Source organism: Leucoraja erinacea, chromosome 22 (assembly GCF_028641065.1).
Source record: "Leucoraja erinacea ecotype New England chromosome 22, Leri_hhj_1, whole genome shotgun sequence".
Classification (NCBI taxonomy): Eukaryota; Metazoa; Chordata; class Chondrichthyes; order Rajiformes; family Rajidae; genus Leucoraja; species Leucoraja erinaceus.
This window is the reverse complement of record NC_073398.1, coordinates 22,410,803-22,482,891: the sequence shown is the minus strand read 5'-3', so window position 1 is coordinate 22,482,891 and position 72,089 is coordinate 22,410,803. Positions and strand designations below refer to the sequence as shown.

The window sequence follows — 72,089 nt, the reverse complement described above, 5'->3', positions numbered from 1 at the left end:
GATGTCAGAGTCAAAGCCCCTGGCGGGCGATGGTAAGTAAGTCCCGCGGCCATTAAAGCCGCGCCGGGTGATGCAAGGCCACACTCCGCGTCTTGATGTTGGAGCCCCGGCGGGCGCTAGCAAGTCCCGCGGTCATTTAAAGCCGCGCCGGGCGATGATGCAAGGCCCCGCTCCAGGTAGTTTTCAACCCCGCAACTCGGGCGGGAGAAGTCGCCGTTGCGGAAGCCCTGAAAAGCTGTCTCCCACCAGGGACCCGCGGGCTCCAGATGTCACCGTCCACCAGACCTGTGGCTGGAGCCTCCGAATCTCCGGGGTCGGGCCGCAGCAGCGTGCCACCACAGCTCTTCCCACTCCGAAATCGGGCAGCTCTGCGATGGTGAGTAGTCGCAGGCTCCGCGGCTGGTGCTCCAGGTCGTTCCGGTTGGAGGCCTGCTCCACGGTGCTAGGCCCCAACGACAACGGAGACCCGACAGAGAAAAGGTCGGGTTCTCCGTACAGGTGAAAGATTTTACAAGTTTCCCCCACTCCCCCCCCCCCCCCCCCCCCCCCCACACACACATACCCAGTTAAAAAAATACAAAGAACTACACTCAAACAAGACAACAACAAAAAAAACGACAGACGGACTGCAGAGGCCGCTGTGAAGTGAGTCGCGCCGCCCACCCACTCAATGTTCAAATGAGTAGAGACTATTTAAAATATATGGGTTAGTGCTTTTGCTACAGTGTCAGAAAAGATGGTGTGCTGAAAAGTTATTTGAAATAAATATCAATACTAGGTTTATGATAGGTGTGGGTTGGAATCAGCATGAGTGCTAGTTTTTTTTCAGTGGAAATACTTGAGTTAAGTGATGCTGGAGAGCTTTGACTACTGGCAATTGTTGGCACATTCCCTCTTCTTTCTCATCAGTGCCCTTTTCTTCCTTAAGCTGAAGACTGGTGGATCCACTGGTGGCTGTAACTGTTGGCCTTGCTGCAGAGCAAAGCTGAACAGGAAACAGAAATAAACACTCAATGCTTACCAGGAATAGATTATGGAAGCTTCTGGATTCAGTAGAGTTGTTGGTTGAGAATTCTAAGCATCTGCTTGTTGAGAACCCTAATTAAATCATGGAGATGGTTGAGGTGCGACCGTGCAGTTCAGCTGTTGAGCAAGATTTCATGAGTATTCAGCAAGGTTTCCTGAGCAGAGTCATGAAACAAATGTGTGGGGTAGAAACTTTAGCCAGACCATTTCAGGGCAAAGAATTGGGGGCTGGTGTATTAGTGCAATTGCAAGAGGTAGCTTATATAAATAGTGACATATTTTAAAATATATAAGGTTATATTAAAGTGCTCATAATGTTTCATTGTTATTTATGCAATCTAGCAGTCTTTTTAAGTGTTAAATTAAATGTATTATGTAAGATGATGAAGCAAAACAAAAGCAAAACAGCATCAATTGAGCGTATAGGACTGGAGTTGTGTAGACTGCTGGACTTGGACAGAACAACACTATTTAATCTGTAGAAAGGAACTGCAGATGCTGGTTTAAACCATAGACACAAAAAGCTGAAGTAACTCAGCGGGACAGGAAGCATCTCTGGAGAGAAGTAATGGACGGCGTTTCGGGTCGAGACCCTTCTTCAATATTAACTCGATCAGGAACATGTTGTTGAAGTGTGGTACCTGAAGCAAGTGGGGTCTGATAGAGAAAATAAACATAGAAACATAGAAACTAGGTGCAGGAGTAGGCCTGCACCACCATTCAATATGATCATGGCTGATCATCCAACTCAGTATCCTGTACCTGCCTTCTCTCCATACCCCCTGATCCCCTTAGCCACAAGGGCCACATCTAACTCCCTCTTAAATATGGCCAATGAACTGGCCTCAACTACCTTCTGTGGCAGAGAGTTCCAGAGATTCACCACTCTCTGTGGGGAAAAATGTTTTTCTCATTTCGGTCCTAAAGGATTTCCCCTTTATCCTTAAACTGTGACCCCTTGTCCTGGACTTCCCCAACATCGGGAACAATCTTCCTGCATCTAGCCTGTCCAACCCCTTAAGAATTTTGTAAATTTCTATAAGATCCCCCCTCAATCTTCTAAATTCTAGCGAGTACAAGCCGAGTCTATCCAGTCTTTCTTCATATGAAAGTCCTGACATCCCAGGAATCAGTCTGGTGAACCTTCTCTGTAGTCCCTCTATGGCAAGAATGTCTTTCCTCAGATTTGGAGACCAAAACTGTACGCAATACTCCAGGTGTGTTCAATAAAGACAGATTGAAACATGCAGAGGACCATGTTGCTGAAACGAGTGACATTTGTCACAAAATTCTAGACATTTAGTAGAAGGGTACCATTTAAGATGTAATTTGTCCTACGGGAAAGTAAGCAAGATGAGAAAGAATGGTTCAATGAGCAGGAGAGGGTTCAAGGCAAGTAATAAATGAAACTTATTTGAAAGAATAGGGCAAGATGGCAAATGAAACTCAAAACCAAAACAGGTGTTGGAAATCTGAAATCCAAACAGCAAATGCTGGAAACACTTTGCACATCAGACAGCAGATGGCAATTAAAGCCCTGGAAATGTGGTTAACAGATAAAATAATACAGAAAAAATGGTATAATGTATGGGGATGGGATCAGAGAGAGAGAAAACACAAATAAATATGGTCAAAGGGACCTGGTGGAGAGAAAGAGAGCGGCATTGTAGTCACTTGAGGAGCAAGGCTTTGAGAAGCAATGATTATTATGTTTTTAACTATTACTTTTTTGTATTGGAAGCAGCTCAATAAGTTTGTTCTACTTGTAACTAATGCAGCTGTACCCACAGTAGTTTGTTGCAGTTAGAAAGAAATCTCTTGATCTCAATACAAATTGGCAAATATTACACAATATAGAAAAAAGACATAGTCACAGTCATAATCCTAATCGTACTTTATTAGCCAAGTATATTTTGCAATATACGAGGAATTTGATTTGCCATACAGTCATACCAATAAAAAGCAACAAGGCACCCAAAATACATTTAACCATAAACATCCACCATAGTGACTCCTCCACATTCCTCACTGTGATGGAAGGCGAAAAAGAAGCTCTTCCCTTCTTTGTCCTCCCGTGGTCGGGGGCCTCGAGAGGTCCGTTGATGGGAGGATCTTGGATCCCGTAGCCTGCGGTCGAGCCCTCCGCACCGGAGCGATCAAGCTCCCGCATCACGGGGATCTCAGCTCCCCCACACCGGGCGATCGGACCCTGGATCTGGGCGAGTCGAACCTCCTGCGACTTTGGAACTTCCCGCCATCAGTCTCTCCCCGAGAGTCCCCTAGACTGTGAGCTGCTTGATGGTGAAATCCGCAAGCCACGGTTGGAGTGTTGACCCCAGGCAAGGGATCGCAGGCTCCGATGGTAGGCCTACGGCCACGCGGTGGGGCTCAAAGTCAGTCTCGAGCAAGACCTCCAGCTCCATGATGTTAGGCCGCAGAGCGACTAAAAATACGATTCGGAAAACAATCCGGCAGGGTAAGAGATTAAAAAAAAAAAATTCCCCCTCCCCACCCCCCACATAAAACAATTCAGAGAACATTGACACATACTTTTAAAACACACTAAAAATAACAAAAAAGACAAAAAGACAGAGACCGTTGACAAGGCTGCCATCGCTGATGGTGCCACATGGTGGAAACAGGCCTTTCGGCCTAACATGCCCCACTTTCCTGCATTTGCCTTCATCCTTCTAAGCCTATACTATCCATGTACCTGTCCAAATGCCTTTTAAACATTGTTACAGTACCTGCCTCAACTATCTCCTCGTGTAGCTCGTTCCATATACCAACCAGCCTTTGTGGGAAAAAAAGTTACCCTGCAGATCCTGTTAAATCTTTCCCCCCTCACCTTAAACCTATGTTCTCTGGTTCTTGATTCCCCTGCTCTGGGGGAAAAAGACTGTGCATTTACCCTATCTATTCCTCTCGTGATCTTATACACTTCTATACGATCATCCCTCAACCACTTGTGCTCCAAGGAATAAAATCATAGCCTCTATCATACTGTGTCAGGATGTTCACATAAAAAAACGATGGATGTATTTGGTTTTGCAAAGGATGGAATTAGTTTTTAGATAATGTAAGAATTAAATACATGCGGATGTTACCGATAACTTGCACAGAGGCTTAAAAGAACTTATGACAATGACATCCAGAGCTCTAAGACCATATCCACCTTAAGACAGAGTGTTTCAGCTGTGGCAATTTGTTGCAGGCAATGATACAATTGTCATGCACTTCCTGTGATGTCCAAGATCTTTATTTATTGCTCTTTAGAGCTGCAGGTATATTACACTGGGCCTAAAAACATAATTGGCAGGGTAAGGATTCTCAAGAGCCTGCCTTCTTGTAGTTGCTGCCCATGGGCTTGCAGCTTCATCATTCTCAGGTCTTTCTTCTTCCTCTAGAATGGAATGGCCTGAAAGACCTCATCAAGAAAGCCATTTATTATTGGAAGCCTCTTAGCAGTTCACAAGATCTGCATTCACCACAAAATGATCAAAATGTATGCTGAAACCTCTGGCACATTTTCTGCCAAGCATAATGCTGAGAGTAATAATTCACTGAATTCACTGAATTATATGGCTTTGGATTTACAAATGAGGTTATAGCATGGTAGAAGCAAAATTGATAAATACGATGTGGTCCTATTTGATCCAATTTTTCATATATTTATAGGAATGCCACTTGTTTGAGCAGGAGGCCCAGTAATCTACATTGATATCTGCCTAAAGGAACTGGTAAAAATCCAGCAGGAAATCCATGTTTTCTCATGATGTTAATTTCAAAATCATTCAGAGTGTAAGTGTGATTAAAATAATTAAAGTTGTCCCCCTGTTATTGAGGGAAAGTCAAGTAAAGCACAACTCTATTACAACAGATGGCCACCACAGTGATGTTGCAGTCGAAGCTTCAGGACAATTTTGTGCATTGAGCACAGTTATTGGTTTTTGATTAATTAACTAGATTAAAGGAAATTATATGGTTACAGACAGAAGAATAAATTAAATTCATGATTTTATTACAGTTTATTACAGTTGCACAAGTGCAGTCCATCCAACAATTATGCAAATACAGTTTGGCAGCTAAATGCAAATGTGGGGAAATCAATCAAAGTCTGTAATAATCATATCATATAAGGTCACACAATTTAGCTGAACATTTGTTCGTCCTAACTATTCAGTAAAAATATTTAATCCAGCAATGATGATGAGTCTTAAGTTGAACACTCAGTTCACTGTTGAAACTATAAACTTGCTTGAGATTAGTGCCGTAAAAATGTTTATGAGGCTGTTGTCCTATGATAGGTGCACCGAAGGTAACCCGGAACAATCCGGAAAGTGAATTGTTATATTGATGTCAAATTTATCATCATATCATATACTTATTAAAAGTCTGATCTTGTACGTGTGTATATGTGTGTGTATATGTGGTTGTCTTTACATCTTTGCAAAAACACTACGCGATAAGGATAACATTTTTACATATTCCGATTGACATATTTCCCCTCGAGGCCGGGATCACCGCAACTGAATATTTTATGCTTTAATTCTCGACTTATTTATGACTCATTACTGATTAAAAGTCTGAAAAAGTCAAAAGACTTTGAAATTAAAATGACCAGCTTCAACTGATGACTTCACAATGACTAGGCTAGCAGTGATCAGCCTCACTGAAGATTTCATCCTTTATTTGACATGTTATTTGCGATTAAATCTTTAAAAATGCCAACTTTCACAAGATGTTTACATATTCTGATTCACATTTTTCCCCTTGAGGCCAAGAGCACCTTCACTGAACATTTTATGCTTTATTTCTCTACTTATTCTCGACTCATTACTGATTAAAAGTCTAAAAAAAACAAAAAAACATTGAAATTAAAACAACCAGCTTTAAGAATCTGCCAGCCCAACACAGTAAAGTTTAATGATTAGATTTGGATAACGAAGGGGAAGAATCTGCCAGCCTAACCCAGCACAGCAGTTTAATAATTAGATTTGGATAACAAAAGATGACCTTGTCGGTGGAGCCTACATCACGTTAAATCTTAGTGCAATTGCATTTTTTTAAAAGTTTAAAATGGGGGAGGGGATTATTGCGTTGGAGGACGGGTTGCATTGTGGGAATGGATACATCACAATGGAATCTCATTTAACAGTAAATCTGGGGTGGGGCGGGAGGGAGTGGTTAGTGTGTTTTGGGCGGTTAGTGTGGGGGACGGGGGTTAGTGTGTGTGGGGGAGTTAGTGTGTGTGTCAAGTCAAGTCAAGTCAAGTTTATTTGTCACATACACATACGAGATGTGCAGTGAAATGAAAGTGGCAATGCTCGCGGACTTTTGTGCAAAAGACAAACAACAAAACAACCAAACAAATTATAAACACAATCATAACACACCTATTCTTTTACATAATAAATAATGGAAGGAAAAATAATGGAAGGAAAAACGTTCTGTAGAGTTAGTCCCTGGTGAAATAGGCGTTTACAGTCCGAATTGCCTTGGGAAGAAACTCCTTCTCAACCTCTCCATTCTCACCGCATGGCAACGGAGGCGCTTGCCTGACCGTAGCAGCTGGAACAGTCTGTTGCAGGGGTGGAAGGGGTCTCTCATGATTTTGTTTGCTCTGGAGTTGCACCTCCTGTTGTATAGTTCCTGCAGGGGGGTGAGCGAAGTTCCCATAGTGCGTTCGGCCGAACGCGCTACTCTCTGCAGAGCCTTCTTGTCCTTGGCAGAGCAATTCCCAAACCAGATGGTAATGTTCCCGGACAAGATGCTTTCCACCGCCGCTGCGTAGAAGCACTGGAGGATCCTCGGAGACACTCTGAATTTCCTCAATTGCCTGAGGTGGTAGAGGCGCTGCCTTGCCTTACTCACGAGTGCTGAGGCGTGTGATGCCCATGTCATATCCTCAGAGATGTGAACTCCCAGGTATTTAAAACAGGGTAGTGTGTGTGAGTGGGGTAGAGTGTGAGTGGGGGGTTAGTGTGTGGGGGGTTAGTGTGTGTGTGGGGGAGTTTAGTTTGTGTGTGGGGGGGTAGTGTGTGTGGGGGGTTAGTGTGTGTGGCGGGGTTAGTGTGTGTGGGGGGGTTAATGTGTGTGTGTGTGTGGGGGGGGGGTAGTGTGTGTGGGGCGGTTAGTGTGTGTGGGGAGGTTAGTGTGTGTGGGGGGGTTAGTGTGTGTGGGGGGGTTAATAGTGTGTGTGTGGGGGGGGGTTAGTGTGTGGGGGGCGGTTAGTGTATGGGCTGGAGTTTAATGTGTGGGGGGTCCCTGCCCTCCCATGTGATTTCGCAAGCCACCCCGCCCACATTGGGGGAATGGGCCCAACGGGTCCCACTTGGTCTAGTATTATACTAATACTCTCATCTTGTTTCTATGTGTGTGTGTGTGTGTGGGTGTGTATGTGTACATGTGTTATTATATCTTTGCCAAAATGGTACACGGTAGCGTTGACATTTTTTGCAGAACCATACTCAGCTTTATCCCGTTGTCGGTCTTGTCAAGTTTCATACAGATTTGATGTTATATTTCACGTTATTGATATTTCAAAAAGGTTTAAAAAAACCCAACTTTAACAAGATTTTTACTGTTAAAATCCTTCCTGCCAGCTTCGATAAAAAGTTACAATACAGAACACTCTGTGCTTCCACCAACATTTCACCTGAATGGGATATCGCAGTCCTCCACCCGATATTTGCAACAATGTTGCCATTATACAACACTTACTCCAGCTCCTGGCAGGACAGGAGGGGGAGGGTGAATTGGTATCGCAATTGGGGAAGTGCAATTGGAATTTTTTTTTAAGTGCATTGCTGGGGAAGGCAGGGGAGTGCTGGTATCTTACATTCAGCAACGGGTTATGTTGGGGAACCACTCTCCTGTGGGGGCTACGGATTAATGGTGCAATATTGTGTTGGGGAACAGGGTGCGTTGGGGGGGACTAGGCCTCCCAGTTGGTCTAGTAAATAATAAAATCTTCCTTTTTATACATTTATTTGAACACCTCAGATTACTTACTCTGAACCAATCTATTTTGTGTTTGTCATATTCTCGTTACATGTACAGAAAAAAGATTGCAGATAGTGGAGTCTGCATCAAGTTATGCGGCATTTGTGGAGGCAAAGGTGTAAATTAACATTCCTGATTAAGACCCTGCATTGAGGGAAAAGGAAAGATAGCCAGTATGTAGCAATATATCAGGTAGTGGAATAGAGTCTGTGCTTGGTGGAACCAGATGAGGAAAGGATGATGGATACATGGAACCAGGTGAGGGAGGGCTGTGGGCAAGAGCCTTGGATCCCCTTCTCCTCCTCGTTACATCTACTCATTGTCACCTCTCCATCTTGCTCCAGCTAGTACCTACCGGGTCCAGCCTAACCCATACATATTGCTATAAACCGTTCGGTTTACTGTCACGTATACCGAGGTACAGTGAAAAGCTTTTTAGTTGCGTGCTAACCAGTCAGCAGAAAGACAATCCATTATTACAATCAATCCATTTACATGATAAGGGAATAACATTTAGTGCACTGGTTGATTAAAATCCAATGGCTATAAACTGGATACCTTTGCTGTTCCCTTTCAGTCTGGGTCTTAACCTGAAACGTTGACTTACACCTTTTGTTGCTTGACCCAGCAAATTCAGACTGGAATTATTCCAGCATTCTTTTTTCAATTATTACGAGTGATGTATTGCTATTCCTGTAGATGGCAATGTTGCAGCATATAAACTTACTCCGAACCAGAACATGGAAGACAATATGCCATTGAATTTTAATCAGCCAGTGGCCATCTCTCTTCATGACAGTCATAGATTTATATAGCATAGAAACAGGCCCGCCAGTGTTTTTGTGAGAATCTAGTTTCATTGAGAAGGCAACAGAATTGCCCTATTTTTTGACCAGTGCTTTCAACTAAGTTCAAGTTGGAGTAGCCTTCTTCTTCTTGTGCATGGCGTGCACAGCCTGTAGTTGCAGGACAACTTGTTCTATTTGATCTTATTTGATTGTGCACGTCAGGTTGATTGCGTTAGTCGAAAACAGGGCGGACTACGTGAAGGTTCCAATCTCCCACCCCAGTCAGGGTAGTGCAGTGTACACTTTCCCCTTGCAGTGACAAATGTCTTTTATGGTTTATGCTTCTGCAGGGGAGACAGACTTATCGGGGTTTTCGAATGACTTGCAGTTTATCCTCATTAATTTGTTCTCCAATTAGTGGGTGAAGGGGGTGACGTAACAGAGGAAATGTATATGCAGCAAGGGGTAGATAAAATTGGAGAATTCAATTTTATTGAATTCACAGCTTCAATTTGCCACTAACCTAGTGGAAAATGAGCTGCTGCTCATCCAGTTTGTGTATGGCCACACTGGCAATGGAGGAAACCCAGGACAGAAAGGCCAGTATGGGAATGGGAAGGGGAGTTGAAATATTCAGCAACGGGAGATCCAGCAGGCCGAGACGGATTGAGCATGCATTTGGTGAAATAGTCACCTGGTCAATGCTTATAAACCATATAACATATAACAATTTACAGCACGGAAACAGGCCATCTCGACCCTTCTAGTCCGTGCCGAACACATATTCTCCCCTAGTCCCATATACCTACGCTCAGACCATAACCTTCCATTCCCTTCCCGTCCATATAACTATCCAATTTATTTTTAAATGATAAAAACGAACCTGCCTCCACCACCTTCACTGGAAGCTCATTCCACACAGCCACCACTCTCTGAGCAAAGAAGTTCCCCCTCATGTTACCCCTAAACTTCAGTCCCTTAATTCTCAAGTCATGTCCCCTTGTTTGAATCTTCTTGGCCTCTCCAATGTAAAGAAGAACACATTGGGAGTGCCAAATCCATTTTGTGAAGCTAGAGGAGGTGCATGCGAACCTTGTCTCACCTGGAAGGACTGCTAGGGTCCTTGGATGAATGTGAGGGAGCAGGTATAGGGACAGGTATTTCATCTCCTGCGGTTGCAGGGAAAAGTACCTGGGGAGGGGTTGGTTTGGGGGTAAGGGATGAATGAACCAAGGAGTTGTGGAGCAAATGGCCTCGACAGAAAGGGATGAGGATGGTAAGATGTGACTGATGGTGGTATGTTCTTGAAAGTGAAGGAATGGTTGGAGAATGATGTGCTGCTGTCTCCCTTTTCATCTCCCTGACCCCTTCCACCCATTTCCTTTCATTTGGCTTCACATTTCATTCCTCTTCCCTCCTTATCTTTTTGCCTTTCGTTGTCTTTTCAACTCTGGCCTTCGTCCATCCATCTGCGAATGAAAGCACCCTCACCTGTATCCACCGACCTATCACTTGCCAGGCTTTGTCCCACCCCACCTCTTTTCCAGCTTTCGCCCCCCCCCCCCCCCCAACTACAATCAGTCTGAAGAATGGTCCTGACTGAAACGTCACCCATCCATGTCTTTGAGCGATGCTGCCTGACCCGCTAAGTTACTCCATCACTTGGTGGTTTTTTTTTTAACATTTAAGGGCAAATCCCAACTATTGTAACAGTTCCGTACTAATGAAGTGAGGTTTTAGCTTTGGTCATTTTAACATCTATTTCTCCCAATTTGTACCACAAAATATATTTTTAAATAACAGGAAAGAAAAAGAGTGGAAGCTTGGATTTTGTTTAGCTGTCCCTTATTTTCTGTTGCATTCCTGTTACGTCCAGCAAGTACTATCTGCTTTCAAGCATTTCCTTGTATGCAAGCAAGTTCGATATAAATAAAATAATGAGGTAGTGCATTCCATTTCAGCTTCACTTCTCCAGAACTTATGATCCAGAGTTATGAGCTCAAATCCCACCGTAGCAACAGGACAATTTCAATGTGCTTATTAAATAAATTGTTGAATACAAACTATCATGAAAAATGGTGGTCATTAAATCCCAGCTAGTTCAGTAATGTCGTTTGGGGAATGAAATCTGCTAGAAATAAAAATAGACCGGTCAAACTAAATTAGCTGTAATAGTTTGAAAGATCAGTTCATGAAGTTTATGCTGGATTTTTAGATCAATAAACAAAATAACAACTTGAGTAACTGGCTATTGTAGATATGGTATTGTGCAAAGAGAAGGATTAATAACTTTCCTGTTAAGGGCCCAGGAGCGAAGGTGATCATAAAAGAAGAATATTGTACAAAGATCAAAAGTGACCTAATTCAATGTAAAACCAGGATTTCAAACCTGAAGGAAGTGGCCTAAACAATAAGTAAGTTAGGGTAGATTGAGAAACTATATCAAAAGGTAGACATTAAACAAGCAAATATTACAATTAAAGAATATACAGTTTACAACAGGGAAATATCCTTTTACGGTACATAAACCATAGGGGGAATCGTCCAACTATCTGGAGAAGAGATATTAAAGATGACATTTGATCAAAGGAAAATGTCCCTAATGTTGCAAAAAGCAGTAAACCTAAGGCTTGGGAACCTTTTCAAAATTAAGCAAAGAGGGACAAATTCATCAATAAAAACAAAAAAATTAGAATACAAATTAATCGAGGGAGAAGTTCTATTGATGTCTAAAAAGGAAAAGATTTGCAAAGATTAAAGTGAGTCCCTTATAGACTGGGACAGAATAAGTTATATTGGGGAAGAAATTACTGGAAATATCAGGTTTAAAGTATGCGAAGAGAGGAAAGAATTAACACGAGTAAAACGAGGAATTAATGAGGCTGAAAGGATATGATATATCAAGAATTTGAAAGAGGTGAACTATGGAAATATGGAGTTAGTTTGTCACCTTTGAAGATTTCGAGAATGGTTCCTACAGATATGAAGGTAGTGAATGAAATCTCACTACTTAAGAAAAGAGGAAGACATAAAACTATAGACCGTGGTGGGGTAAGTACTATAATAGTAGTGGGGAAAGTATTATAATTTATCGTCAAGCAAGTAGTACTTAATAATGATAAGATTTGGCATAATTAACAAGGAATTATAAAAAAGAAATAAAATTTGACAAATCTGCTGGAGATTTTTCAGGTTGTAACTAGCAGGATACAGGGGAAGCTTTCGGTAATGTTTATGGACTATCAGAAGACCGTTAATGTATTTCTAAACAAAATTAGAGTAGATGATATTGGGGATATTATGCTGGCATGGTTTAAGCATGGGTTCGTGTCAGGGTGCTTTGTAACTGGATCCCCGACTTCCACATCAGCAGACCACAATCCGTCCGAATTGGCAACAGCACTTCCTCCTTGATAACCATCAACACAGAAGCACCTCAGGGTTGTGTGCTCAGTCCCCTGCTCTACTTTCCCTACCACCAGGACTGTGTAGCCAGACACAGCCATTTTTAAACTTGTCAACAATATCACCGTTGTGAGACAAATAACAGGTATCGACAATTCAGGGTACAGTAGGGAAATGGAGGATCTGGTGGCACAACAATCTTGCTGTTCACACGAGCAGGATCAAGAAGCTGATTGTTGATTACAGGAGGTGAAAGCCAAGGATCCACAAACCTGTTCAACGTCTGGATGGCAGTACAGAAAATCAACAGCTTCGTTCCCCGGACGTGCATATCTCTGATATCCTGGCTCCAGCACATTGATGCAATCATAAAAAAGCTCATCAATTCCTCTACCTGCTGAGGAGATTTGGTATGTCGACGAATACTCTATGGAACTTCCACAGGTGTGTGGTGGAGAGCATTACTGACTGGTTGCATCATGGCCTGGTGCGGTAACTTGAACACCCAGGAACAAAGGATATTAGAGAGAGTGGTAGACACTGCCTGGTTAATCCTAGGTAGTGACCTCCCCACAATTGAACGGATCTATAGGATGGCACAGCCTCAAAAAGGCAGCCAATGTCATCAAAGACGCATTACTCCCCTCCCACGTTCCCATTTTTCTCCAACCATCGGGAAGAAGGTGCGGGATTCTAAAAATCGTGGTCGCCAGGTTCAAGAATAGCACCTTCCCAACAACTGGGAGCAATTGCACACTACACAACACTAGCCTCAGCAACTATGAACTTTGATGAACTATCTTTGGTTGCACTAATGACTTTGGTTTTGCACTAGAATTACAGCTATTGGTTTATTGAATTTCTAAAAAAGATTATCCGTGTGTATTGCAATAACAAGCCTGTTAAGCTGCGGCAAGTAAGAATTTAATTGTTTTGTTGTTGGTACTTATGATAGCTAAACACTCATGAGACTTGCTAATTGTTTTTGTAGATGTGTGTGGTAAATGCATTAGCTGGGGAGAGAAGTGTGAAGATAGTAATCAAGGTTGGAGGTGAAAAGTGGGATGTACAATCTCCATCCTTCTTATCTCACCTCACTCATCTACCAATCAACCCCTCCTTACCTAGGTCCAACTATCAACTCACCCATCCCTTGCATTCACCTCTTACTACCAGATTTGTCTCCTGTATTCCATCAGTCTGAAGAAGGTGTCTGACGCAAATGCCATCTGTCCATTTCCATTCACAGATGCTGCCTAACCAGCTGAGTTCCTCCAGTAGTTTGTGTTTTTCTCAAGATTCCCATATCTGCAGTCTCTTGTGTCTCAAACCCACCGCTCAGTCCGGCTTAACCTACCTGAAACCTCTGCTCAGTCCATCTTAACCTATCTGATCTCCTGGTGGCTCAACACTTCAACTCCCCCGCCCATTCCCAATCTGACCTTTCTGTCCTGGGTCTCCTCCATTGTCAGAGTGAGGCCCAGCGCAAATTGGAGGAACAGCACCTCAGATTTTGCTTGGGTAGTTTACACCCCAACGGTATGAACATTGAATTGTCTAACTTCAGATAGCCCTTGCTTTCTCTCTCCATCCCCGCCCCCTTCCCAGTTCTCCCACCAGTCTTACTGTCTCCGCCTACATTCTATCTTTGTCCCGCCCCCTCCCCTGAGATGCTGCCTCACCCACTGAGTTACTTCAGCATTTTGTGTCTCTTGTGTCTCCATTGGATGTAAAGATCTTTTGGCTTCTTTGGCTACTGCTGGCTGTGACCTCAGCGACAAATGTCCCAATAATGGTCATCATTGTCGAATCCTTGAGGCAGTCTTAGATGTGCAGTAGACCTATCCATTCTTTGATTATGTTTAAGAGGGAGGGGGCGCTGAGTTTTAGTGTTTTGTTTATGGTGTTCTAGACTTTTTTATGTGGGGGGTGGGAGGGGGAAACTACTTTTCAGGGTTCCTACCTGGTCGGAGAGAGGTAGCTTTTCTCCGGGCTGCATTTTCGACCCGTCCTCATGGCCTATCAGCGGGCCTGGAGCGGCGTTTCGTGAGGGGACTGCCCATTACCTCGGCTTCGGCGGAGGCACAGCGCTGGAGCGCTATTGTGGAGCGGGCGATGCCTTGCCTGGGTCGCCGCGCTGTAACTCCGGTATGCTGAGACCGCCGAGATACACATCGCGGAGCTGCGGGTCTTTGGAGCGGCCAGCTGCGGGCTGCTGAACATCGGGAGCCTGGGATCGCTCGATGAGATCGCCAGTAGTGGAGCTCCAACCGGCACGTCCTTGTTGGCTTCGGAAACCGCAGTCTCCGGTGAGGGAAGCGGCCGTTCCAGGGTTCCTATGCCGCCGAGAGGATTCTCCCGACGCCAGAGTACAATCATCCGGCGAGAACGGCCTGGAACATCGGGCCTCCTTAAAGGCAACTGTGGAGGCCTCAAATAGGCCCGACTATGGGTGGACATGGGATGGGAACTGGACAATGTGCCTTCCCTCATAATGGGAACCATTGTGGGGGGGATGTTTTTATGTCTAAATTTCTTTATTATTGTTATGTCTGTATTCTTTCTTTATGTGCTGCATGGCAAGAAGCATTTCACTACACCTAGGTGTATGTGATCAATAAAATTACCTTTGAACCTTTGAAGGAACTGCAGATGCTGGAAAATCGAAGGTAGATAAAAATGCTGGAGAAACTATGGAGCGAAGGGAATGGGCAACGTTTCGGGTCGAAAGAAGGGTTTCGACCTGAAACGTTGCCTATTTCCTTTGCTCCATCGATGCTGCCTCGCCCGCTGAGTTTCTCCAGCATTTTTGTCTACCTTCCATTCTTTGATTACTCCTGCTTTTGCATGTTTGGTAAATTGTCATGCAAGAGAGAGGGAAATGCGCAATGAGTGTTGTGTAATTGTAAAGTGTAAAGTGAGTGTGTCTGTAATAAGATAAAATATCTAGGGCATATTATTACAGAACAAATGACAGATGATGAGGATATTTATAGGCAACGACGCATGCTGTATGTACAGGCAAATATCCTCTTGCGTAAATTGGGTGCGTGTGCAGATGTGGTGAAGACGTCGCTATTTAGAGCATACTGCACACCCCTCTACACTGCGCACCTGTGGTCGAACTATTTAAAGACATGTATGCAGAGACTAAAGCAGGCATATAACGATGCCATGAGAACACTGCTAAGGCAACCTAGATGGGGTAGTGCCAGTAATATGTTTGTGGCTGCAGGAGTCAGTACTTTAGAAGCTATCCTAAGACACCACATGAATAAATTCATTTGCAGGATAAATGACTCTTAAAAATGTGCTTATTGTGGCCTTGACAAACATAAGAGTTAGCACTACACGCTACGAATCCCAGTTGTGGAGACACTGGTATCATTGTCTCGTTGTAACACATTGATCATCTTTTAATCTGGATTTTTAACAAGTATTGTGGGTTTTTGTTAAATATAAATTATGATGTTTTTATATGATATACCATGATTTTATATATATTTATGATATTTGATATGCAATGCATTTTTAATGTAATGTTGCCCCTTGTCTGGACCTTGAGTCCGTAATAAAGTTTATTATTATTATTATTATTATTATTATTAATTGTCTGATGTGGTTGAGTAGTTGGTAATGGATGCAAACTGTCAGATGAGAGTGAACATTGGTCAGCCGAATCCATTGTGCCCTGCAAAGAGTGCAGGATTCAAAACGATAATATTTACAATATCTTGTCGAAACCAGCCAGGAACATAAGCGAACGCATTGCAAGGCATTATATATATGCCTCACTAACCCCGAGTACCAGGATAAAACCTCCCCCTGGTTGAATAAACTCGAGCAATTAACAGTGACCCCTTATTTATTCTTTGGGGTTCTGGGAATAGGAATAATGGTCCATCTCTCCGAAAACCAAAGGGATCGATATAAAATGGGAGACATCTCAGAGCCTGGGTCCAGGGTCAGGGACGAGCCCAGAGATGAAGTCGGGGCCTGGACTGGATCCCAGGAGGCGGCCGAGCTGAGGGCTGGAGTCGTGCCCAAGCCCGGGGCCTGGTCAAAGTGCACCAGCGCCTCTAGGCCGCATGGCCGCCGTCATCCTGCAGCACAGCCTCTGCTTCCTGCTCGCCGGGCAGCTCTGGCTTGGCCGCCCGCCACCCTCGCCCCTCACCTCGGCACAGCGAACCCGACTCAGTCAAGATCCACGAGTGCTTCGGCCGCCTACAGCCTGGGCCGGGCCGAGTACGAGAACCAGGCCAAGTTCCAGGCCCTGCTCTACGACATGGAAAGGTGCTGGGGCAGGGAATGGGAGTGAGGGGAGGAGGAAGAGGGAAATGGGGAAGAGGTAGATGGGGCCGGGAGCAGCGCAGAGCCCCACTGTCTACCCGCTGGCAAGGGACAGCGCGGGTCCCGGGACGGGCAGCGCTCCAGCAGCTCCTGCCCACCGGCACGGACACTGGGGTGTGGCCCTAACGCACCGCACCCATTACACGGAGAGAGAGAGAGCGCCATAGCTCGGCTCACAGCACGGAAGGGGGGGAGAAGACAGAGGGAGGAGGGTGAGAGGGATGAGGGAGGGAGGGGGGATAGAGGGATGAGGGAGGGGGAGGGGGGGAAGAGAGGGATGAAAAGGGAGAGGGATGAGGAGGAGGAGGAGAGAGAGGGAGGGAGGGGGGAGGGAGGGGGGAGAGAGGGAGGGAGGGGGGGGAAAGAGAGGGAGTGGGCTAGAGGGATGATGGGCAAGGTGGGATAGAGGAGGGGAGTAGAGGGAGAGGGCGACAAGGGGGGTGGATTTGATGGGAGGGGGATAGGCGTGAGCGATAGAATATTGCGTTGGGGGAACGGGTGGCGTTGGGGGAATGGGTGAGTGGTGGAATATTGCGTTGGGGTACGGGTTGCGTTGGGGGTCCCGGCCTCCCGTGTGACAGGGCCTACTTAATCAAGTGTCTTTATTAAAACAAGGAATATTGGTGAAAATGCAAAGTTTGTATAATACTTCTAGTCTGCCAATCCCGAAAGTGGGGAGACGAAATGAATGGTGTGGGCGAAAAAGACTGGTAGCCTATTATTCCGTGGCTTTACCAGCTATAGTAAACGGCATGCCAGCCTGCTTACAAGCTGTAGCCGCGACGGCTACGATGATAGAAAAATCAATCCCCATCATTCTAGATCACCCATGTGTAGTGACTGTTCCTTTTGCCGTGATGTTATTATTGAACGCTGCAGCCACACAGCATTTCACAGCCGCTATAAGCCGGATATGTGGTCATCCTTTTATCACATCCTAATTATACTTACCAGCGAATGCCTGCTGTAAACTCAGCTACCTTTGTACCACTGCAAGGAGAAGGATCTGATCATAATTGTTTATTATTTGTAGAAGCAAATTTACAGTGTAATCCGATTGATAATCCTGATCTGATCCTATTTACTGATGGCTCTTCACACCGACCTAGCGATGACAGATTGTTCGTAGGATATGCTGTAGTCACGCCACACAAAGTGCTGGAGGCATATGCTTTACCATCCGGAACATCTGCTCAGGCAGCTGAGCTGTATGCCCTGACTTGTGCCTGCATATTGGCAAAGGATAAAAGTGCTAATATCTACACCAATTCTCGCTATGCGTTTGGGGTTGTACATGACTTTGGGCATAGAAACATAGAAAATAGGTGCAGGAGGAAGCCATTTGGCCCTTTGAGCCAACACCGCCATTCATTGTGATCATGGCTGATCGTCCCCAATCAATAACCCGTGCCTGCCTTCTCCCCATATCCCTTGATTCCACTAGCTCTATCTAACTCTCTCTTAAATCCATCCAGTGATTTTGCCTCCACTGCCCTCTATGGCAGGGAATTTCACAAATTCACAACTCCCTGGGTGAAAAAGTTTTTTCTCACAGTCTTAAATGGCCTCCCCTTTATTCTAAGACTGTGGCCCCTGGTTCTGGACTCGCCCAACATTGGGAACTTTTTTCCTGCATCCAGTTTGTCCAGTCCTTTTATAATTTTATATGTTTCTATAAAATCCCCCTCATCCTTCTAAACTTCAATGAATACACTCCTAGTCTTTTCAATCTTTCCTCATATGACAGTCCTGCCATACCAGGGATCATCTCGTGAACCTACGCTGCACTGCCTCAATCACAAGGATATCCTTCCTCAAATTAGGAGACCAAAACTGTACACAATACTCCATATGTGGTCTTACCAGAGCCCTATACATCTGCAGAAGAACATCTTTACGCCTATACTGAAATCCTCTTGTTATGAAGGCCAACATTCCATTAGCTTTCTTCACTGCCTGCTGTACCTGCACGCCAACTTTCAGTGACTTGTGTACAAGGACACCCAGGTCTCTCTGTACCTCCCCCTTACCTAACCTAACTCCATTGAGAAAATAATCTGCCCCCTTGTTTTTGCCGCCGAAGTGGATAACCTCACATTTTATCTATATTATACTGCATCTGCCACACATCTGCCCACTGGAGTTATGGAAAAATAGAGAATTCGTCACATCAGCAGGAAAGGCTATTAAACATGATAAACTGGTCTTAAATTTACTGGATGCTATCCAATTGCTACAGCAAATCGCAGTTATTAAATGCGAGGCCCATAAATCATCAGAAGAAGATGTATTGAATGGAAACAGATCAGCTAACTCGGCGGCCAAACAGGTATAAAGAAAGCATTGGTGTAGCTCAGTTACAGGATTCCCAGAGCCTAGTATCACCCCAGGAAAAGAATTCCTGGTGCAGAGCAGGGCGTTATCAGGACCCCATTGTCTGGGTCCACACTGATGGTCGGGTAGTTAGTCCCAGGAGCCTATTTTTGCCCGTCTCGCCTGACCCATGTACAGGCTCACATGGGGGGAAAAGGAGGATGGCACACGCATTGTCCCAAAAATGGTATGCACCAGGTATAACAGTCATAATTGAAAAAGTTGCAAAACATGTCTGGTGTGTCAACAAAATAATAGAGGGCAAACGCCTGCAAAATTTGATCACCTTCCACAACCTGAAATGCCTTTTGAAAATTTGCAAAGTGATTTTGTACATATGCCCGTAGCAAAGGGATTTAAGTACATCCTGGTCATAGTTGATATGTTCTCCAAATGGGTGGAAGCACACATCACTAGGAGGGATGATTCAAGAACGGTAGTAAATATTTTAATGAAAGAAATAATAACGAGATACGGGACATTGTTATGCGAAAATTTTGCCCGAACAGTCGGTGACCTATAGCGCTGTGGCCATAGCGCTATGTTTAAAGCCCATAGCGCTGCAGCCGGTAGCGCTATATTTAGAACCCATCGCCCTGCAGCCTACAGCTCTATGTTTAAATCCCCACACACTAAACTGACAGCGCTCTGTTTAAACCTTTGCGCGCCAAACCGGGAGCGCTGTGTGTATTACCTTTATGCGCCAAATCTGTAGCGCTGTGTATTGATTTGCGCGCCAAGTCTGTCGCGCTGTGTATTGCTTTATGTGCCAGTCTGCAGCTGATAGCGCTTTGTTCCCAAGGGGGGGGGAGGGGCTCGCTCGGATGCAGTCCCCTGCCCTTGGCTATGGATTGAATTTGGGAGCAGCGCTATTGTCCAGGACTGACCGGCGGTTATTTCAACAGCTGATTTCTTACCTGTATAAAGGCAGGCGCCAGTAAGCCATAATTTAGTTCATGTATGAGAGGGGTTCACCTACGAGCTGAGTCGCGATCAGCGCTGTGGATGAAGGCAGAGAGAGAGGTGTGCTACTGTAAAACGGACCCCGTGCATATCAAGACAAGTATTGTTTTCGTTTTCTCTTGCCACTAAAACTGATTTGTTACAGACGAGTGAGCCTTTTTCTGTTCTACCAGTCAGATCCTTGAACCTGTTCCGTTGTAACAGATACCCATGGGAATAAAGAGTCACAGAGGAACTAATTTCATTAAATAAAAGCCTGACTAAGGCTCTTGGGTTCCAGTGGAAATTACACATACCATATCAACCACAGTCCTCAGGGATGGTGGTGAGAGGAAATGGGGGAAATAAAAGCTACTTTGGCTAAAGTATGCCAACAAAATAGGTTGTTGTGGCTAGATGCCATGCCCATAGTAATGTATGTCCTTAAAAATCTGAAAAATAGAAACACGGGCCTAATACCCCACAAGATATTGATGGGGCGACCTATAACAACAGGAATACAGCCCCCCCCCCCCCCCCCCCCCCCCCCCCCCCCCCCCCCCCCCCCGGTTACTCCTGAAAAGGTGTTAAACAGTTAGCAAATTGAGAAAGCAAAGCAGGCACAGGTCCCTCCAACAAAAGTAAATATGCACCCATTTAAACCAGGAGATCAGGTTTATGTGTGAGCAATGAACCATTTTTTTTTCCTATCTCTCCTTGGTGGAAAGGACCATATTTGGTGCTGCTAACAACACGAACAGCAGTAAAGGTTAAAGAGAAACCCGATTGGATACACACCATCAGATGTAAACTGCATCACTCAGACGGATCACTCGGGGAGAAGGAAACACAAGAGCCGTAAAAGTTTGTAAAAGATAACAAGATAGATAAAGTCAAAATGAAGACATATTCTTTATTAACTATCTTTGTAGTATTAAAAACATGGATATACTAGCATTGTACGGGATCATAGAAGATGAGGGTGAAGTGAGGCATCTAGACAGTTACAAGAAACAGGATGAAGGTAGAAGTTGGAGTATGAAACGGACCCACAGGCATAAAGGGACCTTCAATAAGGAAACAAAACAAAAACTATGGAATTCAACTAACAACTTTCACACAGAACACAGTGAACACACTGCTGAGAAAACAGGCTTCCTTATCTGTGTGGGATGATTAGGATGGTGGGTTTGTGCCCATGTCCCTACCCATGCTGAAGGATGTATCCCTTTGCCAGCTATTCCATTTATTGTGCACGAGGTTGCTGAATGGCTAATTAGATGCAACCATTCATGTGCCATGATAGGAACTGAATGTCGTACTTGTATACCAGATAATTCAGAAAATATTACAAATTTAGCGGACCATATAATAACGGAAGTAGCTAAATTAAACACGCCTCTTGGGTTAGATTTTGGCATAGGTAAATGGTTTGGCGAATTGGGAGCAAAATAATGTCAAGATGCCCTTGTATTATGTTTGACTTGTATTAACCATCCGTTGTTGAATAAGATTAACATAAACAATTAGTATATTATGACTAATGAGATAATTAATACCCATGTAGTAGATAGTAATAACAGGAAAATATATAGCCAAGGACGAAGTATATTTGCGTACAATTGTATCTAACAAAAACAAAGTTGTTTACTGCACTGTATAACTGTCGGCTAATTCTGCTGCAAAGACAGATAACTGGTGAGCAGTTAACAGCTGCCATCTCTCCATGATATCATGCAATAAAGCCGCTTGAAGAAAGTCTCCGTTTTTCCTTTAATTTTCCTCTAAGTCCACTAACATTTCAAGGAGTGCATTTCAGGTGTTAAGATTTATAGTGTGAAAAAACACTCTTTGCATAATTGTTGTCTCTTTGCAATTACAGGTGCACAACCTTTTATCCGGTGTTCTAGAAACCGAAAAGCTCCGAAAACCGGCCATTTTTTCCAGATGTCGTCTGCGCACCAAAGCTCGCGTTTGGCGCCAAACCTGACCCAAAACGACCCACGGTCAACCCAGGTCTGTACTACTGTAGCGGCTGCCTCCTCCTTGGAGACCGGGAGACGCTTAAACATCTGTAAATCATTGCTTAAATGTTAGTCAGTTAGTTTGGAGGGCTTTTATGTGAAGGGGTAAACTTTAATTCTTAGTCCCCTACCTGGTCGGAGAGGCGGGGAGCGGTCAATGCCTTACCGGGTCGCCGTGCAGTAAGCTCCGCAGCGCTGTGGCCGACGCCCGGCAACTCTACCCCTGGCTGCGAGGTGCTCCAAATCCAGCGCGGCCCGCGGCCGGACGCCCCAGCCCCGCGAATGTCGGGAGTCGGCGGCGTCGCAGCGGGGTGCGGGCAGTGCCTTACCGGGTCGCCGTGCGGCAAGCTCTGGAGCGCTGTGGCCGCCGACACACAACATCGCGGAGCGTCGCTGGATTTGGACCCGCGCAGCCAGGGGTAGAGTTGCCGGGGTCGGAGCTCCAACCGGTGCCGCCCGCGGCCGGACGGAGCCCCCAGCTCCGCGAGGTTGGGAGTCGCCGACCAGGTAGGTAGGGGACTAAGAATTAAAGTTTCCCCCTTCACCCCGACACCACCACCACATAAAATCCCTCCAAACTAACATTTATGCAATGATTCTCCCGGTCTCCGGGGAGGAGGCAGCTGCTCCAGACTTTTCAAGCCGCCCGCGCTACCTACCTAATCTACGCTAAAAATCTTCCATTCTGAAATCCGAAAATGTCCGAAATCCGACAAGTGTCTGGTCCCAAGGCTTTCGGATAAAAGGTTGTGCACCTGTACCTTAGATCTGTGTCTTCTATTCACTGAAAAAGACTATGGAATATTTTGTACTGGAGTGATTCACTGCTGCTGGAAACAGCTTCTTCCCAATAAACCTCATCACAACTCTTCTTAATCTTATTTGGGACGTTTGGCTTCTGGAATATATATGGTTCAGTTTAATTCGAATATCACTGGTGCATGTGAAAATAAAAGACCTTTGAAATCTTTGAAATACCTTTAAATATTTTATTCGTATAGTACCTTTGGTGTCTACTGCATTAACATAACTGAAAAAGGGTCTCGAAGGGTGTCGATCCGAAACATCACCCATTCCTTCTCTCCAGAGATGCTGCCCGTCCCGTTGAGTTACTCCAGCATTTTGTGTCCATCTTAACATAACTATAGTTTGTTATTAAATTCATTGAGATTATTGCATTTTGGAAATGATGCACCAATATCCACAAACCTAAATGAAATAACTTAATTGAGAATACTCAAGCGGGTATTTTTTAAATTTTATATTATCAACCATTTTTCTTCTTCTGCATTCATTTTCTGAAATTGTTCAATTATTTCTGTGATAAATTATAGAAATATTAATTGTCCATGAATGATTCTGAAGAACATTGTGGATTTATATTAATTTGCTTTTATTACCCCTTTGAGCTTTAAATGCATCTGCATCCAGTAACTTTTGCTTAGAAATTGAATACAGCTGTACCTGTATTAAATGGGTTCCTGCCTCCAGTGAGGCAAACAGGAAGCCCATGACAAAATGGAAGTCCATCACCAATCAATTTTGTGTCATCAAAAAATTTCATCCTGAAAAGAATGTTTGAAAATACATGCACTTGAAAATGGAACTTGGGGATATTTGATCATACCATTGATGACTCTTCTCCCATTCATCTTCTTGTTGTAAACTGTTCTCTTGTCTGGATGTGATTGCAACTTGCTGGTTCTGGGATAATGAGGCTTGATGCCCATGTGGTTTGACCTCAGGCCTATCTGTGAAGCATGCGAATCATTCCACGTGTCCCATGTTAATTTTTGGGCAGTTTTGAAATTCTGTGTTCACAAGCCTTCATCATAGAGATGTGCTTTCTTCCCAATCAATAGTTTGTTGACACTACCACTGAAGAGAGACACTTTACTTCTTAGTCCAAGGGATGACCAGGATCTCATTTGAAACCTGCTTAAGGGCCTGTCCCACTGTCACAACCTAATTCACGACCTTTTTTACTCGTGGACATTTTTCATCATGCTAGAAAAACGCCCCGACCTACTTGATGCCACGAGTACCTACGACTAGCATCACGACCTGCTACGACCTACCTATGACCTCCTACGACCATGCTGCGAGTATGAGTCAAGGGCAAACTCGGCAGAGGTCGTGAAAGTGGGACAGGCTCTTTATGTCTTACATAATATTGTTAGTTTACTTCTCTAACACAAAATGTTGCTTTGGTAATGCACACATGCTTTAAACTTTATTTAATCTCATACTTCATGATCTTAATACTCAAATACTGAAATAACCAGTTTATGATATCTCTATTTTACTTCAAGAGTATATTAAAACAGTGGACAATTGAGTTTTGAATGAACACAAACATATCAATGCTTCATTATGGAAAATACATAATGTGATTTCACCTCAATATAATTTCTCATTACAACGTTAGAATATGATACTCTGTTCATCATTCCTATATGAGACTATCTTTGAACTCACTAAAGTTATTCATTGTTTAAGAATTTCAGGCTAAATATTCTGCAGATCTTCCAAACATCTTACAGTCTCTGGTTACATCTTACAGTCTCTGGTTGCATTCCAATGTTTCTTGTTTAGAAAATAATCCATCCATTCTAACTTAACTCCTCCTCCCCACCCAATAATTTTCAGATTATCTGTCCTTGACATATTGTTTGCTGTTTATTTTCTTATTTGGATGAGAAAAGGAACATTCTAAGGGCTCTATTTTTCCTTGGAGTGGCACTCCATATCTCAAGGTTTGTTTTAATTTAGATTTATGAAAAGTCAGTCATAAATTCATTTTTATTCCAAAGCAAAGTGATAACAGTCTTGTGGTTCTTTGCTTTGTAAATTTAATGTCACATGCAGCCAAATTATCTTTCCTTTTGTGCCATTCCTATCTCGTAGCCAACCATGATAAATGCAAGAATCTTGTTTGTTCCTGTTACGTAGGACCGTTTAGTAACCACATAAATTTAAAGCTCAAATCAACAGTCTTTCTCAGCTTGTATTGTGCAAATTGATAAATTTATGCAGAAGGTTATGGAATCTTATTTTTGATAAACTATAGATATTAAATCAGTTGTATTAATGCTCTAAAATGGAACCAGTACCTGCGTTTGAACTGGCACATCGTTAAGCTTAGAAGAAGGGTCTCGACCTGAAACGTCAACCATTCCTTCTCTCCAGAGGTGCTGCCTGTCCCACTGTTACTCCAGCTTTTTGTGTCTATCTTATATATTTCAATGTCATATTTGACCCAATATTGATTGGAAACATAATTGGATAGTGTTTACAGTAAAGAGATATAGTTATCTCTTTACTGTAAATATAAATATTTATCTCAAGAAGTATGTTTTGAGTAATTTGAAATGTAAATTATAAAAGCAAATTTATGTTAACTTCACGGAAGACAAAACTGCTGGAGAAACTCAGCGGGTGAGGCAGCATCTATGGAGTGAAGGAAATAGGCAACGTTTCGGGTCGAAACCCTTCTTCAGAACTACACTGTGCTTTTCAATGCCTTTTTAATTACCCATTTTCTTTTAGGATATTAAATAATGGGAAAATAAACAACAACTGACTTAAAAAAGGATTTGAAACAATCATAGAAACATAGAAAATAGGTGCAGGAGTAGGCCATTCGGCCATTCAATATGATCATGGCTGATCATTCAACTCAGTATCCCATCCCTGCCTTCTCCCCATACCCCCTGATCCCTTTAGCCACAAGGGCCACATCTAACTCCCTCTTCAATATAGCCAATGAACTGGCCTCAACTACCTTCTGTGGCAGAGAATTCCACAGATTCACCACTCTCTGTGTAAAAAATGATTTTCTCATCTCAAAATCATATTTCAGTGATTTATAATTGGTGTAATTCATGTTAGTCTAGGTCTGGGAGGCCAGAGTTTTCCCAGGTTTCCAACCTTTTAGCCTTTCACCATGCACCCTGCAGCCACCATGGGACAGTGAATTGGAGAAAAATTGCAGTGAAGGCAATACACAAGAGAGATTAATAAGCAATTGTAGTAAGGTTTGTTGTGCAGCATTAGTTTAGAATGTTTCTTTTGCGTTTGGGTTTTTATTTTAGCATTATCCCCAGGCAGACTCTGGAAAAACAGAGGATGTTAATTATAGGAAGATTAATGATTGAGAAATTCACATGCTGAATAGTGGCTCAGTCGAATTAGTTGATCAGGAGAAGTCAAGAAAGTTTAATTGTCAAATGAACTGGGATAGGAACAATGAAGTTGTTAATGTTGCAGCGTTACAGGCACATCAATGCAACAAAATAAATAGAAATACACAATAATACGATAAATGACCAGTTATCACTAGCTAACCAGACTGTAATAGTGCAAGCTGTAATATGGAGTGCACCCAGCAAAACTTCTAGAGCACTCCATTGCTGAAATAGGGATGTGGTTAGGGTTTAAACACCTGATAGCTGATGAGAAGACACTGTTCTTGAGCTTGGAGGTCACAGTTCTCAGGTACCGTGCTGAACCACCTTATTGGATTTTGAGACTGCAGGATGCTGCAAATTGGAACCAGAAACCAAAGATCAGATGAGATTATTTGTGATTAAAAAGTACGATGAAGAATGTGCTTAGCACCTTCCTGAATACAGCATGCAGTTTAATATATGAATAAATTCAATCTGAATTAAAAAACACATCAGTTATAACATTTATGTGAGCATATAAAATTGTCACTTTAGTGGAGGTGGCTTTCAACAATGCTCAGAACTTTGGTTGTTATAAAATGCTGCGTATAGGTAAGTACTAGCAGTGAAGCAAGGAGTTTCAGTATTAAGCATATGACATGTGAGCGAGTTTGGCAGGAAAGGAAAGAATGGAGATAAAACCCTGAAATATATCTCACATATTTGCCATAAATAGCAGCAATTTAAAAATTAAAGTAAATGTTAATGAATCAATATCAACATTGTTCAGCTGCTGATTGCTCGATTATAGTAGAGGCACGTATATCAAGATGTTTAGCAAGGTGCCATAATCAAAACCCATGCCAAAGCACAGCATTGATGGACAGAGGGATCTTGGGGACCAAGTCCATAATGGCCCCGTCCCACGGTATGAGTTCATTCCAAGAGCTCTCCCGAGTTTGCCCTGATTCGAACTCGAAGATTTACGGTAATGGCTACTCTCGTCGGTACTCGGGGCTCAACATGTTAAAAAATCTTCACGAGTCTTCTCGAGCTTACCTGCCGTTAGCAAGTCTTCGCGAATACCTGCCGTTAGCGTTACGAGCTTCTAAGAGACGTCCCCGAGCTCCGACGTACCCGCTACGTTCATTCTCCGTGCTTACCATGAGTTTGATTTTTTTTTAACTCCTGGAAGAGCTCTTGGAATGAACTCGTACCGTGGGACAGGGCCATAACTCACTGAAAGTGGCAACATGTAAATAGAGCGGTAAATAAGGCATATGGTATGTTTGGTTTCATTGGTCTGGGTATTGAGTTTCAGAGTCAGGAAGTCAAGATCTCTGCTGGTACTTGCAATAGTACTAACACCACTGTGTTAACTGCTGAGATAGGATAGACCATTGTGGTGAGGAAGGAATGAATAAGAGACATGACTCCAAAAAGAGTTGCTGATGCACAGTTCACATGCATACTTTTGATGACTCTATTTGTGGAGCTGGAGAGTTATGGACCAATAGACAATAGGTGCAGGAGTAGGCCATTCAGCCCTTCAAACCAACACTGCCATTCAATGTGATCATGGCTGATCATCCCCAATCAGTACCCTGTTCCTGCCTTCCCCCCATATCCCCTGACTCCACTATCTTTAAGAGCCCTATCTAGCTCTCTCTTGAAAGTATCCAGAGAATCCGCCCTCTGAGGCAGATAATTCCACAACTCTCTGTGTGAAAAAGTGTTTCCTCATCTCCGTTCTAAATGGCTTACTGTTCTAAATGGCTTACCAGAGAATCTGAACAGAATGCCAGTGGTTCTGGACTCCCCAACATCAGGAACATGTTTCCTGCCTCTAGCGTGTCCAAACCTTTAATAATCTTATATGTTTCAATAAGAACACCTCTCATCCTTCTAAACTCCAGAGTAAACAAGCCCAGCCGCTCCATTCTCTCAGCATGACAGTGCCGCCATCCCAGAATTAACCGTGTAAACCTACGCTGCACTTCCTCTATAGCAATAATGCCCTTCCTCAAATTAGGGGACCAAAACTACACACAATACTCCAGATGTATCTCACTAGCGGCCCTATACAACTGCAGAAGGACCTCTTTGCTCCTATACTCAACTCCTCTTGTTATGAAGGCCAACATGCCATTCGCTTTCTTCACTGCCTGCTGTACCTGCATGCTTACTTTCATTGACTGATGAACAAGGACACCTCAGATCCCATTGTACTTCCCCTTTTCCCACCTTGCCCCCATTTAGATAATAATCTGCCTTCCTTTTTTTGCTACCAAAGTGGATAACCTCACATAATTATCCACATTAAACTGCATCTGCCCACTCACCCAATCTGTCCAAGTCACCCTGCATTCTCATAGCATCATCCTCACAGTTCACACTGCCACCCAGCTTTATGTCATCTGCAAATGTTACCTGGCCTGGAAAAGCCCATTGCCTCTGTATTGTGTATATTTAAAAGGAGTTAGCGTATTACAATGAGATACAAAGACAGTCCGGCATCAGATTTGGGATCAAAGATATTACTTATTCATGTTAGGCAGACCATTTACTGACCACGATGTTGGATGTCTACTTTGGATTCAAGTTCACAGTTCCCCCAATGGCAGCCTCAAGGAAGCAGCAAAGGCCATCTTCCCAAAGCGGTAGAATTATGAAACTGAGTACTGAGAATCTGAACAGAATGCCAGTGTATTCATTATACATTTTAACTAATTGAAATGCTGATAAAGACATGGTGAATGTAATATTCACCCCTGAGTACTAGGATGACTGACTTGTGATTATAGTGGATAACAACATTTATGGGCCTGTCGGCGACTATCAAGTTGCTGGCAGTCGCTAGAAAAACCGGGAACTGGAACGGCGACTGTCAGAGTGGAACACTCACACACAAACACATCACAAAGGCGGGAGCCAGTGCAAGTGGGGGAGTGATGTCTAAAAAATGTCCACGGTGCAAAGCCAAGGTGATACAGACACACACTGTGATGAACAGGAAGGTTGGCGCTATAATTAAGATATAATTAGAAAGTCCAAGAAATTGATTATCGACCTCTAGGGACAAAGCAGCTGTCTTCATTGGCGGGATAAAGGTGGAGAAAGTCAACTGCTTTAAGTTTATGGATTTAAGTATCTCCTTGGGCTCAGCAATGCTTCTACGTCTTCAAACGTTTGAGGAGAATCATCATATCGCTGAATACTCTACCAAACTTCCACAGTCGTTTGGTGGAGTATACTGACTGGTTGCACCATGGCCTGATCCGGTCATTCAAATGCTCAAGTACGAAGTAGACAGCAGAAAGTGGTGGTGGATATTGCCCAGTCCATCATGGGTTTTGACCTCCCCATCATCGACGGGATCTACAGGAAGCATAGCAAAAATGCAGCTAATATCATCAAAGATCCACACCACTCTGGCCACACTCACATTTGAGGCTACCATCGGAAGAAGGTACAGGATCCTGAGAAGCATTACCTCCAGGTTCAAGAAAATCTACCATCAGGTTCTTGAAATGCCCTGAACAAGCCTAACCATAACCCTAATTCGGCACCGAGCCATTACGGACTAGCACTACTGTAGTTTCTCTACGTACTTTGGTTTTTACATTTTCATGGTGCAGTTTACTTTGAATAACAGATGTTACAGTATATTTATTGTTGTTGCATCTAATGTGCTTGTAAAGCTGCTGCAAGTAAGATTTTCATGGTTCCAGTTCTTATCTTTACTATAAAAGAACTAATCCACAGTTACCTGGATTACACAGCCTCCCACCCTGCCTCATGCAAAGATTACATCCCATACCCTCAATTTCATGCAACATGGAGGAACAGCATCTCATGTTCCACTTGCGTAGCTTACACCCAAATGGTATGAACATTTAATTCTCCAATTTTATGTAACCACTGCCTCCCCTTATTTTTTCAACTTTCCTGTGCTACACGCTAGTGCGTGTCTATTTCGCCCACCACCCTTTCTCCTTCCTGCAATCATTATTTTAAACATATAATTTTGACATCGCCCATGTATAGCGATGCTTTGATCTGAGTCCCCCCAGTGCCTGGCCACGTCACCCCTTGCCCCCAGTGCCTGGCAACGTCACCCCTCTTATGCTCTCATCCTTCCTGATGGATTCAGCAAAGGGTTCGTGACAGCACACAAGGAGGAGGAATTTCTTTAGTTAGAGGATGGTGAATCTGTGAAATTCATTACCACGGACAGCTGTGGAGGCCATGTCAATGGATATTTTTAAGTTGGAGATTGACAGATTCTGAATAATAATGCTGTCAGAGGTTATGGGGAGAAGGGAGGAGAATGGAGTTGAGAGGGAATGGTGGAGTGGACTTAATGGGCCAAAAGGCCTAACTCTGCTCCGAGAACGTATGAATCAAGACAGGGAAGAGTGAGCAGCCCTGCCTGACTCCAGATTCGATGGGCAAGCTATCCATTTCCCAACCATTCATTCAGACTGCACTGGATATCTGCATGGTGTAATTTGATCCATTTCTTGATTCCCTCCCTAATGCCTATTTTGGAGAGCACGTCCATCATTAATGCGTCCAGTATACTGTTGAAGTCTTCTCCTGATCCAAGCTAACCAGGCAGGTGTCGACCCCTCTGTCCTGCACATAGGCAATGGTATTCCTGAGCAGGGCTGTCAAAAGCGTTTGTGCCAGATACAGCACAGGTTTGGTCAGGGTGGATCACTTGTCTAATAGCAGACTTGACTCGGTTGGTGATGGCCTTGGACAGGATGCTGTGGTCCACATTTAGCAGTGGGATGGGCCTCCAATTCCTGACATCATCCTTCACCCAGTAGATGAGGGTGATGATACCCTCCCTCGTGGAGTCTGACACGCTGTTAACTGGAAGTATAGCCTTGTGCACTTGCAACTGGTCTGGATCCACGCATTCCCACAGAGCCATGTACAACTCAGTTGGTAAGCCATCGCTTTTGGGATTTTTATTTGAGTTAAAGGAACAGATGGAACAAGTCAGCTCTTCCAGGATCAGTGGTTGGTCCAGATTCTCCTGTCCTCCAAGACGTCTGTGATAGACGACAATGTGGTGTTGACTGTGGCATTTCTGCCTTGCAGACCCATATAGAACGTTGTGCAGATCTTCAATATATCCGTCTGCAAGGATGTTTCAGACTGTCCTTCCATCTATTTAAGAAGGAACTGCAGATGCTGGAAAATCGAAGGTAGACAAAAATGCTGAAGAAACTCAGCAGGTGAAGCAGCATCTATGGTCTGAAGAAGGGTCTCGACCCGAAACGTCGCCTATTTCCTTCGCTCCATAGATGCTGCCTCACCCGCTGAGTTTCTCCAGCATTTTTGTCTACCTGGCCTTCCAGCTATATCCCTTTTCACTTTACATTCATCATCACTCCTTATCTGACACCCTTTAGACTCCTTTTTATCTCTAGGTTTTGCCCACCTATTTGCCAATCAAAGCACCTCTCATCTGTATCCATCTGTCACTTGTCAGGCTTTGTCCCACCCCCACCTCTTTTCCAGTCTTCTCCCCATTACCACAATCAATCTGAAGAAGGGTCCTGATCTTCAACAATACTTTTCAAACTCTGGTGATGCAAGCTCTACAGACATCACCAGAGGTTGAATACAATTGTTTAATAGTTATGCTCAAACAGGGTATAGTAGGGTATAGTAGGGGAATACATCTTTTGGGTCTTGAAAATATAAATAAATCTGTAAAAAGTAGAATTAGAATTAGGCCATCAAGTCTACTCCGTCATTCAATCACGGCTGATCTATCTTTCCCTCTCAACCCCATTCTCCTGCCTTCTCCCCATAACCCCTGACACTCGCACTGATCAAGAATCCATCTACCCCTGCCTTAAAAATATCATTGTGTGGGAAGGAACTGCAGATGCTAGTTTAAACCGAAGATAAGACACAACAAACTGGAGTAACACAGCAGGCCAGGCAGCATCTCTGGAGCAAGGATGGTTCGAGTCAAGACCCTTCTTCAGATTGTTAAAATATTCTTAATGTTATTAAACTGGTGTTACTCTTTTGTAGCGATGTTACAAAACTTACCTTCAGCATTGCTACAGTTCTGCCACTGGCCGTGTGTGGAACTTTGGCGCCTTTGAGGGGGTGCGGGATTAAAATGCCGTTTTCTCCTGCTTATCGGAGGTGGACCTCCTCGGGCTGCCAGCTGCTGAAGAACAATTGATTTGACTTCCGTTCCCGATTTTAACATTTATTTAATAACGAGACAATTTATAATGACATTAAAATAAAAAGCGACTTCTAAAGCCCTGAACGCCTACAGCGTGACGGATCACATGAACGGGACAAAACAAAATGTAAGTTGTATATTTTACATATAAACTTGTTTATTGGGATGGCTTTAATCAAATTTTACGATGCGAAAATGTGATTTGGGCCCCATATGAACCAGCAGTGTTTTACCTGCTGATATGGGGTTCAAATTAACCGCAAATGCAACGTTCCAATCGATCGCGTTCCAGAAAAACCCACTCGCAAGATGATTTAAATGCTTTTTTGTTTGGACAATCATGTCATAAGAGCATCTAAATCGTCTATATTTTGTTATTGTCTACCCATAGTCAATATTTTTATACTAAATATTAGTTTTAGTCCCATGTATTGTGCAAAAAAAAAAATTATATTGAGTGGATGTTTCTAGATTAATTTATGGGAATTAAACATTAAATTCCCTCCATCTGGCATATAAATTCATGACAGTGAGATTTAAAGATCATGTTATGTTGTGAATTCGTGTGTGAATGGGATTAGTTTGTTATTTGGATACTTAGGCTATTTTAAAAATATAGCCTTTTCATAAGAAATGGAATCTACAGGACATTCTTAATGGGAAATTAGTGGGCAGAAAGGCATGTCATGCGTGGTTTGAAGAGCAAAAACGTGTAGTTTACAATGCCAAAATTGAAAAGTTGAGGAAAAACAAGGTGTACAGAGTTGCTTATTGGTTACAATCTGAGGAGTATGATGATGCTACTGATTATGATATGCCAATATACCAGTTTGCAACTGATCTTCTCCATAAAGACTTGGTCTATTGCTAGAAATTGTACTTTATTTACCGATCTGTTACGGATTTACAGCATATAATACAATAATATTAAAGTCTGAATGTTTATTACTATTTCCGTCATAACGGTCAATTTGGTAATTAACTCCAATTAGATAATTAACTAATTATATGCTTTAATTTCAGATCATCCAAGTAAGATGTTTTATATTTGTTTCAGAATGCTTCAATCTATAATAACTGAAAATTTCATTCAGTTCTCTTGATTTTTAAGAAAGTTATGGGCTTTTGACTGTCCTCGATCACCGCTTTTGTGTTAAGTCAATGGAAAAAGCAAGATGCTAATTTCCGAGTGTGAAATTGGCCATAACTTTTTTAATACTGAAGATATGAAAGTGAATTGGGTGTCAAATTAAACTTATTTTTTATGCTTTATCTGATGGGATAAATTGCAGACTTGATTTTTTATATCTCAAAAATTTGTAACATTGCTATCTTTTGAAGGGAAATCTTATGTGGGCTATATAAATGTGTGGCGTCGGTGATTTGATCATCTTGCGCAGTTTGAGAAGAATTTCAATTAAACCACACCAACTTTTCGGCGAACTCCTTACTTTACCATGGAGCAAGCGCGCATAGGCCTCTCGGGCAAAGATATTGCTCACGGATGCTACGGTCACGGATGGGGTTGGGCGACATGTCGGCGACTGGTCGGTCTGCGTGCGGGCGGGCGGGGCGGTGAAGGAAGTGGGGGGAGGGGGGTGGAGGTAAGGGGAGGGAAGTGGGGGGGAGGGGTAGGTGGAGGAAGGGGGGGGGAGGGGTGTTGCCACAGGTTACCGCCCGCTCCTCTCTCGTTGACGCAGGCGCAGAGAGCGGGAGCCCGGCATCCGGGTCTCGGCATCGGCATCGAGGCGGCTCCCGCGGCGGGCAGTACGCATGCGCCGGGAGCGGCCGACGGCGGTGGAGGTGTGAATGGGTTCGCAGCGGTGAAGAGAAAATAAATCAACCGGCTAGAGTCGGCGGCGCCCACCTTTCAGATTACGACGGATTCGGCACTCGGTGGTGAAGTTGGATTTGGAGTGTGGTTGCCGGTGGGGGGGGAACGGAAGCGTTGTCTGACTCGGTGGCAGGGCGGTGTGACGAAGCTGCGGTGTCTCCGAGGGAGAGAGGGGGGCGAGTGAAGCCGGCGGAATGGGGTGTACGCTCAGCACCGAGGACAAAGATGCGGTGGAGAGGTCCAAGATGATCGACCGGAATCTGAGGGAGGACGGAGAGAAAGCGGCGAGGGAAGTCAAGCTGCTGCTCTTGGGTGAGTGTGGGACTCGGGCTGGATCTCACCGGCCGAGGGGCAAGATGGCTCTCTGACCATCGATCCCTGTGCTCTATCCTTCCACCCAGGGTCCTGGTGTAGTAACCTTTCAGTTTTTTTACTTGTTAGGCAGTTGGAATTTAAAATACTCCATGCAAACTGATCTCATTTTGTTTTGAGCATTTTAAAGCTTTACATTTTTTCTTCTCCCTCCCCTCCCCTCCCCTCCCCCATTAATACCGAGACAAACTGAAAAATCTATGTTTGGTGAGAACTCCAGATGAACCTGCATGTCCCCTACTTATATTTTTTCACATTATAGTTTTAGTAAGGCGAGGGCAAGTGACCCTGAGCTACTAGTTGATCCTATTTTGGATGGTTACTATTAAGCACCTTTATTTCCCGCTAACTTACTGGCTTGCAGCCACAGGTATTGACAACCTGCAACAAAAATGTGTAAACAATGAACTCTACGATTGGTTCACTCGTTCAACATTTTGTGTTCTCTGATGCGTTTAGGTTACGTTAACGCCATATTGTGGTTTGGATTGGGTCTTTTTGTTGAAAAGTACACCGATGTTTCTTTTCTGTTATTTGTGAAATCTGGAAAAAAACTCTTTGCAAGTAGTCCTCACGTGGATTATCTCACATGAGCCTGAATATACAAACACTAAATCTACCTCTAAACATCACTTCATTGCGTGAACACGTCACTCAGTTGTGTTGGGACATGCACATCACAATGGAGAAATAGTACTCAGTTTTTGAAAATACGGCAATATACAATTATTTGAAGTATATTAATCCTGCAAAAAAATGTATAAATCGATGGAATTTTCTCGTGACGCGATTTTTGGCCATTAGCACAATAATACCTTTTTTTTATGATTGATTCCTTTCAACCGTGTAATTACTTTTTAGGTAGTGGTAAAATTGATCGTAAACGATCTTGGTGATAGTTTAGTGCCCAACATATTTGTGATTAAAAACGCCTTTATAAGATTTTCTCTTGGGATTCTAAAACAATTTATATGATCTGATGCTGAAAATATAATTTTGTGAATTATCAACATTGAAATGAAAGTTATCTGTGTGCTTAACCACAGTTAAGCTATATCCATACTTTCAAATCACTGGTTTCCTTACAATGATTTCTAAAATTGCATTTTCTAATGTCTATATTGTGCTAATTCTGGACAATTAACCTCCCCTGTTCCTTTATAACGTTTTCTTTCCTATTTTTATGGTCCTCAGAATTTACCTTATTGACCTTTCTTCAATCTGACATCATCCTGGATGACTTTATCTTTTTTTTGTTCTGCAATTTTAAAGGCTATTTTAATTTAAATGGACGTGGGTGCTGTTAAATTGGCCATGAGGAAATGTTGCTGTTGGCTCCCTGTCCTAGGGCCTGCTGAAAAATATTGATCTATCAATACTTCCCAGCTTATATTTGGCGATTATAAATTATACTCCAAGTGTGATAAACCTGCTTGTTACTTGTATGTCCAATAAACAATAGTGGCAGTAGCTAACTGGATTAAGTAGTCTAATAAGATTAGACAGCATTCTCTATGTCCAATGCCAAAATCCAATTAGATTCTTTGGTATTTAATCCTCCGTATTTTATTCACTATTATGTGACAGGTGGATGTGTGTGGGAATGAACTGCAGATGCTGGTTTGAACCGAAGATAGGCACAAAACGCTGGAGTAAATCAGTTGGTCAGACAGTATCTCAGGAGAAAAGGAATAGGTGATGTCAGAGATGCTGTCTGATCCGCTGAGTTACTCCAACTTTTTGTGTCCATTATGTGGCAACTTTTTGCGGCTTTGATGGAAAGTTAGAAAGAGCTCTTAAAGGTAGAGCTCTTAAAGATAGCGTAATGAAGGGATATGGGGAGAAGGCAGGAACGGGGTACTGATTGTGGATGATCAACCATGATCACATTGAATGACGGTGCTGGCTCAAAGGGCCGAATGGCCTACTCCTACACCTAATGTATATTGAAACTGTAAAACCAAAAGAAATGTGTGAATGTTATTTGAGCACTTGGCTATTGAATGGTGGTAACTATTGAGCAAATGGCATTTTTGAAAACTACTATATTGGGTTTGAGGGGCACTAAATGTTAAACCTGATACCACCACAGCCAGTAGCTAGACATTTTGAGAATGCTGAAGTTTATAAAGTTGTTGTCTGGTATTCATTTCTTTAACTGGAAATCGGTACAGTGTTTTGCAGTTCACTCTATAAAGGCGGAAATGAAGAGGTTAAGTTATTGAGCGTGCTTATAGCATCACACAATGACGTATCCGATGTAACCTAACTGTTTTACACATTTTATTGTTGGGGGTCTGTAAAAAAAATAGATTAATTTTTCGCTATTTGCGTATAATTTTGCTGATTTTGATTGAAGAGCTAGAAAGCAATTCAATATCTATTGTGTTTTTTAACAGTGCAATATTTCAAAGACGTATCATCTCATTCATCTCAATTTCCGACTAACATTTCATCTTGTTTAGATTATTCTTGTGAAACAATTAAAATTTAAAACTGTCGAATCTGTAACTGAATACTGTTTTGCAGATAGTAGTATATGTATTTATGTGTATTATCCACAGTTGGTCTTAAAGCATGAAAACAGGCCCTGTGGTCCAACTCATCCATGTCAACCAAGTGCTTAACCTTGCTCAACTCATTTGCCTGGGTTTGTTTCATACCCCTCTTAAATCTTTCCTACCAGTATATGTCAAACGTATTGAATGTTCATAGTCCCAGCCTTAAACACTTTGTCTGCAAGCTCATTCCTTATACCTATCACCCTCTGTGTGAAAAGGCTGCCCCTCAGATTCCTTTCTCCTCTCATCTTAAATCTTTCTCCTCTCATCTTAACCCTATGCCCTGCAGTTGTTGATTTTGTCAACCTTGAGAAAAAGTTTGGTGATCTTGCAATCCAATTCTGCATTTAAATATTCTGAGAAGTCTCTGGGAGATGAGAGTTTGTTTGGCTCTTCAGTCACTCCAATGTAAACCTCATTGCCCATGTTAGAGTGGTGATTCTTAAAATATTGCACAAGGATTTAAGAATAATGCATAACCTGGGAATTACAGATGTAAACTAAAATTTCATTTTAGTATGTTCATATTAGTTGATTTGTAGAACCTATTGCACCAAGTTTATAGACATTTAAAACATTAGCTATATTGTGTACCATTTTTGAGTTAGAGTTACTTCAGCAACTAATTACGGAAGAATCAAACACACCTTGGTTATATATGGTTGTGTCGTGAGCGGCACGATGGCATAGCGGTAGAGCTACTGCCTTGCAACACCAGAGACCTGGGTTCGATCGTGACTTCGGGGTGCTTGTCAGTACGGAATTTGTATGTTCTCCCCATGACCTGCATGGGTTTTCTCCAAGATCTTTGGCTTCCTTCCACACGACAAAGACATTCAGGATTGTAGGTTAATTGGCTTGGTATTAAAAAAAGGTTAAATTGTCCCTAGTGTTTGGTGTCTGGTTGGTGTGAACTCAGCGGGCCGAAGGGCCTGTTTCCACACTGTATTTATAAACTAAACTTTAAAAAGAACTAATTAATAGCAATATCTGCACCGAGTGAATAAATATTAAAAAACAAAAAACTTGTACTCTTTAATCACTAACCACTGCAGTTTGGAAAGTCACTTGGAATCGCCAAGTTTACATTATCACTTACATTATTTTATAGCTGGGAAATGAATTTATTGATCTGTGAATCTGTTAAAAAAACATGGCACATCTGAAATATCTATAGGTTTTGATGCTACTATTGGCTAAGAAATGTAGATATGTATTGAAAGAACAACCAAAGGAAAATGGAGGCTGCAATCATTCATTTTAAAATATTGATTAGAAATGTTGATTATTTACTCCTTGGGTATTTGAAGTGGTGCATCTTTTGTATTGCTGTAAATGTTGGCAAGTTTACAAGGTATCTGCCAGTTGGCTCAGTGCCTGGAAAGTTTCAATGCAAGTATTGTTTTGATGCTTGATGGCATCGGATGCTTGAAGGCCAGTGTTGAGCTTGGAACTTTGGAGCTCAAGTCCTGTGTTAATGTAAGTGTGGACAATCTTTAATAAAGGCATTCATAATTATAGCTATTGTTTGGTCATTCTTGAATGGTATGACGTTGATTCCTTATAAACAGTACTGCTTTTGGTTTGTGTGAGAAGGGTGTCTAATTATAAATACTTGTATTTTTGATTAAGTGGTGGACTGGAAGGTGTTGGTGGCAGCAGCATGCTGCGGAAGTTGTATCTTGCGGCCCACTTCCTGTTCTCTTCAACATCTTACTGCCAATCTGCTTGTAAGTAAGGGCAGGATACAAAATGGTGAGCTGTGCGTGATAGAATGCTCATGTTTGTTGGCTCACTGAAATCTGAAAAAATCTAGCAGACAGCAAACTCTGCCAAGGATGATGAATGGAATCAATTAAAAATCTGTTAATTAAATACTTAATTTTTTAGAATGAATTACTTTATAAAGATTAATAACATTAAATCCGGCACGATTGAATAAAATAAAAATCACTCTACATTTACCCTTCTTTCTCATACTTCCTCTGTTCACATAGTTCAAGTGAACACCACGCCGTTGAGCAAGTTCCTTGGTGGAAGTGCTGAAAGATTCAGCAAATTTGTGCTCTGCTAGAGCGCAGATGGTGACTTCAGGAATTCATGGATACACACTAATTCTAAACTTGATGTTGCGTGAAGGTAAAAGCCAACAGTTCACTGTGGAACTGCTGGTATCAACTGGAATGTGGCAGCCCATAATTTGCAGTAAAGTAGAAAATATGTAACATTTCTTTAGTTGTTAATATAAAGAAAGCAGTGAGCACATGGTGCCTCTATATCTCATACATACAAGGTAATTTGTTAACTCTGATATGGAGTCTAATCCAGAAAACTAACTCCAAAAACAAAATATGAATCTAGTGGCATTTATTTTCAAATAGTTATTTTGCATTTCCATCCTCTTACAGTTCATTGGCATTTACCTTAACATAAAACTGCTGACCAAAGGTAACATTTGTCTGGCTTGACGATTTTCCTTAAAAATTACTCTAGTTGGGGATTCAAATTCTATTCGGAAACTTGAGTAACCCACTACCAGCTAGTAGTATTGAATGTGTGTTGTGCCAAGGTTTCTTGATATTCACCAAACTTCCCTTTATTCTCTGTCCCTTCTCTGCAAAGTGAAACGCTTGATTTGTGACTTTTCCTAATCCTATTGAAAGGCTGTAACCTGAGATGCTAGCTTTTTCTTTGTTTCTGCTGTGTTATTTCCACCATACCTGTTTTCTATTTATGTTAAACTGGGGGGTTTGTCTCTCAATCTGTAAAATTTACTGTGGTTACTTGCATAGGTTGCTCTGATACCACCTCCCAAAACCCTTGATCTTTGTAACCAAAAAGATCAATGGAAGCAGGTGCATTGCAGGAACATCACACAGCTAATGCCCCTCTAACGCATGCCTTTCTGACAAAGGTATATATTACAGGGAATTCTCCCCAGTTAAGCATGATTTTATTTTGTGGATTTCCTTCTGAGTTGCTGGATATTGCATTGTATTTAGAAATAAAAATAAACTTGAACCTGTTAGTTATTTGTTGTATCAGCAGGAAGATCTGGATAGAGTTTTGAGCTGCACAGATAAAATGCACGTGCTTTTATATAACAATAATACACTTTATTGTCATTGTAAATACAACGAAATTTCCGGCGCACAATAGTGTTTAATTAATGATAGTATTCTGAGACAGCACAAGCTCAACTAAGGAAATTTGGTGGAAGAGTATTTGGAGTTCAAAAAGATTTAATAAAGTATTACATGTTGCCATCTAGATTAAAAGTTGCAATTGTTTCCAGTTACCTGGGCAGTGAATTGGTGTTTATGGGCCAGAAATGTTAAGGGGGGTTTACCCGGTTTTATAGCACCTGGTTTTCTTAAAATATATTATTGATTAGTTTAAGGAAAACAAAAGGCTGGACAAACTCAATAGATGAGGCAGCATTCTTGGAGGAAATGGCAGATGACATTTCAGGTCAAAACCGTTCTTCAGACTGATGGAATAGTGGGAAGAAAGCTGGAAAAGAAAGGTGAAGGCGGGCAAAGCCTGGCAAGTGATGGATGGATACAAGCGAGGAGGAGTGATGATTGGCAGAAGGATGGTGTATGTAATCAGGTCTAGCAGTGAAAAGGAGACAAAAGGGTATCGGATAAGGAAATGTGAGGAGTGAAATGTAAAACCAGAAGGAGGTATATGGGTGGAAAGGGATGCGGAAGGGGAAAGGGAGGTGGGAAATAAAGGGGAGAAATGGTACTCAATGATAAATTGTCAATTTGGCCATAACTGAATTTTGTAACTTGGGAAAAATGACAAGACAATGAAGAGGGTGCAGATGGATTGGAATAATTGCAGGAATGAAGGGCTTGAGGGTGGCACAAGGCTGGAGCTAATTAAAATGTTGCCTTTTATCTCCAGTAACTCGGGTTCAATCCTGACCTGCTGTCCGTATGTCTGCACCTACTCCCAGGAACGCATTGGTTTGGTCTGGGTCCTCTGGTTCCCTCCCACGCCACAAAAAGATGCAGGTTGTAGGTTAATTGACCAGTTATTTGCCCCTAGAGTGTAGATAAGCTGTACATTATTAGGGTGTGTGGACGAAGGGAGAGTCAGTTGATAGGATGTGAGGAGAATAAAATGGCTCGGCATAGAATTAAAGTAATGGGCCTGTCCCACTTAGGCGACTGCAGGGGACTATGCATTATGGTCGCCATGAATTTTTCAACGTGTTAAAAAATGAGTGGCGACTAGAATTAAGCCGCCATGGAGAGCAGCAAGAATTCTCATGCTGTAGGTGGGTCGCCAGGTGGTCGAAGGTTCTCGTAAGTTCTTGTAGGTTGTAGCCGGTGCTGACCAGTGAATTTCATTGGCTCATTGGGAAACAAAAACGCAAGCAGTAGTTTTCAGAACCAAGGATAAGCGACCGGTAATGTTAAATGTCCGCCAAGCTTCACAGCCATGTATCTCTGGCTTCTTAAAAGTTGTCTGGCTTCTTTAAATTTGTCTCCACTCCTTCTCCCTGCTTCTCCTCCTCCCCCCTCTTTTAAACGACTTACCGTGCCAACCTTCCTGTTCATCGGAGTGTGTGTCTGTATCACACTGGGATGTCAGGACTGTCTTATGAAGAAAGACTGGATAGACTTGGTTTATACTCTAGTATTTAGGAGATTGAGAGGGGATCTTATAGAAAATTACAAAATTCTTAAGGGGTTGGACAGGCTAGATGCAGGAAGATTGTTCCTGATGTTTGGGAAGTCCAGGACAAGGGGTCACAGCTTAAGGATAAGGGGGAAATCCTTTAAAACTGAGATGAGAAGAACTTTTTTCACACAGAGAGTGGTGAATCTCTGGAATTCTCTGCCAGAGGGTAGTCGAGGCCAGTTCATTGGCTATATTTAAGAGGGAGTTAGATGTGGCCCTTGTGGCTAAGGGGATCAGAGGGTATGGAGAGAAGGCAGGTACGGGATACCGAGTTGGATGATCAGCCATGATCATATTGAATGGCGGTGCAGGCTCGAAGGGGCCGAATGGCCTACTCCTGCACCTAATTTCTATGTTTCTATCACCTTTGCACTGTGTGAATTTCACTCTGACAGTGGTCTCCCAGCTCTGTCCCCCGTCTGCATAAGAGGCTGGTGAAGGAAGCAATGTGTGTGTGTCCGTTCCAGTTGCCGTTTTTTCAGGCGACTTGGCAGTTGCTTGAAAAATCGCCTAAGTGGGACAGACCCATAAGGCTGGTGCCTTCTGATCTGCAAAGACTCAGTTGGTTGAAGTGCCTGTTATTACTGTTGTTACCTGTGTGCAGTATTAAATACAAGGATAGAATGAAGAATCTGGATAGTTTATGGAACAGAGGTTGAGACGAGATGTTTAAAATCATGGAGGATCAAGAGAAGCTGTTTCTATTGGCAGAATGGTTAAATGTAGAAGAATGGTGATAATGTAGGAATGTTACAAAATTTTGAGATTTAAAAAATCAAGCCTATAATTTATCCCATCAGATAAAACATAAAAATAACTTTAATTTGATACCTAATTCACTTTCATATCTTTAGTATTTTAAAAGTTATGGTCAGTTACATACTCGTAAATTAGCATCTTGTTCCCTATTGCATTTCCATTGACTTAACACAAAAGCTGTGATCGAGGACAGTCAAAAGCACATATCTTTCTTAAAAATTAATAGTACTGAATGAAATGTTCAGTTATTATAGATTGAAGCACTCTGAAACAAATATGAAACATTTTACTTGAATGACCTGAAATTAAAGCATATAATTAGTTAGTTACCTAATTGTAGCTAATTATAAAAATGACTGTTGTGACGGAAATAGTAATAAACACCCAGACTGCCTTGAAAATTCAATAATGTGATATTCTCAAGATCAGAACTTTAAAATTATTATATTATATGATGTAAGTCCATAACAGATAGGTAAAGAAATTACAATTTCTAGCAAAAGACCATGTCTTTATGGAGAAGATCAGTTGCTAGCTGGTACATTGGCATATCATAATCAGTAGCACCATACTCCTCAGATTGTAACCAATAAGAAACTCTGTACAGCTTGTTTTCCCTCAATTTTTCAATTTTGGCATTGTAGACTACAAATCTTTGGTCTTCAAACCACGCATGGCATGCCTTTCTGCCCACTACTTTCCCATTAACAATGTCCTGTAAATCGTCACATTTGGAGTAGTCCAAATTCGGATAATCTCTGCGAATGCTGTCTAAACCAGTCTCTTTTGCTGAGCATTTGGATTGAAAATTTTGCATTTCTTCTTCGGAGACATCTGTTTAAAATGTAAAGACAACAAACACTGAATAGCATTCGCAGAAACAAGTTATTATTTGCAGTTTTAGGAAAAAAAGGTAGAAATGTTAAAGTTCTATGCTAAAACAAATAGTAAAACTCAACAAAAAATTCATATTCATCAGTTTCAAATCAATTAAATTCATCTAAATACAATTACTAGATCTAAACATCTATCCATTAGGAAAAGGTTAAAAAAAATTAATAGCCTAAGTATACAAATAACCCACTGATCCCATTCACACAAGAATTCACAATATAACATGATTTTTAAATCTCACTTTGTCATGAATTTACATGCCGAATGGAAGGGATTTAATGTTTAATTCCCATAAATTAATCCAGAAATATTCACTCTCAAATAATCAAACTCATTATTTTTTGCACAATACATCTGACTAAAACTGTACTCTGGATATTTAGTATGAAAATATAGGTAAAGATAGGGCATCTACCACACACGGTGCCTCAGGAAGGCCATCAGCATCCATAAAGACTTCTCACACCCTTGTAATTGACTGTTCGAACTACTTCCCTCCGGCAGACATTACAAGGCCTTCTATGCCCGAACCTCCAGACTCAGGAACAGCTTAATTCCCAGAGCTATAGCGGCTGTGAACCGGCCCTGCTGAGTGCCCCCCACCCCCCTTGGACTGTCTCCCTCGGATGGTCACGTCGCACAGACACATACATCTGCACTTTAGTCTGTTTGAACTGTTTTGACTATTTTGCTGTTCTTTTTACAATCCATGTTCTCGGGGTATCTAAATCTAAATGTTAGTTATTTATGTTATGACATCGGATGGAAGCTGCATACCAAATCTCGTTGCGCTTATGTGCAATGACAATAAAAGTTATTATTATTATATTAATCATGGATAGACAATAACACAAAATATAGATGATTTAGATGTTCTTGTGACATGATTGTGCAAAATAATAATGATTTGATTATCTTGAGAGTGGGTGTTTCTGGAATGCGATCGATTGGAATGTTGCCGTTGGCATAAATTTAAGCCCATATCGGCTTGGGGGCCTAAATAACATTTTCGCATCAAAAGATTAAAATGAAACCACACCAAAAAGCAGAATAATATGTTAAATACACGACATACTTGTTTTGTCCTGATATTGCAATCCGTGATGTTGAAGGTGTTTTTAGTCGCGTCTAACTTCAATGCACCGATTAATTCGTCCAGCAATTAAAAAAAAAATAAAACGCTAACGAAAGCCTGAGCAATTTTTCTTTATCAGCTAGCAGCCCGAGGAAATCCCTCTCCAACAACCAATGCAAACCTACATTTTAATCCCGCCCCCCCCCCTCAAAGCACGCAGTGGCAGAACGACAGCGCCGCTGATGGTAGGTTTGTAACATTGCTAGATAATGCAAGGGACAACAATCTTTTAGGCAGCAAATTGTTATGGCCAAGAATGCATTTTCTGGGGCAATGGTGATACTAGTAAGTCACAGTAAGTCAACGTGTCAACAAAGTTGGTAATTTGCTTTTTCTGGATCTTCGCATTGAATCTGCCACCTGACCAGTGAATATTTTCTTTCTGAAGAAGAGTCTCGATCCAAAACGACATCTATCCATGTTCTTCAGGGATGCTGTATGAGCCAAAGATCATAGAAGGCTTGCTCTAGTATCTTTGGTCTGACCTGCTGAGTTACTCCAGCACTTTGTGTCCTTTTGTGTATTAACCAGCATCGGCAGTTCTTTGTTTCTACATTTCCTTTCTGGTGTTCACTTGATCAGAATCGAATAGAAATTCTAGCCTGATTAATGTGTCATATTAGCTTAATCATTAAATCGTGCATTAGTGCACTAGATGTTAATGAAGGCAATCGTGGGGTTGTGAACATCAGCCTCTATGTGGTTGGCTTAAGAAAGAGGAAAACATTGTTAGCTAATACCTTTTGGCATGTTGCTAGTGACCCCTGTGGTAAATTTATTGAAGAAGGTATTTTGCCTGAGCAAATGAAAGCCTTGGTTGAAGCACTAGTTAGCTCTCAGCAGATGCAGAATGTAACATATTGATGAGTGCTTTGACAAACCCTTTTTGTCCCAAAAATTATCTAGTAATATATGTCAATTTCAAAACAATGAAATCTGAACTGAAATTTGATAATATTATTGAATAATCTGGTATCTGACTTTCGTCAAAGGCTTAATATTTCTGTCTCGTCTGGTGTTCTGTTATAGATTTATGGCACAAAGTACAATTATTATTAGGTTTAATTCCCACCATTTAGGGGAATAAATCTTAATTGGGTTGTGGTAACTGATTTCATTTTTTTGCTTTTCTAGTTATGATGACGAGTTATTTTATCGCCAGTTAGTGTTAAAAATGTTGTTTTCAGACCAAAATCGTAGTAATAAATTGGTGTAATAAATTGCTGTAGCTTTGTAATGAAATTATTCCACTAATAGCTTGAAGCCACAGTTTTGATTGTTAGGTGTATTTGAGCTTGGGGGAGCAAATAGTGACCAGTTTAATTGCGCACGTACAAATGATATAAACTATATTAGGGTGTGGACAGTTCCCACAAGTATGATTTGGGGTTTTTCAGATTTTATTTTACTTTGATCTCTGTTAATTGCTTTATTGGTGTTGTCATTGTAATGCATGTCAGTGAACTAATTAAGGTTTGTGAATGTTTATATAACTGATCGTTGGGAACCTAAATTTGATCAGTTGTAAAAATGTGGAAACTAAGAACAGCAGGAGTAGCTCACCGGGTCAGGCAGCATCTCAGGAGAACATGGATAGGTGTTGTTTTGAGTTGAGATCAGGCTGATTGTGGGGGATGGGGGAAAGGAAAGCTGAGAGAGAGGAGAGGCAAAAAGCATGGCAGGTCAGGGCTCTCGCTTAACTTTATTTCCCTGTTGCCAGCCGGGCAACCTAGGCAGCTTTTTAGGTTGCCAAATGACAGTTTAGGTGGTCATTTAAGACGCCTTGCATGACACGTGCAATAATGTGCTCGGACGAAGTGCGTAGTTACCAGTCTGAATTATGGTCAATGAAGCATTCACGTATTATTTCTGCTTCAAATAATGTCACAAACTAAACATATTCACCAATCAAAACATGATATATACCACAATGACATGCAGCAAAATTACAATACAATATATTCATCTCGTTTTACAAGTTGCAATGAATGCAATTTCTTTCCACTTACAAACAGAATTCTGGTTGGATTATTCAGCGTATGATCAACCTCAGTGAGACCAAGTGAGACTTGGCGATCGCTTTGCACAACACCTACACTCAGTTCGCAATAACCAACCTGATCTCCCGTGGCTCAGCACTTCAACACCCCCTCCCATTCCGAATCCGACTTTCTGTCCTGGGCCTCCTCCATGGCAAGCGTGAGGCCCACCGTAAATTGGAGGAGCGGCACCTCATATTTCGCTTGGGCAGTTTACACCCCAGCGGTATTCACTGTATAGAACATTGGTCAATAGAATAATAAGCCACAAACTTGGTCAGGTGGGGTCTCTCTTGCTTCCGAAAACTTGTGCAGTTTTGATATAAGCTGACATAAAATATATGGCTGAAGCATAACTAATAGAAAAACATATCTTGCTCTGTAATGCAAGCATGATCATCAATTTCTATTGGAATCCCATTTCTATTCCCATAAGTGTCTATATTCACTCATTTAGTGGTACAGTGGACAGCTGGTGGACCTGCTGCCTCTCAGTGCCAGAGACCCGGGTTATATCCTGACCCGTCTGTGGGGAGTCTGCACTTGTGATTACATGGGTTTCCTCCGGGTACTCTGGTTTCCTCCCACCTCAAGGACATGCAGGTTTGTAAATTAATATTCCTTTGTAAATTGACCCTAGTGTGTAGGAGGGGATGGATGAGAAAGTGGAATAGCATAGAACTAGTGTGAGTGGGTGATTGATGGTCGGCGTGGACTTGGGTGGGCCGAAGGGCCCGCTCTCAAGACTAAACTAAATCCTAGACCACAGCAGGAAAAATGCTCAATATTTCATTTTTATTGAGTTTGCAAGATTAAATTTCTACAATAAATTTATGGGATATAATTGAGTGTTCTTAAAATCTCATGCCTATCTAGAATATGTTGCAGAAAATTAATTATTTTGGTTTGTAGATTGCTGCAGATCAATTGCTTGCTTCAACTTGTGCTGTACACCCAGAATACAGCCAAGATCTTGAATTTGTGCCAGCAATTAAAAAGAACAGTGTATTTTTCAACATCTATACCTGTTTATTTATGCAGTAAGTTTTATAAACTCTCTCTTAGGAACAATAATCTAAAGTGAATAACTAATTTGATTTTTTTTAAATAATGAGGATTATAGGATTAAGTGACAGGCTTGGAAGCTAAGGTTTGAAATGGTATGAATACAATTAAATTAGTGACATTTAAAAGCAAATGTTTGTTGTATTTTCCATTGTTTCTAGATCTTATTATACTATTTTGGTCAAATTAAATCGCGATTGCTGAATTATACCCAGGCAGTAAGCTACAATAAATTGGAATAGTCTGTTACCAACAGAAAATATGCTTTTCAAAACATTGTAAACTGAGTTAGAGCTACTCTAAAGGCTTTTAAGTAATATCTTATTTTGAAATGTTAAACAATTTGAATGAGTTTCCTGATTTGACCTTATTTTTGTGACTATTTAATGCTGAAGGCGCCTTTCAATTGATGCCATTTTCTTTCCTATTCAGAACACAATTAAGAGTTCCTTTTCCCCCACACTATTTGCCATTTTGTGGGTTGAAATTGTTTGCCCGAGGGGATGGTTATACGTCTTCTGGATATGCTTTCGATACAAACATTTGTAATGACTGTTATTTGTCAGGGAGGTCATGCCATTCTTGTGCCCAATCCATCCTTGCATGATGTGCATGTCGACTTCAGTAAAGCAAATTGCAAAAGCAAATGGTATCTCAAATCGCATAGTTATCAGCTGAAAGGATTTATAGAATTAGTCTGCCAGTTTGGCTTGGGTTAACTGAAAAGCAGCTCTACCTTTCTCATGTTCATCTAATCTTGAGGATATTTTGTGTTTACAATTATTCCCACGTAATTTGAAACATGAAAATATTGCAAAACTGAGTTTAGTTTTTACTTGTTTATCTTTGCTCAGGAACACTAAATACGACCACTTGGTCTTTGGGAGACCCTAAACAGTGTTTAACTAATGTGATTAAAGCTATAATGTCTTAATACTTGATTATATTAAGTACATACTAAGATTAGGTGTAATACTTTTGGATCATTGTCTAGCTTCCCTTTAAGGGGATGCATTGTTTAGTGAGGCTGTTTGAAATGATTTAGTTGTGCTATATTTAGAACATGCATTTTTCGTGTTTTACTGTTCAGAATCTTGAATTCTTTTTGAAATGGTGTAATTGTCAATGACCCAATGCCATATTTAAAAGAAATGCACTGTTTAACATACAAGGCTGAGTAATGTTTGAGAAATTGCCCTACTCACTGTAGAAAATATTGTTTTGGGTTTGATACTAGAAAGCTACTGAAAGCTTGGCTCAGTGGATGGCAATTTGGGTTGGCAAGATATTTCAGATTCTTGTAGAAGGGTTTCGGCCCGAAACGTTGCCTATTTCCTTCGCTCCATAGATGCTGCTGTACCCGCTGAGTTTCTCCAGCTTTTTTGTGTACCTTCCATTCTTGTACATATGCTGTACTGAATTAAAAATGTGTGTACAGGTTTCTGGTTGGGCATAAATCTTAGAAATTCATCTTTGAATTAATTTACAGTTAGAAATCCTATGGGATATTTGCCCAATCAAGTTTGTTTTCTTGAGTGATTAAAAATAATTGGATATTCATAGTTTTTTTTTCTCATTGTTATTGGCTGGACTCAAAGTGCTTTGTGCATTAACACTTTTGTGGAACTCAGAAATTAAGCTCATGGATGTGGACTAATGACGAGGTGTTTTTAGACATGCCAATAAAAGGCATTCTATTCATGCAAGTCGACGGTTCATGTACATTTGTTGCCAAGCATTTGTCTCAAGTCATTGCATTAGTTCAGTTGAAAAATACATGAACGATGAAGAATGAATATTTGTGAAGTTGTGGACTTGGAGGTGGCACTATGCCCAGTGTATTCTACGTTTAAACTCGTTGTTAGCACTCGATTTCCAGCAGTAGGCTGAAGATAGTGCTCAAGTTTTTAACCAGTCTGAGTTTGACTGTTCAGAGAGTTTGAACTCGATGATAATAAATTAGATCCAGCTGGTATACATTCAGGGTTTAATCTGTTTTTAATTCGATTCCATTTAAATAATTTATTTTTACTTTTTAAACTGCAGCCTGCTCCTAAATATTAATAAGAACATCAGACCCTTTTACTTATACAGCCTTTAATTTTGCTACATTTAACCAGTTATGATACTGAAATACTGCATAAATTGGCAATGTGAATAAAAACATAAAATCCAATAAATACTGCGCTTGAAAATACAGTGAGAGGAGCAGAATGCATTTCACTGACTAGATTGTATATCGGGGTCAGCAACCACTGACCCCCGGGCCGAATGCGGCCCGTAACCCGAAATCATCCGGCCCACGGGCATTTTTCCCCCGGTATTCATCCGGCCTGCAGAATTCCATCATCTCCGATACATCCCGGGCCCGAGGCGCCCAGGCGTGGTGACACAAGGATGCCTGTGTTGGCGGCCGCAATGGCGGAGCTGGTGAGCTCTGGCTGGACCGCATCCTGCGCAAAGCCACCGGCGCTGCAGCACACCTTCTGTGAACACGTGTTTTGATGCCTGCCATCCGGGGCGAAATCCATGTGCACACGTGATAAATGTGGCCTGCCACCCGCTCACAGGCATGCATCCTGGCCCCTATGCAGAACAAGGTTGCCAACCCCTGTTGTACATGTTGGCTGTAAATATAGTGGCAAGAGGGAGTGTGGTCTTTGTTAATTTTTTTTCATCACAAGGCATGAATGCATTTCATAGTTAGCCCACTAACAGGCAATCAATGCAGTGCACAAAGAACATGTGTCATCTCTACATGTAACATCAAAGATTTAAAATTTAAGTTTTCAGTTATTAATCTATCGGGTGTAGGGAATGACTTAAATGTTTTCTTAATTTAGGGCTGAAAGTTCGCTCTGGTCTAAATCTACCAGATGTTAGAATATTGAGAGAATTAAGTGGGGGAAATATTATTTTGTGTTGCAGCAAGCCTCTATAATAGAGAGATGTTCATGCAGTCCGCATCTTGTATGAAGAATTTTACAGCGGGTTCAGTTAAGTTTGCCATCGCATATTCATGTGATACCCTTTCTCTTAAAGTATCTTGCACACAGGTTTGTTTGTTAGTTCATATACTAATTGGGGTTGGGCAGTGGAATAGTAAAGACGGAAAATCCCAGTTTTGTTGATTTATTTTTGTTTAATCTTGATAACTTTCTTTTGGTTTCCCATCTCCTCTTCCCCTTTCTCCCCTAATCTCCCAAGCCTTGGAGGCCATTTAAAAAAAAATGATGGAACATTATTATTACAGACCCATTAGTTTAAACTATGTTTGATTAATTTGAGTGTTTTTTGCTGTGCTGATAATAATGTTTTTATAACACATTTTGGTGTGCATCAGGTTAAAAGATGTAATTCTGAATGTATGTTTGCTATATACCTTTAGTCATTTATGGAATATTCCTCTGCATGTACTGCAAAAGTACATCTCCAGTTTTCTGTACTAAATCTTGTGCTCATCATTAGTCCATTTTGTCATGTGCACTTGGGATCATTTATTATATAAGTAAATTTACATTAAGGTAGTCTATGTATTGAGGGGGAAAAAGCTGCAGACAATGGAAATCAAAAAGGCAAAAATATGAACCACAAATTCCTTTTCTGCTTCTGGTCAAATTTCCCTACGTATTTCCACATTCCTTTTATCTCGTGTCTTTAATTGAAAGACACGAGATAATGTTTTTAATTGAAAATCTATACACTAGTGTGTTAGGCTCTTTGAACAATGTTTATAACCAAGCTTTTTCATTTTGATGTGTTAAAAACCAGGAATATTAGATTGTTCAGTATAAAGCAATTTGAAGGTTGATTTCTCTTGGCGAATATATAATTTGCACCCTGGTGAATGTGCTGGGAAATGGCCTGAGCTCGGGACCTTTGAAGGTCTCAAACAGATGTTCCTAAAGCAAGAGTAGGATGGTGATATATGGCAATAATTAAATGAACAATTAGATTAATATTTGAGGGAAGACGCAGTTTGACATACTAGTTTTTGTGACTGGTTAGGTGGCGAGTAGAATTTTCTTTTGCTATGTTTTAAAAAATGGGGAGATGGAAATATTTTTTTTCAATATGTGAAAAACTATTTAGGTTATTGGCATAATGAGCTATTAAGCATAATGCTTCCCGGATAAGCCTGGGCATGTGTGAAATATACACGTTTATTTTTTTGAATGTCTGAGCTGGGAATAATGCAGTAAAAAAAGTACACGTTTCATAATCCCTATACATTCTATTCTATCTTAATATGAAGTTTGCAGAAAGGAACAAAGGGCACAATAATCTGGTATTGATACTTCCTTGGTCATACTTGTATCATTCTGAATCTAAGAGCTTTTTAATTTGCCTATCATAAGCTGGGGGATATCTCAATGCACTTTAGAGCCAAAGTGGTACAGAAACTATAACATAGGAGGCATTTTAGTAAATTTATGAATTTAGAACTGTGAAGTAGAAATTAGATTATTACTAAATGTGCAACTGTTAGTTTAGAGATACAGCATTGAAACAGGCCCTTTGACCCACCAAATCCGTGCCAACCAGTGATCTCTGCACAGTAACACTATCCTACACACACTGGGGACAATTTACGATTTTTATCGTGCCAATTTAACCTACAAAGTAAGTGAGAGAGGAAACGAGCCCCCGGAGAAATCCCACACGGGTAATGGGAAGAATGTGCAAACTCCGTACAGACAACACCCATAGTTGGGGTTGAATCCGGTCCAGTAGCGGTTCTGCAGTGCTGGAGGCCCGGCTTCGATCCTGGCTGCGGGTGGGGCGCGGGGTCTACCGGAGCAGCTCCCCTCAACCGGAAGTGCAGGCACCTCCCTAGCTGACGACCTGAACTCTTTCTACATAAGATTCAAGACGGGCAACATCACCCCTAGCTCGCCGGCTGACAACACCGCTAGCGTGCTGGCCAGGGAGGTCCACCGCTGGGGGTGTGCACACATTCTCATTGTCCGAGCACGACGTGAGGAGCTGTAGGCCCAGATGGTATATCTGGGCGAGTACTTAAGTCTTGTGCTACACAGCTAGCTCCAGTGCACACCACAATATTCAACCTCTCCCTGGCCAAGTCTGTGGGCCCTGCCTGCTTCAAAAGATCCATCATTGTATCTGTACCAAAGAATGCCTCTCCAGCTTGTTTGAATGAATACCGACCCATGGCCCTCACCTCGGTGGTCATGAAATGCTTTGAGAGGCTGATCAAGAACCACATCTGCGCCTTCCTCCCTCGCAACATGGACCCACTACAGTTCGCACACCGTCCAAACAGATCCACGGACGATGCGGTCTCCCAGGTTCTGCACACCGCTCTCTCTCACTTTGACAGCCAGAAGGGGGGGGGCTATGTGAGGATGCTGTTCATTGACTTCAGTTCGGCTTTCAAAATGATAGTCTCCACCAGACTTGCTGAGAAGCTGCTGGAACTGGGGTTTAACACTCCCCTGTGTGCCTGGGTCCTGGAATTTCTCACCGCCAGGCCCCAGGTACTCAAGATGGCAAGACATGCATCGAACACCCTCACTCTGAGCACAGGATCCCCCCCCCCCCCCCCCCCCCCCCAGGGTTGCGTCCTCAGCCCCCTACTGTACTCCCTGTACACACATGACTGCGTGGCCAGGTTCAGCTCCGACTCCATAATGAAGTTTGCTGATGACACTGTGGTGGTGGGCCTGATCTTCGATAACGATGAGAAGGCCTACCAGGAGGAGGTGGCTGATCTGGCACTCTGGTGTCAGGGCAACAGACTCCTCTTGATTGTCGTCTCCTCCTGGTAGGAGATGACCTGTACTATTGAGATATGATCCCACAACTTTGACATTGGAAAGAATGGTCCATCTGCTGCTTCTAATCTGCCCAACATCAGCAAGTTATATTAAAAATAAAATTTACTATAGTCCTATCTGGAATTTTTTTAGTTTATTGTTATGCATTAATTGTTGGTTTAACAGCGTGAATGTGGGCAGGGCTTCTAAATGTCTCTGTACTTGTCTTTTTTTTCCCAAGGGGAAATGTGAATGAAAGCTTTAATATCGCAAGCATTTAACTTTAATTAGACCTCGTCCACTCTTGTGCTGTTCCAATGTTTGGGGGGTGTGAGCAGAAATTTTGTGTTTTACAAAAACTTAATTTGAGTATATTCTATTTCTTTGCAGGTGCTGGTGAATCTGGCAAAAGCACCATTGTTAAACAAATGAAGTAAGTATACAGCACTATTGTTTTTGCTCGGCACTGGGTGTTTGTGGGGAGGGGGTGGAAAGATCATGATGTTGTAAGGTATTGACTTTTCCTTTGGGTTTTATAGGCTATTTTAAAAATTCATGGTAGATTGTTTTTGCTTGTAGGATTATACATGAGGCTGGTTATTCGGAAGAAGAATGCAAACAATATAAAGCTGTTGTCTACAGCAACACAATTCAGTCCATTATTGCCATTATTCGAGCAATGGGAAGGCTGAAGATCGACTTTGGTGATTCTGCAAGAGCTGTAAGTAATGTGGAGACATTTTACCGTTCTTTAGTTTCATGTTGGATCCAAGACTGTTCTTGTAAATGTTGTACAGGTGCACAACCTTTTATCCGGTGTTCCAGAAACCGAAAAGCTCCGAAAACCGGCCATTTTTTCCAGATGTCGTCTGCGCACCAAAGCTCGCGTTTGGCGCCAAACTTGACCCAAAACGACCCACGGTCAACCCAGGTCTGTACTACTGTAGCGGCTGCCTCATCCCTGGAGACCGGGAGACGCTTAAACATCTGTAAATCATTGCTTAAATGTTAGTCAGTTAGTTTGGAGGGCTTTTATGTGAAGGGGGGTGAAGGGGTAAACTTTAATTCTTAGTCCCCTACCTGGTCGGAGAGGCGGGGAGCGGTCAGTGCCTTACCGGTTCGCCATGCAGTAAGCTCCGCAGCGCTGTGGCCGGTGGGGCTGTGGGCGGCGCTGGTTGTAGCTCCGACCCCGGCAACTCTACCCCTGGCTGCGAGGCGCTCCAAATCCAGCGCCGCCCGCGGCCTGACGCCCCAGCTCCGCAAATGTCGGGAGTCGGCGGCGTCGCAGCGGCAAGCTCCGGAGCGCTGTGGCCGCCGACACACAACATCGCGGAGCGTCGCTGGATTTTGGAGCCGCGCAGCCAGGGGTAGAGTTGCCGGGGTCGGAGCTCCAACCGGCGTTTTCCCGCGGCCGGACGGAGCCCCCAGCTCCGCGGTTCCAAATCCAGCGACGCTCCGCGATGTTGTGTGTCGGCGGCCACAGCGTTCCAGAGCTTGCCGCACGGCGACCCGGTAAGGCATTGCCCGCTCCCCGCTGGTATCCCAGCACTGCGATGCCGCCGACTCCCGACATTCCCGGAGCTGGGACGTCCGGCCGCGGGCCGCGCTGGATTTGGAGCGCCTCGCTGCCAGGGGTAGAGTTGCCGGGGTCGGAGCTACAACCAGCGCCGCCCGCGGCCGGACGGAGCCCCCAGCTCCGCGAGGTTGGGAGTCGCCGACCAGGTAGGTAGGGGACTAAGAATTAAAGTTTCCCCCTTCACCCCGACTCCACCACCACCACATAAAATCCCTCCAAACTAACTAACTAACATTTATGCAATGATTCTCCCGGTCACCCGGGAGGAGGCAGCAGCTCCAGACTTTTCAAGCCGCCCGCGCTACCTACCTAATCTACGCTAAAAATCTTCCATTCTGAAATCCGAAAATGTCCGAAATCCGACAAGTGTCTGGTCCCAAGGCTTTCGGATAAAAGGTTGTGCACCTGTACTGTGAATAGTAGATTAAACCATGGGCCAAACTCGAGTAATTTTTTTATTTGATTGTTCATTGATGTCTTCATGGTGGTAGGAAGATTAAATAATATTCATTATTTCAGTCCCCATAAGTGTTCTCTGCTTGTTAGTCTTTTGAGTACCAATTTGTATAACAATCAAGATTTCCAAATTACATTTTTTGCAAAGGTTGTCCAAGGTTTGAATATGTATTGATGTGTTCCTCGGTGTAATGACCAGTGATTATTCTTCATAAAACCATTGTTTTGCTTCTAAATTCTATAAAAGTTATAATTTATCTTTTTCCAATGCTAAGCCATTCAGTGAAACTATGGCTCAAGACCTGACAACTTAGGGTGACAAACCTTTTGACCAGTTTAGTTTTCACTTTAAAGAATTCTGTTAATCTCCTAGATTAATTTATTATGCAAGATGTGTAAACATTCTTTTTAAGATATTCGCCTCACTGATAAGCAGCTAATCTTGATGTTCAAAAAAACATCAATTTAAAAGTAATGAAGCTAGTAAATTCACTAAGGGACATGTTTGGAATCCTATTGATCATAAACATCAACATTTTCCTTAGGATGATGCTCGCCAGTTGTTCGTTTTGGCGGGTGCCGCTGAAGAAGGTTTTATGACAGTGGAGCTTGCTGGAGTAATCAAAAGACTCTGGAAGGATAGTGGTGTTCAGGCCTGCTTTAGTAGGTCTAGAGAATATCAACTCAATGATTCTGCTGCATAGTAAGTATTGTATGCTATGAAAATCACAGGAAATATGGGGAGAAAATCCTGCTTCAGCACTAACTATTTTAAACTAAGATGTATGAGAGATATAGATACTAAAATAGATATTTCAGATCCTCTATTAAAAGTGAATATTTTGAAGGTAGTGTAGTACTCCAATATGAACATTGACTTCTCCAATTTCAGGTAGTCCTTTCTTTCTCCCTCTTTCCTCTCCCCTTCCCAGCTCTCCCACAGTCTCCGCCTCTTCCTTTCTTCTTCCAGCTCCCCACCCCCACATCAGTCTGAAGAAGGGTCTCGACCTGAAATGTCACCTATTCCTTCACTCCATAGATGCTGCCTCACCCGCTGAGTTTCTCCAGCATTTTTGTCTACCTTTGATTTTTCCAGCATCTGCAGTTCATTCTTAAACATAGCAAGCTTATGTCGTTTATAGCAGGCTGCTTGCAGTATTTGATTTGGGAAATGTTATTTGGACCCTGAGCCAATCTTAAAAAAAACATTTTGGTGAAAGCATTAAATCTAAGCACAATTGCCAAGGTGTTTTATTTCTGAATGACATTTGGCAGTTGCAATGAAGGAGTTCCTAGATAGCTACAAGATGATAAGGTTTGATTGTGAGACCAACTAATTAATGGGGTTTGCCAGTGTTCATTGGTAAGATGAGTATTTAAATAATGGCATAGTACTTTGAGTAACATAGACTTGAATGTGATGAGAAAGATTTGAGAATCACTTTTAATTTTTTTATTTTATTTATTTTTTGCTATCAGTTATCTGAATGATTTGGACAGGGTGGCACAAGCAAGTTACATTCCAACTCAGCAAGATGTACTGAGGACCAGAGTTAAAACAACGGGCATTGTGGAGACCCATTTCACATTTAAGGACCTGCACTTTAAGTAAGTATTGTAATTCCTTCAATGATTTCACATAATTTAACCACTTCACCAACCATGAGTCATTCTGATTTGATAAGTAGTTTGGAAAGCAATTCGAATAATGCGGTGCATGTCATGATGTTAGGATCATTTGGAACGATTAAATGAGATTGAAACCTTGTATTCCATTCTTAAACCATTGTTTAGCACCTACCAGATAGGGCAGAGGTAATTATTGGAAACTCAATGTTTTCTGTGAAGTTCTAATTCTGACAGACTGATTTCAAATGTCAGAATTTGAATACACGATCTTACTGGTAGTATTCGTTAAAGTGCTGCAAATATTAAACGCATTCTAAAAATTAGCGTCAAACAAATAACATTTACTCATTCATTCACAAAATGTGATCATTGCTGGCAATGCAAATATTTGTTGCCCATCTCCAACTTGAACTCGGGAGGCAGAAATTGCTGACTGCATTCGTGGGTATGAGATTCCACTTAAGGCAGGAAAGCATATTTCCTTCCTCAAAGGATGTTAGTGAATTAAACGGCTTTTATACCAGTCTGGTAGTTATAATACAAAGGTTATTTTTTTTGTTGCTTCATATTTCCAGATGTTTTGTGATGAATTGAAATTCCACAGTAATGAGCTTGTCTCTCTGGATCAGTAGTTCAGATTTCTGGCTACTAGTCCTTTAAACTGCGCTGTACTGCCACAATGATTAAACAACACTACCATAGTATCTTCAGACTGCTAATCACCTACGTTCGGGTTGCATCCTTGAGTATTTGATGGCTGGATTAGAAAGTGCTGTGGACTGTGAATATAGGTTTTCAGAATTCTGCAGATCATTTAACCCAAATCCCTTGAATTGTTCTTAATGGGTGTTGATGTGAGGACTGCATTACTTTTAAGCATGTGAAACTACTTTGTGAGGTTATCCACTTTGGTAGCAAAAACAGGAAGGCAGATAACTAAATGGCGTCAAGTTGGGAAAAGGGGAAGTACAATGGGATCTGGGGATCCTTGTACATCAGCCTATGAAAGTAAGCATGCGGGTACAGTAGGCAGTGAAGAAAGCAAATGGCATGTTGGCCTTTATAACAAGAGGAATCGAATATAGGAGCAAAAAGATCCTTCTGCAGTTGTACAGAGCCCTAGTGAGACCACACCTGGAGTATTGTGTGCAGTTTTGGTCCCCTAATTTGAGGAAGGACATTCTTGCTATTGAGGGAGTGCAGCATAGGTTTACAATGTTAATTCCCGGGATGGCGGGACTGTCATGCTGAGAGAATGGAGCAGCTAGGCTTGTACACTGGAGTTTAGAAGGATGAGAGAGGGGATCTCATTGAAACATATAAGATTCTTAAGGGCTTGGACACACTAGAGGCAGAAAACATGTTCCCGATGTTGGGGGAGTCCAGAACCAAGGGCCACAGTTTAAGAATAAGGAGTAAGCCATTGGATGATCATCCATGATCATATTGATCATGAAGGGCCGAATGGCCTACCTCCTGCACCTATTTTCTATTTAGAACGGAGACGAGGAAACACTTTTTCTCACAGTGGCGAGTCTGTGGAATTCTCTGCCTCGGAGGGCGGTGGAGGCAGGTTCTCTGGATGCTTTCAAGAGAGCTAGATAGGGCTCTTAAAAATAGCGGAGTCAGGGGTTATGGGGAGAAGGCAGGAACGGGGTACTGATTGGGGATGATCAGCCATGATCACCTTGAATGGCGGTGCTGGCTCGAAGGGCCAAATGGCCTGCTCCTGCACCCATTGTCTCTTGTCTATTGTCTATTGACTATCATTTAACCAGCCACAAAGTGTAATGCAAATGTCCATTATATATTGGTGAAAAAACAAATCTTTCCAAATTACACGTGGTTGTGTTGATGGGTTTCTATGCCATCTGAGAGTTAACTACTTCAGAGGTTTATCATGATAAAATGTTTGTATTTCTTAGAATGTTTGATGTGGGAGGTCAGAGGTCTGAGCGCAAAAAGTGGATCCATTGTTTCGAAGGTGTAACTGCCATCATATTTTGTGTGGCACTCAGCGATTATGATCTTGTTCTTGCAGAAGATGAGGAGATGGTAAGTAAATGAATCGTATTCTCACATTTAATATTCTAAAGGAATCCTTAAATGGGATAATCTGAAGCCATGTTTACCCTGTTTTGACCTAATTAATTAGCTGCCCAGTGCTTAATTAGTCACTAAAACAGCTAATCTGCTCCTGAAATTGAAGCATGCTGAGGAAAATGTGCATGGAGTATTGTTATCATGCTTTTACAACAGAAACTGCTGTTATATTTCCTATTTGGAGTGAAGCATGGGCATAAATGTTTCTTTTCAATTTTGTTCCTGTTATTTTCTTCTCTTTTTTTTCGTTTGAGATTTTTTTCTTCATGTCAGTTGTTACTTGATATTATACTTGGCTTGAAGACAAAAGATCATGTGACCAATTTCCAGTAGAAATTTGGTGTTACAATAGTCCACACTGAAACTTTAAATGTTGCGCTTGGGGAGTGGTAGTTTGTTCAAGTGTTAAGAGTTAAGACATGTTAAATCCTTGGTTTGATTTGGAGATGGTATGAGGGAGTAATATTGGTTTTAACACATGAACAATAGTGTTCCTACTGCTACGGGAATTTGTATGCCCACGTCTGATGTAGACAAAAGGTTTTAAATAACTCATCTTGGAGACAGCATTTTTGAAAGTTCAGCTGTTATCCACAATGCATTGAATTGAGCCCACATTATTTGCACAGTCAAATAATCATTATTATGCTAATTTTAATAATTGTAATCCTACAGAACCGAATGCACGAGAGCATGAAGCTATTTGATAGCATCTGTAACAACAAATGGTTCACAGACACATCTATCATACTCTTCTTGAATAAGAAAGATCTCTTTGAAGAGAAAATAAAAAGAAGCCCCCTTACAATTTGCTTTCCTGAATATGCAGGTAATAGTAGTGCTTTTGTATGGAATGAAAAAACGGATTTAAAGTATATTTGATATCTCAAATGAATCCTTTAACTGTTAAGAATGCTTGCGTTTAATCTCGTCATGCAAGATTGTCACCAGTTCTTGTTAATTTGATCTGTAACCATTGATTAATTGGATAATTTAAGTGACCAGTCCATTATCTGTGAATACAAGAAAATAGTAGCAAGAGTAGGCCAATCAACCACCTTGAGCCTGGTCTGCCATTCACTGGGGTATGGCTGTTCTTTCCCAGGCCTTCATTCCTTTGTGCCATATCCCAGTATCTTTCAAAGCTCTGATCTTTCTAAAAAGTAATTTATCGCCACTTTATATACTTCTAATGAGCACAACTCCACAACTTTCTGGGGCAGAGATTTACCAACCCCTGGAAAAATAGTTTTTAGTAATAATATATGCCCCTTATCTTGAATTTGATATTCTCTTACTAGTGAAAACATCTCAACATATATCCTGTCATGTCCTACTGCGATCCTAATATGTTTAAATAAGATCACTACTCCATTTTGTAAAGTCCAAAATATACATTCAGCCTGTTCAGCCATACTTAATGAGTCTCCTCGTCCAGGAAATGGCCTGGGAGGCCTCCAATTCATAAGATCTGGTGGGTAAAGATTCTCTTGGATGTAATAACCATAATATGATAGGATTCCAGGTCCAGTTTGTGAACACAGGATCAAATCATTCTCCTCAAATTTATTCAAGTCAAGTGAAGTCAAGTTTATTTGTCACATACACATACGAGATGTGCAGTGAAATGAAAGTGGCAATGCTCGCGGACATTTGTGCAAAAGACAAACAACAAAACAACCAAACAAATTATAAACACAATCATAACACACATATTCTTTTACATAATAAATAATAGAAGGAAAAACGTTCTGTAGAGTTAGTCCCTGGTGAGATAGGCGTTTACAGTCCGAATTGCCTCTGGGAAGAAACTCCTTCTCAACCTCTCCGTTCTCACTGCATGGCAACGGAGGCGTTTGCCTGACCGTAGCGGCTGGAACAGTCCGTTGCAGGGGTGGAAGAGGTCTCTCATGATTTTGTTTGCTCTTGAGTTGCACCTCCTGTTGTATAGTTCCTGCAGTGGGGTGAGTGAAGTTCCCATAGTGCGTTCGGCCGAACGCACTACTCTCTGCAGAGCCTTCTTGTCCTTGGCAGAGCAATTCCCAAACCAGATGGTAATGTTCCCGGACAAGATGCTTTCCACCGCCGCTGCGTAAAAGCACTGGAGGATCCTCGGAGACACTCCGAATTTCCTCAATTGCCTGAGGTGGTAAAGGCGCTGCCTTGCCTTACTCACCAGTGCTGAGGCGTGTGATGACCATGTCATATCCTCAGAGATGTGGACTCCCAGATATTTAAAACAGTTCACCCTATCCACAGGATCTCCATTTATACTCAATGTAGTGTACGTCCTCGGATGATGTGCCCTCCTAAAGTCCATGATCAGCTCCTTCGTTTTTTTGATGTTCAAGAGGAGGCTGTTCTCCTGGCACCAGAGTGCTAGATCAGCCACCTCCTCCCGGTAGGCCTTCTCATCATTGTCTGAGATCAGGCCCACCACCACAGTATATTTAACGGGGAATTATAATGGTACGCAAGAGGAATTGTCTCGGGTACACTAGAAAAATTAGTTGGGACAGATTAGAAGTTTAACAGTGGCAGATAGTCAAACAGTTGGTAATATAAAACAGGGTGGGAATCTTCCCCAATTAGAAACCACAGGAATGGGGCAACATTTGTGGTAAAGAGGGCAAGGATAATGTTAAATTGAAAATCAGGGCATAGAAGTGACGAAGGCTGGTGGTAGGGCAGAAAACAGCAATATTTTTAGAATTCTGGGGCAAAAGACTAAGATCGCAGTGAGAAAATTTGTTTTTTGTGAGAACCTGCTAGAACAAGCTGCCTCCTCCCAGCCCTCGGGCTCCTCCTCCTTTTTCCTTCCTTCTCCCCGCCACCCCCTATCAGTCTGAAGAAGGGTTTCGGCCCGAAACGTTGCCTATTTCCTTCGCTCCATAGATGCTGCTGCACCCGCTGAGTTTCTTTTTTTTTTTTAATTTTATTTTTATTAGCAGTACAGTAAATCACATTAATACATCGCATATATCTTATTACATTATGTTGTACCACTTCATTTTTGAGCTTTAAAAAAGATAGAAATAAAAGAAGTAAGGAAAGTAAGCAAGAATCGTGAAGCTCACCTGCACCCGCTGAGTTTCTCCAGCTTTTTTGTTTACCTTTGATTTTCCAGCATCGGCAGTTCCTTCTCGAATCGATAGAAAGATAATCCATACAGCACAGTTGAGGTCCTTTTGTCAGCAAATGAATATTTTACAATGATATATTTTAAGCTTCTGTTTACCCTTTCATTTAGGATCAAACACCTATGAAGAGGCTGCAGCTTATATACAATGTCAATTTGAGGATTTGAACAAACGAAAGGACACTAAGGAAATCTACACCCACTTCACATGTGCCACAGACACCAAAAATGTGCAATTTGTGTTTGATGCAGTCACTGATGTCATTATAAAGAATAACTTAAAGGACTGTGGTCTGTTTTAAAGCTGTTGAAGGGATTGGTAAGTTGTCTTTGTTTTTCCTTCAGAGTTTCAGGGTAGAATTTTCAATGGGTTTCTTGTGATATTTGTGAAACGATACTGATATAGGAAAACCGTTTATAGAATTCTAGTTTAGAGATACAGCCCATCGAGTCTGTGCCGACCAGCGATCCTTGCACATTAACAGTAACCTCCACACACTAAGGACAATTTTACATTTATATCAAGCCAATTAACCTACGCACCTGTACGTCTTTGGAGAGTGGGAGGAAACCGAAGATCTTGGTTTGCGCGCAGGTTATGGGGAGAAAGTAGATACTCCGCAAAGGGAAGCACCCGTAGTCGCGATCGAACCCTGGTCTCTGGCGTTGTAAGGCAGTAGCTCTCCCACTTCGCCACCAGGCTGCCCAATAGTAATTGTCTAGTTTCAATTGAAAGCCATCATTCTTGCTCTAGAATTTTACTCTTTTCCTTGCAAGCCGCCAAATTATATCCACTTTCTTAAACAAACTAATTCTAACATCTTAATCATACTTATTCGTCAAAAATATAGCTTCCTCGTCTTAATTTTAACCTCTAGCCTCTTTAGTTCTATATTGTCTTAAGTTGCATAATTTTCTCCTTATTTTGTACTTAATCTCACAGTGAACCCATTGCTAAAGCCTTCTATGAGTAGCTTGTTTTCTACTCATTGGCAACAGATTTTCTCGTAATAACTCTATTAAACTTAATCAAGATTTCAGTGTTATATCAGTCTTGAGTGGCAGTTCCAATAACTCAAAACCAAGGGCAAAGTGGTCAAAATGAAGTACATTACTCTTCATGTGCAATAGTAATTTGGCTGGTGGATGATTTCAGTTTTTACATAGTGCAAAAATTGGAAGGATGGCAATGACATGAAATTTCAGGTGGTGCACAGAAAATGAACAACTTTTAGCTGCATAAAATGGAAGTGGTATTTTGGTAAGAATGAGCCAGCAGAAAATATAAACTTAATGATGCTGTTTTTAAAAGGCAGCAGAAACAATTACGGTTATATGTATGGAAATCCTTTAATATGGAAGAACAAGCAAAAACCTTTTGCAAATAGTATGAAAGTTTTTTTGTGTAAACAATATCAATTTAGTAACAAACTAACTTTCGTAATTTTACATTAATGGTATTTGTTTTGAGAGGGTTATCCTCCATTATCCACTGTACTTATTTCCTTAATAGATAAATTACAACAATTACATTTTCAAAGCGAGTCACAAACCATGGAATGCATTTGGCTATCCTGTTTATGTAATGTGCTTTCCAAAAGCAATTATTTACTGAGCTGGAAACGTAAATGTTAAAATTATTCCTATATCACAAATATTACAAAATTGTAGAGAATTTTCTATTATTTTAAATGGAGGATTGTATTTTATTTTGCTGCAGATTGAAAATAACTATTCAGTCGAACCCGCCTGCTTCTGGATTAAAGTAAGGGAAGATGTACCCTTTGGAGGACCAGTACTGTACAATTTGCCAGTTATAACAGCTTTATTTATGTTTGTCTTGAATATTTTCTAAGTAATTAGAATAGTGTACTTTGAGCATTTTGTGTCCCATTTGTTTGTATGCCTGTAACTGTAGCATTGTTTGTTGTAAGACTTTTATAGGTTTTTCCCCCCTAAAATCCTCTATTTTAGAATTGCATCTCTAAGAGGAGGAAAATTTGTACTCTTAGCTTGCTTAAGAAGATAAGCAACACATTTCCATTTCTAGCTTTTGTTAATTCTGCATGCCTTGTTAATTGTGCAAGGTATTATGCTTGGCAGAATGTAGCATGAGTGCGTTAAAAGCTAACCGGTTTCTTGTGATCGCCTTATTTGCATTCACTCATTGATTGAGAGCACATTGCTATGTATGCTCCATTTCAGAAAGGTTTTTAATCAGTTCACTGCTGCTTACAGCAGAGTACTAACTGTCATTATTCTACATTGCCTTAAAGGTAATGGTGAAATTTTATACACTTTTAACTGAAACAAAATACGTGTTTTTGTATGTAAGACTTGACATTTGTATATGTATTTCTTGGAAAGCATCGTTTGGCATATGGGAGAGTGAAAAGATCGAACTGATCAAACGATCAGTTAATAAAATTTCAGGTACCTGGGGAGTGTCAATAAAATGTAAGAATATATGCTCCACCAAAAACATCGACTCCATGTTTCAGAATGGGTGACCTTTTACAACGAAACAAAATAAATTGGAGAATTCTGGTGAGTAGTACCAGAAATAAAGGTACTTTTGAGTTTGACCTTGCAGAAGTACATTTTGTCTTTTTTTAAACGGTTTCTCTGAGCATACAGTTGAGGTCAAGTTTTAAGTCTGTTTCAGATGCTTCCTGCTGTACAGGATACCAACTTCCCCACTATTTCTGTCCATGGCATTATCATTTTTTGATCAATATCATTTTTTACTTTAGTTTCTTTCAGGTGGTTAATTTTATGTTAATTAGATGCTAAAGATTTACATCTCGTATCTTTTACTACCGCAAGATGGGACTATGTAAAGTGTATTCATGAAGTCTTGGTAAAAGTTGTCACTTACTGAATTTTGTAGATATTTTTTTTGCTGGTTTTTAGATGTTTTTGTTTAAATTAGTGTCACCTGTGTATATGTTTGACCAATTTTAACATTTATTTCTAACGTGTCAGATACAGTTATGTAAAGCAAAGTATAAAGTGCATGCATTTTTTGACTGCGATGCAGGACCATAATCATTATCAATATGATTTTATACTGTTAAAGCTGTTACATGGGTCCTAAAGAATATGCAGATTAAAAGCAGGTACCTAAATAAATAATAATTGTCAATTCTTGGAGCTATTTTGTGCATTTGAGTGGCATAGGCCAAGATTATTGTTAAATGTACTGTCTGTACAGACAAATTTATGTAAAATTTATTTTTAGTTTGTTGACCTACAAATAAGCATTAAATGAGTTGCAAACTTCATTGATTTTTAAATGTAACAAAAGGCATTTATAAAATAACTAAAACATTAATCCTTGTATGTTGGGTCAACAGACATGCTACATTATCCTTGATTTTCTTTAAAATATACCCTCTTCATTTGTAAGAGGCAATTGGGACTTGGATAGCTAATAGTCAGTAAAGGATTATTTACAATTAGTCCAAATACTTTGTGCCTTGCTGATGAGCAACTTTTTTGTCAACCAGATCTTATTTCATGAAACATTTTCTGACCAATGCAGCTAGATCCACAGTCTATTGATCACACCCAATACAGAAATAAGTGGAATTTTGTTGTGGAACCATCATGTGTTGTTTTTGAAAGATGTAAGATTTGGCAAGACAAAACTACTGACTCATATCAGTGATCATTACTACTGCTTTTTTGAACATGGTCTGTACCATCATAAATGTCAGTAAGTGAGCTTAAATAAAATTTTAATTCTGAAATTTTGAATGTCTAAACTGGTTTGTGAAACTTTCGCATCACTATTTTTAGTTTCCAAGTGCCTGTCTGATTAAATTTAGCTGGCATTCAATCACAGATGGCAGCCTTAAACTTAATTTTGTATCCCATGGGGAGATGATTATGTCTTCACTTTTCCTGACCACATACATTTCATATAGAGGTGGAAGGGTTGTGGTGAGAAATGGGGAAGAGAATCAGTCTAAAGCAAGGATGAGAAGTGCAGCGATTAAGTGTCTTTATTTGATGGGCAAGATGATGTAAATCTCAAGTGCTGTGCTAATTTACTCATTTTTACTTAATCTGGGCCCTTGCCTGGAAACTGGCCATATGTCTCCTTTTACTAATTAGAGTGCTGGGTTGGTCAACTCGTTAGATTTCCTTAGTCATCATTTCTTTGCAGTAGAGATAATAAAGCAACCAACCCATGGCACACTCTTAACAACATTGAGAGTTGGTAAAATTGATATGGAAATGACATGCTCTGGCAAATGGCCTGAACCAAGTTTAAAGTTGGTGCCGTGTAAATAATTTAGATGACATAAAATTGCGGCATTTGGGAATTTTTGATTGGTTCATGCTCAAGGTGAGGGTCACTGAGGCAGTAGTACATGTGATTTCTCTGACATGTTTGTCAGTGTAATTGAGCAAATGAATCTCATGTAACAAGCATACAGGTTGGTCAAGCAGGAAGCTTCACCCAGAACACAAATGGCATGAACAGTCTGTAAAAGCCATTGTGGAAGCATTTTGCAGTGTGTACATAATAAACAAATATTGCTTTGATTGCACACATCCTTTTGTTGATCAGGCTTGGTTACTACATTTCCGATGACTCCCATTTATAATCTAAAACTCAGGCTCTGTTTATTTAGCCAGTTCCTTTGTTCAACTCAAACGAGGCAATTAATCTTTTAATGAGATGAGAAAGATTAAATAGGAATCTGAGGGGCAACTATTTTGCACAAAGGAGGCAGGTATATAGAGGCAGCGGAGTTGCTGGAGGAGGAAGTTGAGGCAGATCACAACATTTCAAAAGCATTTAGACGGGTACATGGATAGAATAGATATCGAGAGCCAAATGCAGGCAGTTGTGACAAGTGTAGATGGGGTGTATTGGTCAGCATGTGCCAGTTTGGGCTAGGGCCTGTTCCACTCTGTAAGACTATGAAGCAGGAGGTAGATTGGGTAATTGTGTTCTCTTTCCATTATTTGAAAATGAATCCCACAAGTTGGTGGGAATATTGTATTTGTGCAAGCAGGCTTTGACGGTATCCTGAAATTTGTTCTCTAGCTGCCTGGAAGTCTCCTGCAATGGCAGAGATTGGAGTAGAGTGCTTGTTTTGACCGTTGTTGTGACAGGTATGTGGATGAGCATCTATGGAGCGAAGGAAATGGGCAACGTTTCGGGCCGAAACCCTTCTTCAGATTCAGATTCAATTTTAATTGTCATTGTCAGTGTACAGTACAGAGACAACGAAATGCATTACAGATGCCTTCTTCTGAAGAAGGGTTTCGGCCTGAAACGTTGCCTATTTCCTTCGCTCCATAGATGCTGCTGCACCCACTGAGTTTCTCCAGCACTTTTGTCTACCTTCGATTTTCCAGCAAGGCAAGGCAAGGCAACTTTATTTATATAGCACATTTCATACACGAGGCAGACTCAAAGTGCTTCACATAAAAACATGTCATACAATAAAATGAAATAATAAAATGAAATAAAATAGAAGAATTAAAAGAAAAGAAAAGCAAAATTAAAAATGCATTATTAAAAAGTGCAAAAGTTAAAAGTGCAATGTAGTTAAGATTTAGCTGAAAGCTAAAGTAAACATAAAAGTTTTCAGTCTTGTTTTAAAAGCATCTGCAGTTCCTTTTTAAACAGGTATGTGGATGATGTGACTGACCCACTTGATGTTGACCAGGGAGAGGACAAAATGCAATAAAAGGTGTTATACTTGGTAACCAGAATAATGCAAGCTGAAATATGTAAGTGCAAAGTCCATAGTAGCTCAGTGCTGGGGTAGGGTTGTAGTTGGGGTTATGCAAGGTGGTTCAAGAGTCTTAATAGTCAATGGGGGGGGGGGGGGGGGGGGGGGGGGGGGGGGGGGGGGAATGATGCGATCAGTCAGTATGCGCTGCTGATGTTAGGAGTGAGATTAGCATGGTCAGGAAATGGCTCTTTGATATTGCCTGCCTGCCTTGAGGCAATGTTTTTTGTAGATTTCAATGGAAGGGAGATCAATACACATGATGGCTGAGCAATGCCTACCACTTTCCACAACAGTCTCCCAGGTTGGGCATTCGCATTACTGATCAGGGCCATGATGCGATCAGTCAGTATGCGCTCTGCTGTACATTTCTAAAATTGTGATAAGAGTATTTGGCAACATGCCTAATCTCTCAACTTCTGAGGAAGTAGATGCATTGCTGAGCTTTCTTTATGAGTGCATCAATGTGCTGGCCGCAGAACAGATCATCTGAGGCATACAAGCTCAGAAATGAGAAGTTTGTTTCTCCACTGCTGTCCTGCCAATGAAGTCTGGTTCATGGACCTTTGACCTTCCCTTCCTGACGTCAACAAACAGCTCCTTGGTCTTGCTAATGTTGAGAGCAAGGTTGTAGTTGTTGTTCTGGCATTATTTGACCAGACTATCAATCGCCTTCTTTACTTGGATTCAATGTTATCTGGATCATGATCGTTGGGGATGCCATTTTGTAGCAGGTGCAAGTTAGTGGTGCACTTTATTTTCTAGATGTCTTGGACAAGGCTGATTATACATTAGTGAAGGAATAACGGAGCTCAGCCTCTGAGTATGAATTTAGTTCATCATTGGCTCCTCACTCTAGATTGATGACTCTAATTTTTGGTTTTGCTCTAATAGCAATGATGATTAACCAGTTTTGCATGAATCCAGTGAGCTTGTCGGAGTTTAGGTGCAATATTCCAACAAGGAAGACTGAGAAAGCTGGATGCAGGCTTGATTAACCATAATTTGCACTGGTTTCGTGCCTCTAGATCCAACCATTCTTAGGATCACAGCTTGCATGTCATCATGTAAAGTTAATAATATGAATGGTTAAACCAGTGGTTAACATTTCCTGGGTTGCTTTATGCTGTTAGTAAATAATGGGATGATTGGAGAAAAATTGGGTAAAGAAAAACCAGGTAATGACTTAACTCAGTAATTTCAACAACTCTTCATGTGCTACCAAAAGATGGAATTCTAATCTTTGATTCCGTAATGCCAAGCATTTAAAGGGACACTGCAAACCATCTTTTGAAACTTAACCTTAAGAATGCATGATGAATTAGGCAGGCAGGAAGAGATTTCAAAATCAAACCATATCTCTTCCAATAATCCATGTGCATCTGGGATAGATTTCAGATGTGTATACATTAATGTGAGATGTTGAATCTCCCTTTATCATTAAGCTGACACCAAAAGTGAAAAATATTAAATTTCTTTGCAAACTCCATTCCAGCCTCTATATTCTTTAAGGAGATGGATTTTAGTTGTGCAAATTAGTGAATTTCATAAAATTTTGGAAGAATAATCGTTTTGGGAAACATTGAAAAAAGATACCAATATTTAGGTGGAAGATAATACGCTGAGTGCTATGCAGAAGCAGCAATTCACTTGTTCTTCCACTCTAGTGTGCCATCTTTGGTGTTCAGAATATATCCTCCACATTGAGAAACCAAATCCAGATTGGGTGATTATTTTGCAGAGCCCTCGTATTCAAACCACAGTGGTGCCTCAGCTTCCTGTTTCTTGACACTTAAATTCACATCCTACTCTCACTCTGACCTCTCTGCAGTTCTTTATCGTTTTATGATGGAACTATGCAAACCATTTCCAAATTGTGCATCACTGTAGGCAATTCATTGCCACTGGGTAAAAACTGCTTGAATATTGAAGTCACTCAATCCCTGCTTATGAAGGAAACTCGGAACATTAACAGTAGGTGCCCACAAAGCAACATTGTTCAATCTGTTTCACTCTGAGCCATCTAGGAATATATAGTCCAATCATCTGCCAATCAAAAAAAAACCTCACCTGTCTCCACCTATCATTTGGAATTGCAGATGCTGGTTTATACTAAAGATAGACACAAAGCTGGAGCATCTCTGGAGAGAAGGAATGGGTGACGTTTCGAGTCGAGGCGGTTGGGTCGGTCTGAAGAAGGGCCTTGGCCCCAACACGTCACCCATTCCTTCTCTCCAGAGATGCTGCCTGTCCCGCTGAGTTACTCCAGCTTTTTGTGCCCACCAATAATTTGTTTGGGGTTGTGCTGCCCCAATCTTGCTGCTGTGTGTATCCAACATATGTGTATTTTAGAATTCTTTCATTGTATCACTGTCCCCAAATTATCATTTCAGATTATCATTATATAACAATTTATCTCCATCTAGGGGAGCAAGAAACCACACTTTTCCATCACCCCATTCTGATGGAAGGACAGCTTTGTACTTTGTGTTTTTATAAATATTTATCTTCTTACTGAACACTGTTAAACATCAGGGCCCATAACAATTCATTCACTCAGAAGTGAAGCTGACATTAGGCTGAGACCTGAAGTTGGCTTCACATATTGGAGGTAGGTTGAGCAATGTTTTAGCAAAATCCCTGAAGAGATTTTAGCAGGAATTGCATTAAAAGAAAGCTAAGCTGATTCAAAAGAGGCCAGTTGCTTTAAAATCTATTGTTTCCAGTGAATCTACACTGCGAGGCTCCTGCTTAATATCACTGAAGCATATTGTTTTATTTTAGCTAGAAACAAATATTTCTCTGATTTCCACAGAGAAACCTTCTGCTCAAGTTGATTTTATGTTAAAACATAGATATATGCTTCATGAAATAGTTTACAAATTAAAAAAATATAACCAGCTGCTTATCAAAATGATTACAATTGATCCCAAATGGTCATCTATATAATTAAAAGTCTCATCTTGACCACTTCCTGTTTGCACTGTGCTTTGATTTTAGAAAAGACGCTACCACATATGGCCATCTTACTCAATCCTCCCCCGCTGTGCATGCCCCGAGGACTTTTCCCATCGATGAGAAATAAAAGACTTGTTAGTGTTTAAAAAATCTTGAGATTCTCTCCTGTCAATCACTGTCATGAAGGCCACGCCCCTTCGGTGGGTGGGGGGAGGGACTATACAACCTGGAAGTGTGGGCGTGGCTCAGTCTGTCTGCAAGATGGCGAGGGAGAAGTCACGACTGTCTGAGCTGGGAAACTACAGAACACTGGGTATGCAATGTAATTGAATAAATGATTTGTTGGCCCTTAATGAAAATGAAATGTTGTTTGGCCTGCCCTGTGCTTGAAAGTGCAATGGAAATGAAGTGAAAATACAATTGGCTGTTTGGCTTGAGCCTGCCCTGTGCTTGAAACTGCAATGCAATTGGAAATGAAATGAAGTGAGTTGTTTGGCCTGCCTGAAACTGCTAATTTCCAGCCCACATGGCCCCTATTAGCCGAGAAACCAGTCCCTTTTGCCCAAAATGCTCGCATTAGCCCAGGGGGAGCATTTTGCCCCAAAAGGCCCGTACCAGGTCCGGAAAACTCCAGAAAAAGTGCCTTTCACTGAGATTTCGCTCTTTTTTTTAAAAGAGGCCCATCAGGCCTGTACTAGCCCAAGAGTCCCTTCGGCCCATCAGTAAGTATTCCCCCTGCAAGTATTAAACCTCACCCCTGTATTTTTCTGCCTCCCTTCATTTGCTCCCTGTGAGATCCAGGCCAGGATAGACTTTCTTCCTTCATTGCTGTGATCTGCAGAAAAAGATGAAAAATGGCTAAAATTGATTCTCCACCCTCTCCCCTTCTCTCTGTCTCTCACCTGTTTTGGGCAGAATTTCTGGCAGTTTCTGAGCTGCCAGCCCACCAGGCCTGGGTGACTTAGCTGCCAGCCCAAAAATCCATTCGGCCCACAATATCCATACTAGCTCTCTGGAAACCAGTCCCTTTGGCCCA

General features: G+C 41.6%; 1 protein-coding gene across 1 annotated transcript; it reads left to right on the top strand.

Moving 5' to 3' along the window:
* Nucleotides 1-34,054: 34,054 nt before the first annotated feature.
* Nucleotides 34,055-66,091, top strand: gnai1 (guanine nucleotide binding protein (G protein), alpha inhibiting activity polypeptide 1). The gene is made up of 9 exons (XM_055653105.1): nucleotides 34,055-34,451; nucleotides 53,827-53,869; nucleotides 54,016-54,157; nucleotides 56,014-56,171; nucleotides 56,948-57,076; nucleotides 59,023-59,152; nucleotides 59,876-60,029; nucleotides 62,451-62,658; nucleotides 64,060-66,091. The coding sequence occupies exons 1-8, from the start codon at nucleotides 34,334-34,336 to the stop codon at nucleotides 62,639-62,641; spliced, it is 1,065 nt and encodes a 354-aa protein (XP_055509080.1). The 5' UTR covers nucleotides 34,055-34,333; the 3' UTR covers nucleotides 62,642-62,658; nucleotides 64,060-66,091.
* The last annotated feature ends 5,998 nt before the right edge of the window (nucleotides 66,092-72,089 follow it).

Bases quoted from the DNA above. Each gene is read 5' to 3' on its own strand.
- gnai1 (XM_055653105.1), top strand. From the start codon at position 34,334: ATGGGGTGTACGCTCAGCACCGAGGACAAAGATGCGGTGGAGAGGTCC. The intron at 59,153-59,875 runs GTAAGTAAATGA...GTAATCCTACAG, and splicing joins TTGCAGAAGATGAGGAGATG to AACCGAATGCACGAGAGCAT. The intron at 60,030-62,450 runs GTAATAGTAGTG...CCTTTCATTTAG, and splicing joins TTGCTTTCCTGAATATGCAG to GATCAAACACCTATGAAGAG.